Source organism: Vicia villosa, unplaced genomic scaffold (genome assembly GCF_029867415.1).
Source record: "Vicia villosa cultivar HV-30 ecotype Madison, WI unplaced genomic scaffold, Vvil1.0 ctg.001280F_1_1, whole genome shotgun sequence".
In the NCBI taxonomy this organism is placed as follows: Eukaryota; Viridiplantae; Streptophyta; class Magnoliopsida; order Fabales; family Fabaceae; genus Vicia; species Vicia villosa.
Window position 1 is genome coordinate 370,838 of NW_026705557.1, and position 69,917 is coordinate 440,754.

A 69,917-nucleotide genomic window follows, 5' to 3' on the forward strand; every position below is an offset into this window, starting at 1 on the left:
AAACAAACACTACTAAAAAACACGCTAAGTAGTAATACTTGAATACATATTCTATGAATTTTGTCTAAGTCCCGAAGACATATGCTTTCATTAATCTTTCAGCGTTCACTATCTTCATCGAACTTAGAAGTCTTTATTTTTCGAAGCATGACCATCAGTAGCCATTCTTTTACTTTTTAAGGGATGGCCATCAGTAACCATCTTTCCTTCGATTCTCAACTCCTTCGAAGGACAAACAATACAAAACGAAATCTTCAGCTAACAAATTGCCCCCAATAAATGCCTGTTTCGAGAATCAACAGAAATAGGCGTTTCTTGTCATTATAAGATTTCGTTTTTATGATCTTTGAAAGTTCCAAGACTGCTGACTAACGTCATAATCACTGATAACACTGTTTCCGAAACGTCTTGTCATTTTCAAAGATGTCTTCTCATAACTTACATTCCCACGTTTTAACCTTACTTCCTGATCATTACTCCTACATACTAGGAGTGAAGCTAACTCATTCGACCGCCGTTGGATTAAATCACCAGCCGCCACGTGTCTCTCGGGTTTTACCCAAAAGATTTAAAAAGGTTTCCGTTAAACCTTTAAATACTTGATCTTGTGCCTCTATACCGCCTTTCATTCATCTTCTTCACCGAAAAACATCTTCACTCTTTTTAAAATCTTGTCCTTTTAATCAAAAATTTCTCCATGGCTTCATCTTCAAATGTTCTTCAACCCGCTTTGAAGCTTCAATCAACAACACGTTCTGGGGAACGAGAGTTCGTTCCAAACCCTAACACTGAAGAAATACGCGCTATTTACGCTTCCCAGGTAATCATTCCTTTTGAACTCTCTGGAAAAACGCTTGCCTTTATGGGTCCGTTACCGAGTGAAAGTGTCCAATCTGTGAATAAATTCTTCCCTGCTTATTACAAGACTAGACCATTAGTTAGCAAAGTTAAGATAGATGAAGACGGTCGTTCTCCTTTAGGCAAATCTGCTAATGTTGAGGAAACTTCAACTGCAACCCCTTTAGCTTTAACCAAAATTAGGTTAAACTATATGACCAATTCTGTAAAAGTTTTTAGGTCAATCCCTTTAGCCAAAGATCCTGACTTGTACTATGCCTGGCTAGAAAAGGTAGAGAAACAAAAAGGATCCTTCTGGAAAGCATTAGGAATATACGATTTGATTCAACTGTCAAGAACGAGTTTAGAATACAACCAACCCATGTTAGTAGCAGCGGTTCATTTTTGGGACGCTTCTCACAACACCTTCCATCTCCCATGTGGAATGGTTACCCCCACGCTTTTCGACGTGGCCGCTATTACAGGACTTCGACCAACTGGTGAAACCTTTGATCCCAATGAAATGGATAATGACACCATTGGTTTTAACGATTCGCAAGTCACTTATACGGCATTCATCCAGAAGCATCATATTACCACTGAAGCGACAGTATCTGATGAAGAGCATATTGCTTTTCTAGCATTATGGCTTTCACGATGTGCCTTCTGTTCAAGGTCTATCCAAGTTGCGAAAAGGTACCTTTGCATGGCTAATCAATTGCATGCTGGAAAAAAGCTCAACCTCAGCCAACTGCTTTTAGGGTCTCTTTATGAAAACCTCAGTGAAGCTGCAAACCTTACCAAGAATTTCAAATCTGGTAGTTTACTTTACGCTGGTCCTTTTTGGTTATTGCAACTGTGGCTCAATGCCACATTCGAAACTTATCTTCCTTTTCAAGGAGATGTCAATGAGGAAGATAGCAAAATCAAGAATCGAACTATAGAAGGAACCAGGTTAGCTTACCTAACTCCAAAAGAAGAAATGGGAAAGCTCCATGAACATTTCCTGGCGTATTCGATGATGTTTGCTCGGCGTGAACAGTTCGATCCTTCTATGGCCCCATTTGTACACAGAACAATAGGTCCCGAATGGTTTACTCGAAAGTTTCCACCAGCTTCTCAAGATCAACAAATTGAATCTATGGAAATTTGGGAAGCCTTTCTGACTCCAAGATTATTTTCCCACCGTCTTCGACCATCAAAGGGTCAATGTATCCTCATGTGTTATCAACCAAATTTGGTCTCGAGACAGTTTGGGCTAACTCAAATAACACCCAAGTGCTTATATGAGAAAAGAAACCATATGTGTTTCCACACTTTGTATTTGACTGAAGAAGAATGTGAACAAAAAATCAACAAATATGTTGACCTCACCAATCTTTCTCCTATTCCTTTTGAACCTTCTTTTTACTCTACACCAGATTTTCATCAATGGTGGACAGAGTATTATAGCTCTCAAATTTTTGATGCTGATAGCCTTGCTCAAGGACTAACCGCAGCTTTCACTGATGTGCAGGAGAACTTCAAAAAAGGTACTTCAACTCATATTAAAGAAATCCAAGCTTTTCAAAAATTCTTTGAAACTATCTATAGGCCTGATGATCTTAGTCGGACCGTTCGTGAGGCTGCAGTTACTTTGCGCGAAAAGTTTTCCGCCAAACTGAGTAAGTTGAAATTGCCCTCGTATGTTCGACCAGAACTACGTTATGAAGTGGCTTTCAAACTTAATCCTCCAAAATTCCCTCCACTACCAAGTGCTGATTTTGGTGTGGCTCTAAGTCCTCCTTTCCCAGACTGGTTCGTGTGTGGGAATGCTCTCAAAATTCTTCAAGAGAGTACCAAAAAACGCGCTGAACGAGTGGTTCCGACTAAGCATACCTTGGATACTTTCAAAGGACATCTTCATATAGATCTTAAACATGTTCGTGTCCTGACTCCAATACCTGAAGGTCTGGATTAAGACAATCTTTTCGACTGACTTATCTTTTCTTTATTGATATACTGATTTCAGTCTCAACTACAGCTGTTGCACGAAGGAGGAAGATTAAGGAAGCTTCTGCCCCAAAAGACTCTAGGACATCTAAAAGCGATAAACCAAGTGGAAGTGATTCCATCGTCACTGATAAGAAGCCCACGGTAAATACTTATCTCATACTCCCAATCTTGTATAATTCTGTGATTGGTACTCATCTTTCTCATCTTTCACTTGCTAGAGCTCGAAACCCCCAACGGGTTCGAAGCGTAAAGCTTCTTCGACCAATGCCTCAGATGGTGAAGACAAATCTCCTCCTCAAACTAGACAAGGACAGAAAAAGAAACACAAGGCTGTTACCCCTTCAAGAAAAGGGAAAAAGGCAAGTCCTTCAAAAGCTGCTTCTCCTGGCAATAAGGCGTCTTCTGAAGAGTCCCCTTTGAAGACTGCCAGCAATGCTCTTGTTTTGGAAAGTCATAACTCAAGCCCAGACAATAATCCACCCAAGGTATCTTGCATTTGTCTTACATATTATCTTGTAATTTTAACTAACTAATTGCACTGGTATTTTACCTTGTTATTGCAGGATGATGCTGGTACCGCTACTTCTGGTTTCAAAGACCCTGGCCTCACCATTGATGTTGATAAACTTTATGGTAATTGTTAAATTTCAACTTTCGTCAATTAAAACTTTCGAAGGCTTAACCTCACGATTAACTTGGCTTCGTTCGAAACAGATGCTTCTCAAGCTAGAACCCATGTTCTCTCACCAGTCTTCGAAGACGTTAGGCCAATTGCCACTATATTGCCTAATGAGCCAATCGAAGAAAGCCAATCTACTGACGAATCCCCACCTACTCATCAAGGCAAAGATTTGGAAGAGGATCATCCATTCTCAGGCAGCGATAATGTGAACCAGCAATCACATGACAACGAAGATTCTGCGTCGGAGAAAGATGCTATGGAGGAGATTTCTCAACCTGAAAAACCAGTTTCTCAAAGAACTTCGACTCTTGACGCAAAAACCATTCTTGAGACGACTTCGATGCCTGCCCCTGCAAAGCTTACTCCTTCAGAGCTTGAACAACTTAAGCAAACTGACCCTCTTGGGTTCCTAAGGGCTATCATGAATGTGAATACTTCTTCACTTTCGGAGCCTGATGTCTCTCCGGCTGTAACTGCAGATTCTAATGACAAGGAAGATACTCCTAATCTTCTTCGACAGATAAAAGAGAGATTCTTTGGGGTCAATCTTGTAGATGTTCTCAACCGGGACCCTGTTAAAAGCTACAACTTAAATCAACTTTTAAAGAAAGTAGATTTGCTTCAAGTTTCCCCAGAAGTCTCAGAGATGATTGTTCTGCTAGGCTCTCTTCTTGAACAACTCCAAGCTGACATTCTTCGAAAGCAAAACGTCGAGAAAGAATTATCTGAGATAGTGGTCTCTCATGACTCTTCATGGAATTCTGCTGTGGAAGCCACAAAACAAGGTGAAGCCCTCAAGCTTAAACATTCGACGAATCAAAAAGCCATTGATGAATATGAGAAGAAAATCAGCTCCTGGAAACAAGAAATAAAAACGCTCGAGGGCAAGATAAAGGAAGCTGAAAGTAGCCAAGCAGCCCTCCAAGAATCTAACCAACAAGATTTGCTCGAAGTGGTGCAGTCAGGAATCAAACATTTCGAGACTGCACAGAAGTTAGTGCCAGAGATCGAAAAGTTGAAGAAACAAAGGGCACTAATTGAACTTCGAATGTCCTCATGGGAAACTCAATATCTGAAGATCAAAAGGAATCTCCCTGAGGACTTTAGCTAGATGTCTTCAATCTTGTTTTATTTGTTGGATTTTGATTTTGTAATCGAGACATATAATATTTGTACCTCTGACTCCCATTTCTATCTATAATATTTGCTTGCATTAATTTTAACAAATCTTTCAATTTTCTGCCAAATATATCTTTAGATTTCCTACAGTGCTTTTATTAAATGCAACATGTAGAACCTGAACATCCTTCGCAGCACTCTTGCCTCTAGACTTGACGTTTCCACTTCTTCTAGCCATAATCATTATTAAAAGTGACGTCATTTTCTCCAAAACGTCGGTTTTTAAGACGTGCGTGCATCAGTTTAATGATTACTTCTCAACTTCCAAGGGCGGGAAACGGCGGAGGCCATAACTTCTCACTTTGAAAAACGAACCGTAGTCTAATCACTCATTAAAAATGTAAAACCAACCTTCAGTATTCTCCTTCTATATAAAGGGTTCCATATCACTTTTATTTCTTCATTCAAGTATTTCTTCCTCAAACCAAAACACAGAAAAAAGAGAAAACACAACTCTTTCCTCTCAAACACCATTTTTCCCTGAAATGGCTGGAATTCTCTCCTTTAACGATCTCAAAGCTCTCATCAAGGGTGAGTTCAGACTTGATGAGGATGAACTCGTTCGTCACTTCACTAACATTGAAAATCTCTTTGCTAATCAGGAACTGAACTTCTACTTTGAGGAAGTCCTGGAGGGTGCCATCTACCCTAATATGGTGGCAGAGTTTTGGATGAATGCGTCTTTACGCATGGACCCTGAAGGTAGAGCCACCATTGATTCATCCGTTCGACATGCTCACCTTAGCATTACCCCCACCACTATTGCCAATCTCATAAGATGCAATAACTCCGGAGCAACTTTTGATGATAATGTTTTCAGCATGACTACTCATATCATGTTGAGAAAACTCATGGACAGTGATCGCTACAGCGCAAGAACCATCAGGATTTGGCACCAAATGCTCGTAGGCAACTTTCAACCTCGGGTGATTGATGAGAATAACATCATGGTTGAAGATCTGGAGTTTATTCTCTGCGGTATTCGGGGAAGAAAGATTAACATACCTTTGATGATCTTCAAAGGTCTTGTCAAAGCTGTTGCTATCGGCGTGGACCGTCGAGAAAGTGTAACTTGTCTTCCATACGGGAGACTCCTTAGTTACATTTTTCTTAAGAAAGGCGTAGTGAGAAGAATGCGTGATTCTGGGGCTAGGGACATGTTCGAAGCTGAACCTGTTCCTGTGCTATCTCTGGAAGGTCTAGACGCCAGAATTGACTAGCGAGTCTAGGTTTAATCTTTTTATATGTCTATGCCTTTCCTCTCTTTTTGTAATCTCAGATCCTATTTCTGGATCTTTTTGTAATGAAATGTATTTCCATGCTTGCAATGAAAAGAAAATTTTGGTGTTTTGATCTTTCTTTCCATAATTCTTTCTGATTCTAAAGCCATTTTGATCAATGTGAAGTATATTTTGACACATACCTGACCATTTTGGCTTTTCGTAGTACTCTGAGTGTCTACGTCTTTGCAATCTTTACTTCATGCATGCTAGGTTTATATCTCTTCAAGTATTTCCCGTTCACTCTTAAGATCCTGCGATCTTCTGATAATTCTTCAATTTCGTAGGCATTGTTCGAGAATACTTTTAAGATTCGAAAGGGTCCTTCCCAATGTGGGGACCATTTACCAAGTGCCTGATTCTTTCGATCTATAGGTAGAATAACTTTCCAAACTAGATCATTATTAACAAAAGTTTTACCTTTCACCTTTTTGTTATATGCTCTGGACACTCTTTCCTTTTGCCTCCTTATCATTTCCAATGCTCGAAGCCTGTCTTCGTCCAAATCTACTAACTCGTTCATCATTAATTCCCAGTATACGTTGGGAGGAATGTCTGCTTGCCTTTGTATTCTTACTGATTGCAAACATATCTCAATTGGAAGTACTGCGTCATGTCCAAACGTTAACTGAAAAGGAGTTGTATTTGTGGCTTCTTTTGGAGATGTTCGACAAGCCCAAAGTGCCTGATCTAAAGTCTTATGCCAATTCTTGGGTTTCTTTCCTACATGTTTCTTAATAAGGCCAATTATTACTTTATTTGCTGCTTCAACCTGGCCATCTGCTTGAGCATAATACGGTGTAGAAGTAAATAACTTGAAACCTATTTCTCTGGCAAAGTCTTGCATTTTTCGTCCAGTAAAGACTGATCCCTGATCCGTTGTTATGCTTTCTGGGATTCCAAACCTATATATAATATGTTTTTGAATAAACTCAATCACAACCTCTTGATCCACATTTGCCAACGGTATTGCTTCGACCCATTTTGTGAAATAGTCTATTCCAACCAAAATGTATCTTTGACCCTTAGAGGACTTGGGGTGAATTTCTCCAATCAAATCTAGTGCCCACCCCCTAAAAGGCCATGGTTTTACTATCGTACTTAGTTCGTTTGCTGGGGCGTGTTGGATACCTGCGTGTTCTTGGCATTCTTGGCACCCTTTTGCAAATTCTATGCAATCTTTTAACATCGAAGGCCAATACATCCCATATCGAAACAAAAGCCATTTCATTTTGTGCCCTGCTTGATGTGCTCCACATGCCCCACTATGTACGTTCGACAGAGCCAAGTATGCTTCTGCTTCTCCCAAGCATTTTAACAATACCCCTTCAGGAGTTTTCTTGAACAATTCATTTCCCATCAGATAATATGACAGGGCTCTATACTTGATTTTTCTGTCTGTATCCGTCGAAGGATTTTTCAGATAGTTAATAATTGGACTCCTCCAATCTGTGTCTGTTAATGAATCTATATTCAGTACCTCGAATTGTTCTTTGTTGGCATAACCCAATCGTGAGTTCTCCAGATCACTTGGCGAAAGTTTAGTAAACATTGCTCTTCCTCTTACTTCAATCAATTCTTCCAACTTTTCTTTTGATACTTTATATCCTGAGGCTAATTGTGCCAAGTCGTTTGCTTCCTGATTATTCACTCTTGATACGTGTTTTAATTCCACATATTCAAATTTCTAGAGTAGCCTATTTGCAATAACAAAATACATGATCAAATTCTCTTTGATACACTTGTACTCTTTTGTCAATTGCTTGATGACCAATTCGGAGTCTCCTTTAATTTCGACTCTGGTTGCCCCCAATTCTAACAAAGCCTCAAGTCCAGCAATCAATGCTTCATATTCAGCTTCATTATTGGAGCATAATGGACCTTCAATTTTATACTTGAGCTTTGTTGGAATTCCGTCAGGAGAAATTATCAATATTCCAACACCAGTACCCTCTATATGTGTTGAACCATCGAAATATAACTTCCAAGGTTTCAAATCCACATAATGCTGATGATTCTCAACCACCGCATGATCAACAATGAAATCTGACACAATTTGACCTTTCATTGCCTTGAGAGGCTGAAATATTAATGAATATTCAGTAAGGGCTAAAGCCCACTTGCCAATTCGACTGTGTAGTATTGGCTTAGATAACATGTGTTTAATAACATCACAATGAGATGAAACGTAGACGTCAACTGGCTTTATATAATACTTAAGTTTGATACAAGAGAAATACAAACAAAGGCAGAGTTTTTCTATATCAGTATATCTAGTCTCTGCATCATTGAGTACTCTACTTAAGTAATAAATGGCTCTTTCGATGCCGTTCTCATCTTCTTGGGCTAACATGCTGCCTATTGTCTTATCTGATGCTGAGATATACAGGTGCATGTGCTTCTTCCCATTCGGGGGAATGAGAATTGGCGGACACGTCAAGTATTGCTTTATTCGATCGAAAGCTTCTTGATGTTCTGCACTCCATTCGAACTTTCCTTGCTTAAGCCGTAATAGGGGCGAGAAAGCTTGGGTGCGTCCACTTAAGTTAGAGATAAATCTTCTCAAGAAATTTATCTTACCCAATAAAGACTGCAATTCTTTCTTCGTGGATGGGGACTTGGTTTCCATAATGGCTTTAGTCTTGTTTTGGTTGATTTCTATCCCTTTTTTGTGGACTACGAAACCCAAGAAATCACCTGCCTGCACAAAGAAAGCACATTTAAGGGGATTCATCTTCAAGCCATATTTCCTCATTCTTCCGAATGATTGGCTTAGATGATCGAGATGACTCATACCCGAGGTAGATTTTACCACGATGTCATCTATATACACTTGCATGAATGTTTCTATAAAGTCATGAAATATAGAATTCATTGCTCTTTGATAAGTTGCCCCAGCGTTTTTCAGACCAAAAGGCATCACAACCCATTCGTAAGTGCCTATTGCTCCTGGGCAACGAAATGCTGTCTTGGATACATCATCTTCTGCTATAAAAATTTGATTGTATCCTGAATATCCATCTAACATGCTCAAATACTCAAAGCCTGCGGCTGAGTCTACTAGCATTTCTGCTACAGGCATAGGATACTCATCTTTAGGAGTAGCTGCATTAAGGTCACGAAAGTCTATGCATACTCTTAATGAGCCATTCTTTTTAATTACAGGTACTATATTAGCAATCCACTCGACATACCTTGTAGTTCGGATAAATTTGCAACGCAAGAGTCTTTCGACTTCTGTCTTAATCTTCGAGTGAATCTCTGGCGCGAATCTTCTGGGAGTTTGCTTTATTGGCTTCTTCCCTTCTTTTATTGGTAATTTCAATTCGACTAAGTCTCTTCCGAGACCAGGCATCTCATCATAATCCCAAGCAAAACAATCTCTGTTGTCTTTCAACATTTTGATAATCGTTGCTTTCAACTCAGGCTCTAGTTTCGCGCTAATATATGTTATTCTCTTTTGATCATTGTCTCCAAGATTTACTTCTTCAAGAGGATCTTGGGCCAACATCTTTATGTTCGACGCCATTGGGTCTTTCTCGAATCCCAAAGGTTCTTCGTCGTATATTGCATCTAACCTCTGACTTGGCTCTTCTCTTATGATCTCTTCAACTGGAGCCGTGTCTTCAGGAAATTCGAAACTCGTACGTATCTCCAATTCTGTTGTTCCTTCTTTGATCGGAACTGTATCTATCTTTGTACTTGATAGTTCGGCTTCGAGAGCCGCCTTTCTTTTGTTCTCGGCCACATAGGCCGAAATCTTTTCGAAGAACACAGACTCAGACATTATTAACGTCATCATCCCAGCCTGTTGGCCGTACTGTCTGATAATTCTCCAATGGTGCTGGATCTGGTGGACCATCCATGATCTCCCTATCCCATTGGAATCCATTTGGATGCAAAGTCAAATAGTACAATGCATTTCTATTTGGAGCATACATCTCTTCAGCAGCATGACAAGGACCTATGTTTGCCAGGTTCCTATCGAAGTTGGTTCTATTTACCTGGTTGACTTCAGCCATGTAGTAACTCTGATCACCTTCGATATTCTCCACTATACCATCTTCTCTCCAAATCGTCACCCTCTGATGCATTGTTGAGGGTACAGCTGCTACACCATGAATCCATTCTCTACCAAGCAAAAGGTTGTAGTTTGCTTTTGCTGGTATAACCATAAACATGGTTGGCCTCGTAACTGAGCCTACTGTCAAATTGACTTGAACAACTCCCAGTGTTTGTCCTATTTTGCCTTCATAATTAGATAAGACCATGTTATGTGGCCTTATATCTGTATCGAACATACCAATTCTATTCAGCATATATTGAGGCATTAGATTCACTGCTGCTCCTCCATCAACTAAGACTTTATTAATACCAACATTCTCAATCTTCGCCCTGATGTAAAGTGGCTTCAAGTGGTTTCGCATACCCTCATCTGGTCTTTCGAAGAAAGCATTCTGTTCTTCTACTGCACCATTATTCAGCACATAGTAACACACAGGTCTGTGTTTTGTCATTTCTTCGATATCAGCCTCTTCGCAGTCTTCTACTTCAACTTCCTGGTTAAACTCGTGAGGGAGTACAGATACTACATTACAATTAAGATTTATGGATGACACTCCATCGGAATCAAAATCATTTGTCATTCTATCCTCTTCTTTCCAGGAATTTGAATGCATCTTCTCTTCTTCATCTAAGAGTTTCTCAGCTTCGAACAACCTGCGTTCCACCGGAGGTTTGTTTAACTTTGCCCCCTGGTATGAGACTTGGTTGCTACTAGATTCTCCAACTTCTCTTGGCCTGTATTCCTTCTGAGACTTTTTTATCCTCTGATGCCTTCTCCACTGGGATCGAGACATAGGATTTTTTCCCTTATAATTCTCCAATCGATTCGCCTCTCGATTTGGTCTTTGAAATTGTTTCCTATATGCCATTGCAGTTCTTCCTCCTTGGTCCCAGCTTCGCCATTTGTTGGTTCTTGCATCAGCTTGTATCCACCTATCCCTGGGTGCATTCGCAGGGACTTTGAAAGTCACTCTTCGAGCTCTAGGGTGTGGACTATCAGGCCTCTTTGTCGGAGTCCATATGTCGAAACCATAAAGGTTAGGACGCAACCCCTGAGTTTCCCTACTCATATGGCAGTATATGCGTTCGAATGATCGTGCGAGTCTTTCATCATAGACTGCCCCACATCTGGGACACAGAGCAACTTCAGTGTTTCCTTTGTGGCATCTGACCAAAAATCCTACCAAGCTCTCATCCATCTTTGGATATAGTTGTAGCAGGGGATTTGGCTCTCTTCCTGGATGTTCCCATCTTTCGCGCCGAGCCCTCTCGAAGTTGGCTTCGACTCTTCGATTCAGCATGATCGAGCACCTTGGACACATCCATTGCTTACCACCGCTTCTCTCGTGACATTTCCAAAGATATTCTTTGAGGCTTTCAGTTTTTTGTGGAGCTTCGATGTCCCCATTTTGCCTTGTTAACCAAGTCTCTAATTCGCCAAACTCAGATACTGGGCGTCTGGCACTGACCATGTTAACTGCTACTGGAGGAACTTCAGAGATTTGTATTTTCTGGAGTTTCATCCCGAGGTCTTCAGTGGCCTCGCTGCTTTCTTCCTTCGAGGCTTCAGTTATCTCTGCCTTGGAAGAGTCTTCAACATCAGTATTGAAGATTATGTCACCATTCAGGCTTTCAGTAGCCTGCTTTCCATTGAACATTGATTTAGTTTCTACAACTTCGACTTCAGACGCCTCCACCATGTTGATATCTTCTACCTCACAGAGGCTAGCGTCAGCAATGTTCAGAGGATTTGAATCTACCCTCATTTGATTCTTGGTTTTGTCAGCAAACTTCAACCTTCCATCATTGAGAGCATTTTGAATTAGATCCCTGAAAAGAAAACATTGAGAAGTTTTATGGCCTAAAAAACCATGATATTTACAGAAACCTCTTTTCTTCCGTTGTTCCAACGGAGGAATTTTGGAATTTGGGGGTAGTATCATTTGGCCATCTTTTACCAGTACATCAAATATTTCATCACATTTGGTAATGTCAAATTTATAAGTTTTCTTAGGGAACCTATCATTCTTATCATTTTCTACTGGGTTTTTTCCATTTGCTGGATTTAACAATTTGCAAGCATAAGGTGGCGCTTCTTTTAATTCAGCCAAGTCTATTTCGACTTCTTCAGGGCTATATGAGTCATTGAAAGACTCCTCATCAACATTCTCGGCTTCGACGTACGCCACTCTTTCTTTCTTATAGCTTTTATTTGCCCTAGCTTTTTCTGCCTTCAGGCGTTCGACCTGTCGAACCCTATCTGCTAATTGGGCCATGTCCCTGAGGTATTGGATATCTAGTTTCTTCCTTATTGAATAATCCAAACCACCCGCAGCCATTTCGACGAGTTCATGTTCCGGAACCGTTGTAAAACATCTTGATTTCAACAGGCGGAACCTATTTAAGTAGTCATCAATTGTCTCTGCGAATTTTCTTTTAACACTGGCCAATTCTTTCAGACTTATCTTAGTTTGACCCATGTAGAATTGCTCGTGGAACAACCTTTCTAAGTATGCCCATGCGTCTATCGAATTTGGTGGCAAAGTAGTGAACCAAATAAAAGCATTTTTTGTCAGCGAACTAGGGAAATATTTAATCCTTAGATCCTCATTTCCCGCTAAGTCTCCTGCTTCTGTTAAATATCTAGCAATATGTTCCACAGTTGACTCATTAGTTTCGCCAGAAAATTTTGTGAATTTAGGAACCTTAGTTCCCCTAGGCAATTCTGTTTGCATGATATAATCTGATATAGGGGATGTATAATTTGGACGTCTGAGTCCAGTACTAAGGCCATTATTGGCCATAACCCTTTCTATCATGGCAGTTAAATTATTTTCTGTGGCCAGATTTTCTCTTCTAACTCTTTGGACAATCTCATCTGGATGATCGTCCCTACCCAAAATCCTCAATCTGGGTCGTTCTTCCTCCATTTCTTGTCGAAAGGGAACAGTCCTTTGACTTGAATCCTCCAAGTTAATTACCGGAGTCTTTTCGAACGACTCCGTCCTTCGTGAGGGGCCTATATCCCTAGGAACCGTCCTAGGTGGGGGAACCATATCTTGCACACGTTCCAAAATAGGCCTCTCTTCTTGATTCACAGGCTGTTTATCTTTCCTTTTAGGTGGTGGTACTCCCATGAATTCTGCCATTCGATTCATTTGCGATGATATCTTTTGGAAAATTTCTACGTTTTCTCTATTTGTCGTAGTAACATTTGCCATTAGTGGGTTCAAGACTGAAGTTAGTTCTCTGGCCAAAACCCCTACCATATCATGGTTGCTTGCATCCATTTCTTGTCGAAATGCTGCTTGGTTATTTATGGTGAAATTGGGTATTTGGGTAGAAAAATTAGTGTTGCGTCCACTTCGACCCACTGAACTAACATTTGGTGAAAATGTCGTATTATTAGTTGAGGTGTTTATAGGTCTTGCCCCTCGGACGTCTGTTCCAAATGGGAGTGGGTATGGCATTCCATATAGACTATTTGGTCTCCATTCGAAGCCAGAACTTGTGCCTTGACCCAATGAATTGTTTGCAGCGTTTGTCCAGGGATACAGTACATCATCTGCACTTGTAGATGAGGGTGCGGTTGTCGATGCCGAAACTGGAACAGTTCCTGAATGTCCTGTAGTATTTTCAGGCGCAGTCTGGGAATTGTCTGCAGGTCTCGATCCGTTTGGACCCGTCGTATTCTGTGTTCCCTGACTGGAAGTCGAATTTGCCGCTCCTGATCCTGAACCTTGTGGGGGATCCTGATCACCCCCTGCACTGGCCGTAACAGCCATTTTCCTGTTGTACCTTCGTTTGGGAATCGGTTGTGCACTGTCTTTTAATTTACCGTTCCTAAGGTTCATACAAGGTCTTGATATTGTCTAGACAAAAACAAAACAATTGATTAAAACAATCCGCGTGACACTGTCCCACTGGGCGTGCCAATTTGTTTACGGTGATTTCCGGTAAACAACCGCTAGTCTTCCAAACTATAATAAATATGATTTGGTTACTTGCAGGATCGACTAGATTGATCCTAGGACACATAGTCAAGAAGATTGTTATCAATGTTCATTTGAATCATATTCGTAATTTGTCCTCTTCGATGAGTATTGTTCGATTCAAGAATCTTGGTAATTGCTTCGTTATATGTAATTATAACTTCAACAAGAAAGATAAATAACATAACATATGAAACTTAAAAATTGTTAAAACATAAAGAATCTTAAACTGCAGAAACGTTAAAGACTTTAAAAGTAAATGATCATGAAAGTAAATTCGAAAGTAAAATAAAGATACAAGAATGTAAATGACAGGAAGTAAACGAAATGCAGTAATTCCGGAAGATAAAAACGAAAGATAATACACATGTATTGAAATGGTGGTGTCATACGTACATTTTCTCAGCGAACTCTTTCTCGTAACACTAGATACTTGAGTAAATATGTGAGTGATTTGTACAAAATGAACACACAGAATCCTAACATTAAGACTCCTATTTATACTAGTTTCGACCTTAACGGTCCTACACTAATCTGCTGCCACGTTTCTCATCAGAACTTCCAGCGAAGCCATCTGTTATTGAACGGTTACGAAACCGTCTTCGAATTTCAAATCTTCCCGCCTGAGTCCATCTTCGACGTGTGGCAGTGTATTAAACAAACACTACTAAAAAACACGCTAAGTAGTAATACTTGAATACATATTCTATGAATTTTGTCTAAGTCCCGAAGACATATGCTTTCATTAATCTTTCAGCGTTCACTATCTTCATCGAACTTAGAAGTCTTTATTTTTCGAAGCATGACCATCAGTAGTCATTCTTTTACTTTTTAAGGGATGGCCATCAGTAACCATCTTTCCTTCGATTCTCAACTCCTTCGAAGGACAAACAATACAAAACGAAATCTTCAGCTAACAGGTACTACAACACTTCCCTAACATTATTGGTTGAGGAGAGGTGTCGGGTTACAATGAGGACATGCCGCGTGCCAAAGCCTTCGCCCCCCTCAGAGGGAACCAGGTTCTGGATCCTTACAGGCGCCGTCTTGACCGCATGGCTGATGAGGACATCCACCTCGAATGCTACGTTGATCACTGTGAGACAGTTCGGTTTGATAAGATCATACTATATTCTGGATGGTTGGCTGCCACTTCGACCATCATTGTTCGTTATCTTCCGAAATGCGTCATGGGTCAGTTCGGCTACCAGCAGACCATACCTCGCTTGCCTTCTGACTCTGGTCCTATCGCCATGACCCGTCGGCAGCTAGATGAAATCTTTGTAGACTGGGAGCACCACTTGGTACCTGCTGAGGCTCGGGCGACCACATCAGAGAGGGACTGGAGCTGTGTCGACGGGTACATCACCTGGTACTACAGAGTATTGCATCCATACATGCTTCCCACCGCACCTGGATCCGTTTGATGAGATCGTACTATATTCTGGGTGGTTGGCTGCCAGTTCGACCATCATTGTTCGTTATCTTCCGAAGCGCGTCACGCGTCAGTTCGGCTACTAGCAGACCATACCTCGCTTGCCTTCTGACTCCACTCCTATCGCCATGACCCGTCGATAACTAGATGAAGTCTTTGCAGACTGGGAGTACCACTTGGTTCCTGCTGAGGCTCGGGCGACCACATCAGAGAGGGACTGGAGTTGTGTCGACAGGTACATCACCTGGTACTACAGAGTATTACATCCTTACATGCTTCCCACCGCACCTGGATCATCGCCCAAACCAGCCCACGAGGAGATTCTGCAGGCTCGTCAGGCTCAGATGGACCACACTCAGAATGTTCTTCCTCGGTGTCGTGAGATTGCTGACATGGCGCGGGCAGGCATTGCCGATGGTTTATTCTCTGAGGGGTCTGTTGGCCTGCGTCTTGTGGAGGGTATCATTAGGGTGGCAGGGGAGGCATTTTTGTACCCTAGAAATCGTTCCAAAGAAGGCAGGGCACTCGACGGTAGAGGCAGAGTAACCAACAGGCGTCGCGGTAGACGTAGAGGCGGAGGCGGGGCCAGAGGCAGCGGAGAGGTGCAAGATGATGTCTAACACACAGTAGTGATGCTTGTGATTTATTTGATATATGTATTTTGATGTTCATTTATGTACGAGGTTTTGATATATGTATTCGACATTATTACTCAACGATTTATACATTGTGTTTTTTTTTTGTGTACTATTTAATATTGCGTTTAAATTGCACTACTTTGAGTTTTTCATTGTTGTTATAAAAATTAAGTTTTGGAGTCAAATGTATGTCATTTGAAAATTTAGCAGAGTGTTTCGTAGATGTACCTCCAGAAAGAAACAAATTTTTTTAAATAAAACGAAAACAAGGATAAAATTAAAATTTCGTCAGGTGGGTAAGAGATTCAATGGGTGGATTGAGATTTTCTCATTTTAAATTTAAATAGATATATGTTAATATAATTTAGAGAAAAGAAGTCATGCATTGACAATGTAAATTAGTTTTACACTGTCAACCAATCACAACCATACATTCAATTACTCCTCACTTTTATTTTAAATTTTTTTAATGACATATAATTTATATTATACTATATTAAATAAATTTATGTGCACCAGCATCTGTTAGATGATTTTGATAAAATTTTAAAATTTTAAAATTAAAATTATCATAAAATTAAAATAAATTTATGTACAAGCATTGCATTTGAGGTTTGATTGATTAAATTCTCCCCAGTCAAATTGTGCGAAGAAGGAGAAATGTCGCGCCGGAGAATTTCAACCGCAGCACCGGCGGTGGATAATATCAGCAGTTTACCAGAAGTGATTCTGTGCCATATTCTATCTTTCCTCCCCACCAAAGAGGCAGTTGCAACAAGCGTTTTGTCAAAGCGATGGACAAATCTATGGCACTCTGTTGACACTATCAACTTCACAGACATCCAAATCCATAGATCCAAATCCAATTACACTTTCAACGAATCGGTTTACTCCGTTTTGGTGTCTAGAGATGCTGCTGCTGCCGGTGGCTCTCATCTCATCAGCAGTTTCTGCCTCAAAATTTCATACAGTAACCATCGTCTCGCACATCTCAGTTTACCCAATATTATCAAATGGATTAACCTTGTTGTTCAACGCAAACTCAAACATCTCAGGTCGGTTATTTCTTGAAGTTTTGGTGATGTCCAACACCTACACATATGATTATATTCAATAATTATATTTTCTCGAAATATTACCAGTGTTGATATGTGGAATGAAATAGAGAACAAAGTAGTGAAAAATATGTTTCATCTACATTGTTTTTCTTGGGAATTTTTTCCCAATTTGATGGAATCTTTCTTCATAATTTAGGTGAATCAGCCACAATGCCGTTATGAAGAGGTTACTATCTTTCATAATTTGACCCAGTTGAAGCTCTACGATGGTTTTAATTTGGCACCACAAGTGCTCCAACAGTGCCCTAAGCTTCAAAATCTTGATCTTTACCGGGTTTGTTATGTCTAAAAATTATATTTGTTTTATTTTTTGAGTAGCACACCCTTATGCTTAATCTTATTTTATGTATACTATTAATAACAGTATGAATCAGTGGAGAACGAAGAAGATGATCAAGAAAATTGGGTGGAACCTGGATTTGTTCCACAATGCTTGTTATCATCCCTTATAACTTGCACTATTCATGATTTATCAGACCTACCAAGTGATTTTCTATTGGCAAAATATATTTTGAGAAATGCCAAAATTTTACAAACTATGACAATTTGTAGCTACGGGGAACCGTCGGAAATAGAAAGGAAGTTGTTGTCATGCCCAAAGGCCTCTGCAACATGTCGACTTCTTGTTTCTTGATAACATATAGACTATGTAAGTATTAGTTTCTCTATTTGGCTTGTTTCATTATCTTCAACTATGCAACTGTTTGGTTTGGTGGTTTTAACTATGATCTATTATGAAGGCTGTAACTCTCTCACTTCTCAATTTCTGAAAAAATCATCTTTGAATTGTTTACTCAATACTCGTCTACCTACCTGTTTATTTATTATCCTGTTTTTTTTACTTCAATTAGATCAAGGCTTATCTTTTTTATGGCCACTTGAATGCTAAATTCAGATTTGATGCATAACCATAGGGCAACAGGCGTAGAATAAATAGTAGTAACAAAAAGTTGATTCTTAACACCCTAATGTTTAAATACATGCAACTTTTAATTGAGGGACTAAATCCAACTAATACGATAAACGTCGCATTTAAGAAGTTGGTTGTTGTAGGATAAACACATAAGAAAACTTTTTTTACTGATTAAATCCCAAAGAGTAAAAAAATATATTGAAAAAAAGTGTTCAAATACTTGCAAACCTTAATTGAGGGATCAATTGTTACTACTAGAATAAATCTCACCTTAAACTACAATTGTAAGAAACCACAGTAACTTGCTTTCAATGATTCCCGTCACAAGAACACTTTGGTATTTAAAGAATGTTGATATAAAGAGTTCTGGTTGAATTAGGATATTAATGTTGAATCACAAGAGCTATCTGGATTTGTTTTCTCTATTACGGACTATTTTATGATGAATAAAGTTTATTCATGCTCTAGATATATTGTTGATTAATTGTGAATATATTTTTGTTATAATATAGTGATGCTGCAACTAGATGATTAATGTATCTCGTTATATTGATTTTGAATCATTTGGTGGATTGATTCTCAACTCTTAAAAAAATTCTCTTACTATTTCTCAACCAATTTTTCAATGTAACATTAACAAATTCAACTTTATTAGTTTTGATATTTCCAAGTGTCTAACCTTATTAATCCATACACAAACAATTTTCTATTTCAACTTTATGCACCATGAATAAATGATGTAGGAAATATCTCTGCAATTGAATTTATTAGTGCAATATCGCGATTAATGACCATTACATATAGCATACTTTCTAGGGTTTTCAGTATATTTCGGTATGTTTTCAAAATCCATGTACCATTATCCTTTTTTTCACATTCCAAACATGCGAAGCCAATTGAATAAGTCATCTTTGTAGAAGTAACACAACCAATTTCTAAAAGAGGAAGCATGTATTTGTTGGTCTTATATGTTGAGTCAATTATCAGTGTTGTGGGAAATGTGTTAAACAAATTGATGAAATCATGATGAGTCCAAAATATATCTCGAACAGTTTTTCCATTCTCACACACTGCGTACCTAGATACATAGTGATGCTCATCCATCAGTTCGGTGGCAAACATTATATACTTGATTAATATTTGATACACTTAGCCTCTTTTCCTTTTTAAAGTTGGGAGTATGCTTTTGGGTTCAATAATATTCAATGTCGCGTTAAAAAACTAGTTTCTTTTCTTCAGAATTTAGACGATAGATAATAAGATGTCAAACGAACTTGTGACACAATCCATTATTATGTATTTACCATAAATCATACGAAATGTCCATGTATTAATCAATTTGTGGTACATGCATAGCTTAAAAGGATATCCACAATTTGCCATCTTGTTTCAATTTTTGGATAAGTTCTTTATGCTGACCACTTTTTTCGCATCTTATCGTGACAAATGCATGCCTTCCATCATAACCAAAATTCGTTCTCCCAATAACAATTTCAAAACCTAAATGGAAGGGGACAAAATCCACATCCTCGTTTAAGTTTAAATCATCGTATTTCCTTCCTACATACACAGATTTTTTAGAGTCCACAAGCTCACCACTATGATGTATTTTCAAAAACAAATGTTCATCCATGTCTACCTAAAACAAGAAAATGCAAAATTATGAAACATATTACATTGCGATAAAAAACCATAGATTTCTAAACTCAGGTAACGAAATAACGAAAGGGGACAAAATCCATATAATGATAGTACGAATAACTAAATTCAAATAAAGACATGGTTAGAACTAACCTCGATTGAAACCTTCTTCGTCTTCAACGCCTTCGTCGTCTACTAGTCCTTCATAGCATTTCTCGTGTTCATCTTCACTCAGCTAGGGTTCCTCTTTCAATTTTTCTGAAAAATGCTAAAGTGAGTCAAAGATAATGTGTAATCTTTAAGTTAAAATTACATTCCTGCCATCTAAGTAATTAATTGCAATTAATTACCACGTCAGCAAGACTTTATGAGCCAAAATTAATGTTTCTAACATAAAGGATAGACGTGGTATACTTTTGATAACATAAGGGACTAACTTGAACGTTTTAAAAGAAAGAGGACCTAAATGGATCTAATAGTATAGTAAATGGACTAAAAATGATATTAAGTCTATTTTCGACAAACAATAAATTGAGTGAGAGAATAATAAATTAAATTTTTTAATTAAATAGTATAATTAAAAGATAAAAATTAGAATTACATCCTAAACTAAAAACCACAATCATTTTTAAGACAAATAATTTAGATAGTAATTTATAAAGTAGCATGGTAGATTGGCGCTGGACTTGATAGGAAGAACCACTGTTCGATCTTTCCATTTGATGTCAGAATTGATCCCGAATCAGATTATATCGGTGGTGATAAAAAAAAAATTTTTTTCATATTAATTAATCTCTTTTTATAAACAAATAAACAAAATGTATAAACCCTAAAATTTGTTTTAAAAAAACTAAACCCTTCAAAAATTTGTTCCATAGATGATGGCACCGTGAATAGCGCCGGCAAATAACCGTCCCGGCATTAATTTCACCGGCGGCGATGGATAGGATCGGAGCTTTACCCGACGAGATCCTAACTCACATTCTCTCATTCATTCCCACCACACAAGCCATAGCCACAAGCATTCTCTCAAAGCGATGGATTCATCTATGGCGTCACGTTCCCCTTCTTCGCCTCAGCGACACCAAACTCAAAAACCTAGCAGACAATCATCGCTTCAACGAATTCGTCTACACACTCCTTCTCTCCCGAGAAGCCGCCGGTAATCATTCCATCAACACTTTCTTCCTCGACATCGAATATTTTTACGCTAAACTCGCTTTTCGTCCTAGCAATCCCAATATCACAAACTGGATCGATTATGCAGTTGATTGCGATGTTCAACATCTTGATCTCTATCTCGATGTTCTTCGCGATGACGATAAGCATCTAAAGTTCCCTAGATTGCCTGTTAATGTGTTCAATTGTAAAACCCTAGTTTCTCTCAAGCTTCATTGGTTCCATGTGGAGGAATGTTTTTCCGTTGAGTTTGTTGATTTTCCGTCGCTTAAAGTGCTTCATTTGAAAGAAATTTACTTCGATGAATATGAAGAATTTGTTTTGCTTCTGGCCGGATGTCCTGTTCTTGAAGATTTACATGTGTGTGATGTGAATTTTGGATGTTTGAAAATTCTTTTGGAGTTTGATAATGTCTTTAAAAGCTCGTGCTTAAGGAGTTTGACTAGAGCTTATGTTAGAGGCTGTTGTTGTGATTTTTGGTTGAAAGCGCTTTCGAATTTGAAGTTTCTGAGCATAGACTTTTTGAAGGTTTGTTTGATTTTATTATGAATTTATGGTGCATGCCAATGGAATGAAACAATAAAATTGTGAATTATCTTGATTTTAGTTTAGGTTAGGTTTGGACAGTAGTACGGGATGGAATGGAGTGGCACACGATTGGATTTCATTGTTTGTATTTGTAAATAATGGATGAAGTGGATTGGAATATAATGAAATTCATTTCATCTCATTCTCCCCAATAATGGATGAGATAATTTGTTATGTTCTACTCCGTCACTTTATAAATACATAAACAATGGAGTTGAATCTATGTTTCATTCTGCTCCGTCCCTCTACCTTCCATTATGTTCCATTCTGATCTGTTCTGGTCCATGAATGGATTTTGTCTTAATTTCTGATAAGTTGTTTTTCTACATACTTTAGGGAGATCGGCATGATATTTTTCCTACCTTCCATAATTTGACTCACTTGGAGCTTAACTATGATTGGTATAGAGTTGTGGAAGTGCTCCAACATTGTCCTAAGCTTCAAAAGCTTGACTTTCATCAGGTTTGTTAATGGAGAATCATTTTTTATTTATCTTTTCTTAACATATATCTTGTGTTTGATTTTATTTGGATTATTAACAGAACTTAGCAAGCAGATCGGATGAGTGCTTTATAGAAAATTGGGCAGACCTAGAATTTGTTCCAAAGTGCCTTTCATTAAACCTTACAACTTGCACTCTTTGGGGCTTTTTACGCACAACCTTACAAGGTGAGTTAATGGTAGCAAGATATATTCTGAAGAATGCAGCTGTTTTACAAACCATGAAAATTTGGTGCATCGGGGAACAGTCACTGGAATTAGAAATAAATTTGTCCTCGTGCCCTAGGGCCTCTGCAACATGCCAACTTTCATTTAATTGATATGGGAACGGTCACCTGAATTAGAAATAAATTTGTTCTCATGCCCTAAGGCCACTGCAACATGCCAATTTTCATTTAATTGATATTATATAGGATTGTTTCACTTTCATTAGCTTCTATTATTTAGTGTTTGGATTTAGTTTTTTAAACTATGAGGCTATGAGCTATATATGAATGCCATAGACTTTGTCTCTGTGCATGAGTTAGAGACAATTGATCTTTAAATGGTTTAGCTTGTACTTGCATGATCTTTATGAAGACTTGGTTATTGACATAGGTTACTAGTTGCACAATGGAATGATCAGTTATTTATGGAGTATAGTTTAATAGGCAGACAAACTGCCACAAATCTACAATTCCACAAAATGTAATTGCACGATTTGTCATTGGGGGGAAGCTTAGCTTATTGATTATAGTTGTAGCTGCATGTTAATTTTCAATCATAAACAAGTAACTGAGAATGTAAGATCTGGGAGTTTAATTTGTTTTTTGTTGTGATTCGTTGGAAAATATTTTATTTCCTTATTTTATTATTTTATTTTCCTTTATTCTCCATCAAGGAGAAAAATAATGTAATTTATGATATTTTCACTATTTAAATCAGTCTGGGGCTGATGAATAAAACATAACAGCATTTTATCATTCTCTTTAATATGGTATCAGAGTACTAGGTTAGGGTTATTGTAAAGCTTTCCACAACTAGTGGTGTTCGACCCGCTTTCTTACTCGACCCGCTTCACAAATCTGTTTAGCCTCCTATGACGAATCACAACATGTGGCCTTCTCTGGCACAGGCATACATCGGATTCAACCAAGGCGAACAACCACCACAAGAGTTGGGCGGCGGTGGTTGTGGTAATGGTGGTGGCCGCATTAATGGTGGTGGCAACGAATATGGCATAATAGAGGAATCGTTGGTGGTCACAAACAATGGTGGCAACAATGGAAACAGAAACAACTGTTTATGGTGACAGTTATTCCAATATAGGTGGTAAAGATCAAGAGAGTTCCTCATATTCCCTCAAGGTCAATATTCATAAGATGAATGAGAATAATTATAATGAATGAGCCCAAACCGTTCACTTGGTATTGGACATTAAAAGGAAACTTGGTTTTTTAACGGGAGCAGTAACTGAACCAACAGGAGGAGACTTTTTTTTACAAACAATGGAAATTTCTTTGATTATTGCATGGTTGGTAAGCTCTATGGAAACTGGAATTGGTAAGCCTTACATGTTTTTGCCTTCTGCAAAGGATGTATGAGAAGTTGTTAAGGAAACATACTTTGATATTCAAAATCAAAGTTATGGCATGCGAAACAAGGTAACAGGAGTGCGACTGCTTATTACAATGAGTTATTGACCATGTGGCAAGAGTTGGATCTCTGTTACGATGACAATTGGAGGTGTACAGAAGATGGTGTTTTGTTTCTCAAGAGGCAAGAAAATGATAGTGTCTTCATGTTTCTCGTCGTCTCAATAAAGACCTTGATGATGTAAGAGGTAGAGTTTTAGGAAAAACATCATTGTCAACTCTTCGTGAAACTTTTGCAGAAACTTTTGATTATGATGGGCAAGACACCAAGAAGCTCTGAATTTGAAGGCTCAGCTTTGGCTACTAGAAACCTTGACGAGGTGAAAAGGTTACGCGTGATCACTGCAAACGTGAATAGCATACGCGTGAAACTTGTTGGAAGCTCAAAGGCAAACCTCATAACTGGAAGAAGAAAAGTGTTTGTGCATTTCAAGTTAGTAATTTTGATCAAGGGCAACAAGTCTTTTCGCCTTAACTTCCACTACTACGGAACAACTAGACAGACTGTACAGACTCCTAGAGTCTCCAACTCCTTCTAGCTCTATAGCAACAAAATGCGATTATGCATTTCTTAGTGTCAGTCCAAATCATACTTTGATATTAGATTCAGGTGCCTTTGATCACATGACATGATAATCTACCTTGTTCTCTTCATATAGTCGATGTGCAGGTAATAAAAAAATAAAAATCACATATGACTCTTTTTCAGCCATTGCAGGTAAACTGTTAGTTGTGTTGTCTCCAATATTAACTCTTAAGAATGTCCTTCATGTTCCAAATTTATCATGTAAGTTAATGTCCCTCGGTAAATTAGCCCAAGATATTAATTGTCAAACTAATTTTTTCCGATCTCACTGTGTCTTTCAGGATTTGAATTCGGGAAAGATGATTGATAGTGCTAAGGTGAGTGGGGGACTCTACTACCTTAACATTGGATTTGCATCACAACTACCTTAAAAAAAAATAATAAGTTCCTACTTGGAGTCTTTTTATGTTTTGAATAATAAAGATGATAACATTATAGTTTAACATTTAAGATTATGTCATCCTAGTTTTCGTAACTTAAAACACTTGTTTCCTTAGTTATTTCATAATAAGAACTTTTCTTCGTTTAAATGTGAAGGATATGAGTTTGCAAAGCATCACCGTTCTCAATTTTCAATATAGCCTTAGAAATAATCAAAACCTTTTTCTATTATTCACAATGATGTTTGGGCCCTAACCATACAAGTACACTCTCTCTCAAAAAGTGGTTTATTACATTTATAGATGACCATACAAGATAAACCTCTTCTTTGAATGTTTAGAACTAAAACAGATTTGGGTGAAAGTATTGAATTGACTTAGGATCCAACATGATCCGCAGGAATGGGATACATAATTCAAGTGGATAATGATGCACACTCGTGGCAATGACTGGAGGGTTGAATTGATGAAATTGGCTATTTCTAAGACACTATATGAGACATGGAAATTTCGTAATGATAAGTGCTTTGTGCATATTGTAAATAATAGAACCATAGATGAAAAGATTATTGAGATGATAGTTTATAGAGGGCGGACTAGTCACTTGCTTAGACCACATATAGTTAATTGCATGTTACCTTAAGCTATAGGTTTTGTAATTAGGTGTTTTGAAGGGCTGGATCATAGCGATCGCCTTGTATTACCGATTTTTTGAATTAATATAATTCCTTAGATTCAAAAAACGTTGATATATTACTATTATAACAATATAAAACAAAAGCGGCCAAAAATATAAATAATTTTTATAATATTTTTTCTGTTCCAAATAAATGTCGCATTTCAACAAAGAGAAATGCAAAGAACACTCTCTTTTCAACACTCTCTCAAACACTCACTCTCTTATTGGTTGAAACATGTGTGGGTCCTACCATTTTATGTGGGACCTATTTTCAAAGTGAGGGACCCACACATGTTTCAACCAATAAGAGAGTGAGTGTTTGAGAGAGTGTTGAAAAGAGAGTGTTGCTAGCACTCCTCTTCAACAAATTATATGTCTTAATATAAGGGTCGCTTTTGGTTTCCAATGCAACTTTTATTTTTTTCTTCCAGTATTACCCTTCAATTAATATTACTTATATCACTCTCAATTTACTATTCTCTCACTTAGCACATTTATGATCATTAAAATAGACCAATAATTAATAGAGATAATATGGTAAAATTGTTATTATCTCTTTTAATTGTCACACTTCCATAACTGGTGTGAAATATTCAAATACGACATTTAATTTGAGACAAAAAGAGAAATAGTTTAATTATATAATTGAAAACAAATAAATTAATATTATATCCAAAATTAAAAATAGGTGATATACTTTTTGAAGAAAGAATTGGAAAATGTTCTCAGGCCAATAGGTGAAAAATAGCCCAACAACCCACATGTTAAATATTCACCAGTACCATTGTACCAACAACAAAGCACTTTAGTTCCCCTCCAACAACACAAAATTTCTATCCACAAAGAGAGCCAAACAGAAATGGAAAACTCCATTGGCAGAACTCTCCAATACTACCTAGTCTCCCACCCTAAAATCCTAAACTTCACATGGAACCCTCCCCACACCCCATTCTCCTCCCTCCAATTCCTCTCTCTTTCCATCCTCTTGTATCTCTCCCTCACTCTCCTTCTCCTCCTCCCTCTCCCCCCTCTCCCACCTCCCATCCTCAAACCCTTCACCGCCTTCCACAACCTCACTCTCTCCCTCCTCTCCCTCACAATGGCCATCGCCACCTCCCTCACCATCCTCACTCACCCCCCCTCCCTCCGCTCCACCATCTGCTTCCCTCCCAACACCCCTCCCACCGGCCCCCTCTTCTTCTGGGCCTACATCTTCTACCTCTCCAAATTCCTCGAATTCATTGACACTCTCTTCATCATCCTCTCCAGATCCATCAAACGCCTCTCCTTCCTCCATGTCTACCATCACTCCACCGTCCCTATCATGTGCTACCTATGGCTCAACTCCTCCCAGTCACTCTTCCCAATCGCACTTCTAACTAACTCCTCCGTACATGTCATCATGTATTCTTACTACTTCCTCACCGCCGTCGGGATTCGACCGCCGTGGAAGCGCGCCGTCACGGATTGTCAGATTGTTCAGTTTGTGTTCAGCTTTGCCGTCTCCGGTGTCATGCTTTATTATCATTTCTATGAAGGTGGATGCTCCGGGATGATGGCTTGGTGCTTCAATGCTGTTTTCAATGCTTCACTTTTGGCTCTTTTTCTTAATTTTCATCTCAAGAGTTATGCTAATGCCAAGAAGACTAAAGATTCGTGACAGCATTTTTTTTTGTAGTTGTGGTTGTTCATTTGTTGGTGTTAAGGAATTGAAATTGTTAGTTATTTCATTTTTCCAATTTTGTTGTTCAACAACTATAGTCAGTTTTCATCACAATATTTACCTTGAATTGTGACATTTCATGTAAAATGTATCAATGTAATAACAACATTTTGGCAGATCAGAAGCTATATAGAATCTTATCAATGTAATAACAACATTTTGGCAAAATTCAATAAAAAAAATGACAGAAGAAACCAGATATGAGAAATAGTACAGAAATTTTTTTGAAGGGAGCAAACTTATTTCATTTCCTTCATAATAATAATGTTTATAATACAGGTTAGAATATATTCTGAGTATATGTGTTAATAACAATATAGAAAACATTCAATCTTTTAAAATATTTATTTAGTGTAACTTTTTGCATGTGACATGCACATATGTTATATATACACCTGAGTCTTATCCACTAAGTTCCAGTGGAATTATAATTTGCACTTTACAATGGCCAAAAGCCTGATTGTTGAAAGATTAAGTTAGTGCAGCATTGCTAATGAGCATCACATAATAGTGAAGCAAAGGAATTACCATAACCAATGAAATAATTCCAACATCATAATTTATAAACCAGGCAGGCTTCAGTTTGAGATCTCACAGACGAAGCTACGGAATGAGCAATGCTCGCCACCAAGAGTTACCTGCAGACAGTTATCTAATAACTTTGTTAGCAAAACTTAAGATTACATTTGAAACAATAGAAGTAGATAGCAGCATAAGAGTTTGATCTTACTTCTAGTACGAGCTTGGGCATGGTGATTGAAACGGGATCGCGTCCAATCTAGGACTGCACGGATAGGCCAAATCGAAGTAAATTGGCTCCAAATCCAGATAAAGCTGCTTGTAAGTTCCTCAAATCCAATGAATCCGACGTCGTACTCATTTTCATTGTGAAAAGAGTAGTAATTAGCATTGTTACTATTATCAATCCCTTGTAGCTCGTGGCGGCATACAGGGCAAGTGTTGTGCATGCGAAGCCACGGGAGAATGCAGTCACAATGGTAGAAATGTTTGCATGGTAACTCTTTCACTTCTAAATCAACTTCAAACTCATCTTTACATATTGGACAATTCGGGTCACTTGCCAAATGAGCTTCTGTCACTTTCACCATTGGTAAGGCTTCAATGGCCGATGGTGACGCGGGAGGCGGTCCTAGTCTACTATTGTTGTGAATCATCCCATCAAAGAGCTCATCTAATGAAGGGGTGTTATTGTCGTTGAGTCGAGGAACCAAGTTTTGTGGCGGTGGCGGTGGCGGTAGAACAATAGGCCTTGGTAGACGAATTGGTCTTACGAATCGAAGTGTAATCCATGTTTGTGGATTCCGATTTTGATTTTGATCATGTTCATGTTCGGTTTCCCACTGTAATGTTGTGTTGTTTTGTCTTCTAAAAGATGGATCAAGAATGAAAGCTAAGCTACCCATTAACTGATTAGTAGTAGGAGGAGGGTTCATGTTATTAGGATCATTCATGAGAAGCCTTGGCCTTGATATATCAAGTTCATATCGCAATTGATGGAAGCAATATGGACAGAAAGAGCCATAATCTGTAAAAGTATTAGTTGATGGTATTCTGACAGTACGTTGGCAGTTGAGACACCAGAAATAATGAAAGGTTCTCATTCTTCGAACACCGTTGACGATAACACGAGGCCGGCCCGTGAGGGACATGATATGGAGGAGATGAAAAGGTTATATGGAAGTTGGAGTTTATTGTTCAGGAAGAATGAATAAGAATTTGGAGAAAGTATTTTATATGTGAGTTTTGAGGAAGGAGAAAAAGGGTGAAAGGGATGGCTTTGGATTGAAGCCACAACAAGAAAGGGATATTCCTTTTTCATTTATATGTTACTATTGATGATTGATATTCTTTGGTTTGGTTCACCCAATGTTTATGTTACCATGTTTGGCTTTTCTTCACAAACTGAGTCTCCTCTTTATAAGGCAAAAGATACTTGAATGTTGTTGACAAGTTACACAAACAAAGCTTTAGTTTTGGTTTCCTTGAGGAAGTTGTATGTTAATACCATAGTAGTTATAGATAATATCCAGCTTAGTGATAAAGCAGCCGTGAATATGAATCCACATCAGCAAGTGGCGGCTGCAATATTGCGGATGCGAGTCTCAATCGCATCTGATCGCATCTGATCGCAAAATTTCTTCTTAATCATGGTTTTAAATTGCGGTCTACAACGGCAATGGCGGCCACAATATTGCTGATGTAATAGACTTTCCAACCACATTGGACTGCAATTGCAGTGTAATTTAAAATCATGCATCGCTTCTTCAAATATTTCGTCAAAACTCAAAATTTAGAACTCAAAACTCAATTTACTTCTGAAAAATCTAAACGTCAAGTGTTTTTCAATGTTGTATTTCAAACTCTAATCAAAATTCACGTCGCACGACCGCAATTTAAAACCACGTTTTAATATTCGATTCCAAAGATCAAAACAAACAACCGCAGACATTCAAGTTCAACTTTTGTTGAGGTGATCCGTGGTTAGGACATAAAAAGCTACAATTTGACACAAGACATTGAGTGATTTAATAAGAACCAACATTGAAGATGGTTGAAGTTAGAGACAGAAGTTAAAGCTGAAAACTATCCAACTCAAGCATTGCATATAATAAGGCAAATCCAAAGAGTTAGTTAAAAGTTAGATAGTACAAGAGTTTCCTATTATTATTTACACAAAAATTAAGCTAAATTAAATCTTTACACTTTCTGTAATAAGCAACCCTGAATATGGAATCACTGTTTGGACTTGCCACTGCTCTGGTTTCCTTGTGACTTTAATTTGTTCTCGATTACCTTTAAGGAAATTTCTGGTTTAGATTCTTCATTTTCAAATGGTAACACAGCTACTGGGGCAGCAGGAACCGCATGCCAACGATCTCTTAACATTTTCATGAATCTCTTTACCATTTCTTTCCGAAACTCGAGCTCCCGCGTGAACATATCGAAGAGAAGAAAGGAAAGAATGTACTTGAATGGGACGATGAAGAGAATGGCTGACCAAGCTAACATCAGCACGGCAACCTCGGTAGTTATCTGACAAATGATTAGATCAAATTAAACATCCACAAAAGAACATAGTAATACAAAGAACATGCATGATATTATAATACCTGTGGATTGCCAGAAAGTAAAATAGAACGTATTTTGAGAAGCGAGACATTCACTTTCTGCGTAATATTCTCAACATCACGCATGGCATCTTTTACAGCAATGATCTTTTGTATAGTATTTGACGGTGGCTGATCACGTATTGTGACTCCACCAAAAAATCGTCCAAGGCGTCCTTGCTCCTTAAGGCCCCTGATTGTCAGCATTCCGACAGCTGTGATCATTAACATCGTTGGAAGCATATACGACAGCAAGTTTCTGCAAAGGCAAATAAACATCACCTTAAAAACAATAACAAGAAGATTCTCAGAAACAATTAGGTTCAAAATCAATGAATTTCGAATTAACATTTTATACAAACATCACCTAAAAATCATGGTATAGGCAAGTGCAAGAAACCCGACAGTCAGGTGTGGCTCCTCCCAGCGCCTTAGTTTTTCAAAGTTTTTGACAGTTAAGGTGATAGGTAATATTAGCTCCTGCACATGAACATGATTACCGTTTAAGACCGCATTGTTTTTGGGACCCAATCAAATGAAAAGAGAATAAAAATGGAATATATCAGCGGAAAATTACAAAACCAAGGTAAGCGTCCCAACCTTGAAAAGATCAATGTTGCTGGGTATGCCTTTCAGAGTTGCAGCATTAATGGTGGCTTGAGTTTTCTCCACAACCTGATACTTTTGTTTGCTTGTTTTTGCGGCTCGTTCAGTGAGTGATAGGTCAGCTACAACAAGATTCTTACTTAATACCAAACCTTTTGTTGAAGTGTTCTTCCAAAAAGTAGTAGAAGTGCTAGACGCCCAAGATTGAGATTTCATCCACTTCTGCAAGTAAACACTTCCGTCGATGTCGAAAGCATGGTTACAATTATCTGCTGTTTCATTAGAAAGTCGATTATCTGACTGATTGCGCGTGTTTATAAATCCTGTAACTAGTTGACCTCCCCAATAATTAACAGCTAAGGTTTGGAGAACAATATCACCATGCGGTGCATTTTGTAAATACGAGAACTGAACGAGCTTCATAGGATCATCGGGGAATTTTTGCAAATGTTGAAGGGCCTGGAGTCTAGCCATACCATTAATGGCACTGGCTGTTGCTCTTTGCTTTCCTTTGCGAGCCCCGTAAATATTAAACAGTGATTCATCAGAATCTTCGGGTCCATACTCATGAATGAATTTGTGTAAAGCAATGACTTCACTAATCAATGCATTCCAAATATCCCTCCTCATCTCACCTCCCAAGTCGATGAATTCCAGCGCCCACCAATTCGGCCTAAGTATGCAATGTAAACCAGAACATCACAGCACAAGATTAGATTAGATTGTCAAATTTTCTTGCAATGTAAGCCATAAATCTAACGCGGTAAAAACTGATAAAGAATGCTTGAAGAAGCTTACTCACTCTGAGCTAGAAGAAATAGAAACAGCCGAGTCAAAAAGTGAAGATCCTAAGGGCCCAACTTTTGCTTTCTCTACTTTCAATCCATCATATGTAAGATCCAATCTCATGGCTCTCTTATTTCCCAATAAGCCAGCTGCCTAGAACACGGATTAGAAAACATCATTAAAACAATGTGACGGGAAAACATCATTAAAACAATGTGACGGGAAAACATCATATAATCATGAAGAGTAGTATTAGTAATAATGTGCTTAACATACAGAAATCTTCATGGAATTATACTATGAGACAGTAGGTAAAAATTTCATTAAGTTATACCTCAAAATAGATTGCTTTATCCGTAAGAGTGAGTTTGCCAGGCCATGCCATATTATTCTCCCATTTCAAAACAGGCTGTTTATTGTTGGCACCAATGCATAAGATTTTCTCCTCTGCAATTTGAGGAAACTCTGGAATCTGATACGACCTATTTTCTCGACGTACTCTACAGTAACATCAGTACAAGTTCAGCAGAAGAATTCTATAAAAAAATTAACTATCCAAATAAAGTGAGACCACCTAGTAAAAAACTCGAAGCATTTGAAAATTGGCAAATCATTATATACCATTACACCAACAAAAAGATGATTATTACAAACTCACTTGACAAACTCGTTAATGTAAGCTAGCCACACACTCATGGAAATTCCCTCTTGATCACCAGCAAGAGCCTTAAAAAGATGGTGCACTGTGGGGCGGTCAACCACGCCAGAGACTGCAGGAGCAATTCGGACAAAAGCCTCCTCGGTGACAAGTTTACTCTGCAAAGTTCCCCAAGTGATCTCTCAAAATCATAAATATAAACGAACTAAATTAAATAATACTATTATGTTGAAAAATATAACAGGAAAACCCCCCAAAAAAAACAAAATCACTCCTTGCTCATCTTCTGAATCGAATCAGATCGGTATTCACATGCTCATAGAGCTGCTGAATTCAATTAAATAAAGGAAAGAAGTGAACCTGTAAAGAAGCTTTCTCGGCATTGCTAGAAAGAACTTTAGTGTAAGGATTTTCCCAGGCAAGCATGGTTATGAATATCAGCCTCTGGAAAGCAGGATCCTATTATCGTGTCCAACAGAAATAAACCGCATTACATTTCTTTATGTGATAACACAATAGATTCTATTTAGCATTACTATATTTGAATAATAACTAATTGAAAATGCTAAAATAGAAAACCAAAAAATACCAAATGCAAGTTTGATGAGACCGTAATAAACTCACAAAAAACAAAACAGAAAATGAACGTGGTTACTAACATATGATTTCAAGAACAGTATTCTATACCTGAAGGGAAGGATGAACATCAGAACTATCCCTTGACAAGAATCTAAAGCAGCAGTATTCAACGAAATTACGAGCATCCGTATAAACAGTCTCTGGAACAAGTGTTTGAAAAATATTCTTCATTTTCTTTCCGGTCAATCCATTCATCCTGCATATCTTATTTTCAAAAAGTCAATTAATAATGTCTGACAAGGCCATATATACAAATAAGATGATGTATATGTTATTCACCTGCTAAATTGCTCAATACATATAACAGCAGCTAGAGAAAGTGTCCCGTATGGAGTTCTGCGTTCAATTGTTTGCTCTACCATAAATATATCTTCCATAACTTGAAATCCGATATCGTTCTCAGGATCAGGCTTTTTACTTTGGCCAGATTTTGCAAGCGGAGAAGTCACTTCATTCAAAAAGTTTTGGGTCCTCGACATCAATACATTCAATCTTTCTTGGATAGAACCTTCAAAAAATAGGTAAAATTATAACGATTAGAAGAAATGGCCATGAAAAGATGAAGGAAAAATAAACACTACACAATCCCTTTCTAATACTTAAGCTTAAAAACAGAAAGTATTAAGGCCATGTTTGGATGAGTAGTCAATTTTTTTTAATATAAGCAATAAGTTGTTTTCACAAGTTCTCCTAAAAACTTATAGAAATAAGTTGAATACAGCTTATGAACATGAACATGCCATAAGTTGTCACAAATAATTTCACAAAGTGTTTATGGCCCTGTTTGGACAAATTGCTTATCTACAGCTTTTACATAAGTGTTTATATATAAACTAATTCTATAGTAAAAGATAAAGTTAAATTAAATTTTTTATAAGCTATAAACTATTTTTAATTTTAATTTTTATAAGCTAAACTATTTTGGAAAACTAATGAAAATAAGCTAAAAAGAACTTATGAACAATGTCAAAAAAGTTTTCATAAGTTCTCACAAATTTATGTCAATAGATAAGCTCAAATAAATCAATCCATTAACACACCTTATATGTAACTAGATAAGCTCAAATAAGTCCAAACAAACCCTAAAAAAAAGAGAAAAACATTTGATATTTCATATAATCCAAAATTCATCTCCTACTTTCTTCTTTAAATAACAAGTGATAATTTAGAACTTAATTATAATTTGCATTAATAATCAGTGAAATCCAAAAAACAAACAACTGAACTAATGGTAGCTTCTAAAATATGATCATAAATAAGAGAAAAATCTCCTACAATTACTAATAATATAATCTCATAAATTCATATAATAACTGAAAAAGCGATTAAATAAATAAGTACTTATGACTGCAAAAAAAAAAGCTAAAAAAATAAGTATAGGAAACTAAAAAAAGAGTGAGGATGCATACTAGCAGTTAGGTCATTGAGGTTCCATTTATCCCCCAAAGATTTGAATGAAAACTTCTGCTGAGAGAGAATTCTAGTGGAATACTTTCTGTGGTAAGAAATCACATAATAATTGGGTGTCTTCAACTGATTCATGGGGAATTTCGGCCCCATTCTTCTTCTTTTTGAGTTGTTGGATATTGAATATTCAAGATCCGAGCTTAGAGTTCATAGCACAAACTCAAGTAAGCATCAATCGAATAAAAAATCTCAACTGTTCATATAATTAATTAATCATAAAAAATGATTAATAAAGAACCGTGAAGACTTGAGAGAGAAAGAAAGAGACTTATGTTTGCGCTTATCTTTATGTTTTAGATTTTAGGTGAGAGAGGCACCGAAGGAAGCAACTAATGAAATTGCACGTGCCATGATAACACCACTAATAATCAAATTAGTTTATACAATTTTGGATTTTTCTATAGATTTTTTTTTAATTTGATTCGAAGTTAGTTCTGACATCAAGTAGTTTCAAACAGTAATTTCATGGCCCAACTAGTCTGAATACGGGCCCGGGCTCAACTCTTATTTTCTTTGTATTTCTTCAATTTAATTTTCAATTTTTAACAAAATTAGAGACAAAATTAATAAAAATAGGATGTAAAATTAAAACAAATGAATAACTAATGGTGTAAAACTTCCGTCTAACTAATAATTTTGGAGCGAGAAACACAGGGCATATAATTACTATAGCTACCAACCTAGAATCTCTTTTCCTAATTAGTAAAATGTAAACCGTTGGATATAAAGTTCAATATGAATCTAACGGTCAATATTTCAGATGAAATGAACTGGACTCTAGAAACCCACATGTACACAAATCAAAACAAACCATTACATTATGATGCCTTTTTGAGTAAACCAAACCAAACCAAACCTTTAAACTCATCTCATATGGTTATGGCCTTATCTTCTACTTCTTCTCTCTTTCTCAACACCACTGATTATTCACCTCACAAACCACTCCATTATCTACCATCACAATCATCACCATCTTCTTCTTCTTCTCACTTTCCAATCAAACCTCTCATCCACCACACTCACAACACCCTCCCCCTCTCTCAAAAATGGAGAACAAATGTTTCATTCTTTACTTCTTTCTTAAAGAAACCCAAAGACGCTAGCATCATCAAGGAAGAGCTTCTTGAAGCCATTGCTTCTCTTGATCGAGGAGCCGATGCCACTCCTGAAGACCAACAAAGGGTTGATCAGGTCGGCTGTCTTCAAAATCTTTGATCTCCGCACCTTTTCAACTTAATTTATATGCATGCATTTTCATTCTTGATTCATGGAATTTACTTTTAAATAGATTGCACGCAAACTTGAAGCAGTTAATCCAACTAAGGAGCCTCTCAAATCTAGTTTACTTGATGGCAAATGGGAGCTTATTTACACTACCTCTCAGTCAATCTTGCAAATTAAGGTAAACAGTTCAATTAAGCGCTTTTAGCATAAGCACTTATCATGTAAGTGTTTATATGTTCGTCTCTTAGACAAATTGACAATGATGTTCACTGTTTCCTTGTTTTCATTTTTTGTTCATCTACATTATGCCTTCATATTATGTACTACTAAGATTTTCAATATTGTAATGACAGAGACCAAAGTTTTTGAGATCAGTTACGAATTATCAAGCAATCAATGCCGATACTCTTCGAGCCCAAAACATGGAATCTAGGCCATTCTTCAACCAGGTGACACTAAGTGAAATTGAGATAAGTTATCGTCGTTTATGTGTTCTTACTCTAATATTTGCATATTCGAATGAACCAACATTGTGTAGGTGACAGCAGATTTAACACCTTTGAATACAAGGAAAGTGGCTGTCAAATTCGATACCTTCAAAATCGCAGGCTTCGTGAGTATTCAGACTCTCGAAATTGCAGTTCTGTTAAGTAATGTGTATAAAAGTTAGTACCATAAGTACATTGATCATCGTCGTCGTCATCATAATGTATGTTTGCAGATACCTGTTAAGGCTCCTGACACGGCTCGCGGCGAACTGGAAATAACATATTTGGATGAAGAACTTAGGTGAGTTCCATATTACATGTAGAGATAAAAGAAGTACCGCATTTTATTCGAGTATGTTTATAAACTACATTCGGCCTAATATCAACATTAAATTACTTAACTGACATCATGTTCATGTGGCATAGATAGATATTATCTAGTACTTGTTTTCATGTTATCTATGAAGCACGGACACAGACATCGTCACTAGTAATAATGTGAGAAAATGAATAAATTGAACATAGTCACAAGTGTTGGTGTCCGATACTGACACGCCTTTTTTAGAGGTGTTAGTGTTGGTGTCCGACACTGACACAGACGTGCCTTTTTTCAAAGGTGTGAGTATTATAGAGGCTGTCATACTTTCTGATTATATAATTTGACAGGGTATCAAGAGGGGACAAAGGAAACTTGTTCATATTGAAAATGGTGGATCCATCTTACCGGATTCCTGCATGATGTATCGTCACAATAGCATTTTATCGCCATCTCGTTTTCTTCCTCTCAACGGATTCAAACTACCATTAGAGCTTTCTGAAATCGGAACTTATACTAGCAAGCCAATGCATACCACTACTCAAACTTAGCTTGAAGCATTTTGGAACTGTGCTTTCTTTACAGAAGTGTTTGTAAAATCTTCTGTACCCTTGAATGTGGAAATCTTGGATTCAAAATAAGCAGTTGTAAAATCTTTACATACTGATATGAATATATTATATGCTACAATTTTGCTATGAGGCATTAAAGACAAGAAACATTTTTCTATCTTTGCTTTATTAGTATGAATATATCTTGATATTCTGAAGTTTAGAACACTTTTCACACTATGTTCATAACATTTTTCTATCTTAGACACTAACTAATATAGGGTCTTCATTAAAACTAAATAGAAAACAAAATAAATATGCATAGATATAAATGTTATAAATTTTGTTGCAAATTGCTCCTTTCAAATCCCAGCGGCATGTGAGAGTTCTTCATTGTGTATTTGTTTACTGGTGTTTTTAGTAAACAAATCAGGAGTTTTAGTTCACTTGCAGGATCAAATTCGAAAAAATCTAACCGACACTTTGTGCGAGATGTTTGAGAAAATGCATTAGTGTTAAAAGGTTTTTTAATGTAAAAGTTGAATAAAGTAAATAAAGAGAACAATAAAGAAATAAAGAAATTGGATTAAAATGTTTGAAATTAAGATTGAGATGAAAGTTCATACATTTTTCATAAATTATTTATCTCTTTGACTGGGATGTTTGAATTTTACAGAAAATAGAATGAAATGCAAACCCTTATTTCATAAACGAAATCTACTTATATACTATGTATATCAATAATTATCAATAATGATTACATTTCTAGAATTTGGCACATATCTTCTACGTGGGCTTTTATTTTCTTGTGAGTTTTCACATGTCTTTGGTTCTCGAACCGCTTCAAACCGTTATTGTTGTCGAAAACGTCTTCAGGTTACCTGACCATCATGTCAGTAACGTGCGTGTACCTATCACCATGGCTCTGATTTTTAAGGCCATTATGGTCCACACAAATTAATTGTATTAAATAAAATGAAAATCATTAATTAGCAATAATTTAATCCAAAATCAAAACGCCAACGTTTTAATTTGAGAGGGAAAACCCGAGAGTCTCATCCTAACAATTATATAACTTTCACTACTATAAATAATACATTTTATGACAAAGCTTTCACCTCACCCAACAAAAAAAATGACGTATAATGTCAAAACGCAATCCTAACAACTATATAACTTCCACTACTATAAATAATACATTTTATGACAAAGCTTTCACCTCACCCAACAAAAAAAAAAGAGCTATAATGCCAAAGCGCGCCGTGTTTTATTTAAAAATAAAAATCACTTATTTCCTCGGTTTTTAATATAACCAAGGGAAAAAAGAATTCAGGACATGCTTCGAATCCCAGCTATTGCAATTTATGTTTTTATTTCTTTATAAGTGTAAACTAAATGATTTATCCCTTCGGTTTTCGTAATAACCGAGGGATAGAATAATTAGATTTTAGGCTAAATACCCTTTTTCGTCCCTTAAGTATACCTCGGGATCCATTCTGGTCCCTTATCTTTAAAAAGTTCCAAAGTAGTCATTTAATTGTTCAAAAAGGTTCACGTTAGTCTGGGTGGCATTTGACGTGGCACATGTTTTTGCGCGTGGCATCTGTTTATCATCAAAGATAATCAAAATTTCCAAAAACATTTAAATTTTACCATATGTTAGGATTTGAACCTAGGACACATTGATTGCAGCTAAACATGTTTACCACTACACCTCTTCACCTTTTGTAATTTCATTTACAAATGAGATATATATTCACTTTTAATTTTTGTCTTCTTCATTTCAACTTCTGACTGACAATCCTCACAAGACGCTTTGACACACTCAAACTGTGAAAATCTTCAAGAAAGAAAAATTTGAAAGTGATGGGAATTGGAAGAATGAAATAATATACTTTCCTCAACCTGGGTTCTTTAATATGAGTTTCAACATCATAAACTATAAAGCCCAAAATTCATAATATACTATTCTAACAAGGAACCAAGTCTACTTCTACTTTTGTTTCCTCTTCGTTCTATTTTGTGATTTGAATAAATGATGGATCTGGAAGCAAAAACCGTATTCAACTTCATAGACTCGTGCTTGTGGAGGTTGTTGCAAAGCATTTTCCTAAAGTAATCGTAAAAGATTACAAGTCTTACTAGTAAATATTTCAAACCCTTTTGTATTACTCTTTTGTTACGTTTTATGAATCAATTAGAAAGAATATAGACGTGGTTACAAGTCTTCCAGCCCTTCAAAATTATAATTCACACTTACATTATGGGTCATAGAACTTAAATTTGACGAATAAGATTACCTGATTTTTCCTTGAATCATTCCACTGCAAGTACAAGCTTTGGCTACTATAATGATTGTGAAGTCATTTTCTCTTGTTAACGTGTATGACAGTATTCAATTAGTATATTGATGAAGATGAAACAATAACCCATTTGGAAATTTTGGATTAGTATTTTGTATTAAACGCAAATCAAAAGTCAACCCCAAATCAGTTTGGGAAAATCTGGGTTTAAATTTGGGAAATTTTGGGTTAATGTAATATGAGTTTGATATTGGTTGGATTGAATATTTTCTTTTTACTAATAATCAAGAATTTAATATACATTTTAAATATATAATATTTCTACAATATACAAACAAGTGTATTGTGGTGTAATGGTGTTTTATGATGTCCATCAATCAAAAAGACCAAGGTTTGAATCCTGGTTCAAGTATAACTTTTTTTAGAAATTTGGTGATGAACAATATGCCAACTCAGTGACACGTATATGCCATATGGACCATAAAATTTGGTGAATCCTGACTAACGGATGTCACGGAAAGGACTAATGTGGACGTTTTTGAACAATTAAATGACCACTTTGGAACTTTTTAAAGATAAGGGACCATAATGGACCCTGAGGTAAACTTAAGGAACCAAAAAGGATATTTAGCCTAGATTTTACTATAAAACACTCTTTAAACAGATTTTACCTTAATCCTAACTTATGTAGCCGCCCTAAACTCGTACACATCATTATTTGGGATGGATTGGAAGACGGAAAAAATCTTCAATGTTTTGTTTTATATGTAGACGATACATTACTCATTGGAAACGACGTCCCTACCTTGAAACAAGTGAAAATTTGGCTAGGGAAATGCTTTTCTAGGAAGGACCTTGGTGAAGCAACCTATATATTAGGAATCGGGATCTATAGAGTACATACATATACAAAGTGCAGAGACGCTTTAATATGCATGATTCTAAGAAAGGATTCATACTTATGCAATATGGCCTATGTCTATAGAAAAATACAATCCCCTTCAACTTAGGAAGAAAGAGATCACATGAATAAGATTCCATATGCATCTGCAATAGGATCTATCATGTATGTCATGTTATGTACTTGACCGGATGTCTCATATGCTTTAAGTGCAACGAGTAGGTACCAGTCTGATCCGATGATGATCATTAGGTAGCTGTCAAGAATATCCTTAAGTACTTAAGAAGGACTAAGGACTCATTCTTGGTATATAGAGGTCAGGAAGAGCTTAATGTAATTGGATACACCGATGCTAGCTTCCAGACAAATAAAGATGACTTCAGATCGCAATCTGGTTATGTGTTGTGCTTAAATGGCGGCGCTGTGAGATAGAAAAGTTTAAAGCAAGATACAGTTGTTGATTCTATAACTAAGGTTGGTTACATTGCTGCCTCAAATGCAGCAAAGGAAATTATTTGGATCAAGAAGTTCATTAAGGATCTTGGCATAGTCCCTAGCATTTTAGATCCCATTGATCTCTATTATGATAACAATGGTGCTATCGCATAAGCTAAGGAGCCTAGATCTCACCAACGATTAAAACAAATACTTAGGCGATATCACCTCATTCGAGAGATAATAGATAGGGGAGATGTGAAGAAATGCAGAGTACGTACACTTGAAAATGTTATTGACCCACTAACAAAGCCTCTTGCACAACAGAAGCATGATGACCATACTGGATTCATGGGTCTCAGGGGTATATCTGATTGTTTCTAGTGCTAGTAGGAGATTGTTGGTGTAAGCCTTAGAGGCCAATACTTTTGGTACTTGTATCGAATTATTTATTAATAATAAAAGGCATTTCTTTATTATGTTTGTGTTTCCAAAATAATAAAGTCCCTAGAATAGCTAGTCCGTTTAATGATATGTTAAGTGTGACTTAATCATGAGATCTCATTAAATATAAGGACATTATTCTTAAATTATCCATAGTCGAGTTTTATTGTGAAGTGGGATAACATTAAAGCATTGAGACTATTATGAAAATAGAATGATGATCACATCCCATGGATCATGGATAAGGAGTTATCAAGTCTTGACATAGGTATGAATACTAGGAGTAATATTTATACTGGATTGACCCGTTATGAGAATACTACGTATAATGTTATGCAAAATGTCATAAGTTATTCTCATGGTGATAGGTGGTGTATATCACCCTTTGACTTGAAATCACAATGGACCTTAGATGTAGAGTCGAGTACTTTATTGTTGATCAAACATTGTTCGTAACTGGATGACCATAAAGGAAGTTGATGAGTACTCCACAAAGCATTCTGAGAGACATGAGTGACCTATATAGAATTTTCCCATCTTTCATAACATGATAAATGTCTAAGGGCCCAATATTGAACTAGATAAGGGTGGCACGACTTATGCCTTGTGTTCAATAAAGACTAAGGGCAAAAGGGTAATTGTACACACAAGTATTATCATGATAAGGTTTTGTCAGATCACATGAAATTTTTGTGACTTGGGTAGCAGTGAGGTGTTATTAGATACCGTTCACTATTTATTAAGTTAAATGTGATTTAGTATAATTGCCAGCGTCACGAGAACCTGCAGGGTCACACACATAAAGATAGATTGATGAGAGATAAAGTAAATAAGGAACACTGTAAGGTACAATACACTTAAGTGAATTATAAAACACCGTAAGGTACGATGCACTTAAGTAGAATACATAAAATGGTAAGGTACCACGAGCTTAAGTGATATACATTACACTATAAGGTATGGTGTGCGTGCACTTAAGTGGGTTTTTGGCTTGCAGCCCATACAAGTGGTTCTATAAATAGAACCCTTGTTCAGATGTATTCAGTCTTGATGGAAATTCGGTCTGTGAAACCCTAGCCGTATTTTCCTTCTCTCTCACTCAAAGCCTTAATTCGTATTAGCTAGCACTGAGACCGAAGGCATCTATTCGTGTGGACTGAGTAGAGGCATTGTTCTTTATAAACGCTTGTGATCACTCCTTCAATTGTGCATCAAAGGTTTTAATCGCCACAAGAGGTAATCGTTTCTATCACTGATTATGCCCATTCATAAGGATCATTGAAGGAAAAATTTTGTTTTCTGTTGCATATTGTATCGCAATTTTCCTTCAGTTATCACCACATATCTCCCTAAATTTCAACATAAAGAAAGAGAATGACAATTTCTCCATCGGAGCAAAGATAAGTGGTGACTGAACAAAAAAACGTTTATGGTATTCAAGAAATCCCATATGGAAATTTTTGGATTTCTTGACTCACTTGAGCCATTTCAAATATTATGGAAGAACTGGGGTGACATATATTATCACCATGTGCTCTTTCATAATAAAGTGTACGGTATTGTAATGCGGTAGAAAAGTGAGAATAACTTTATTTTTTGACAAGGAAGATGAAGCTTGAGGTAATTGAGAACACCTTAACTACCAAAAGTTAGGCTCCAAAAAAGGCAACAAAAAGGGTTCTAGTGTCGTAAGGGATAAAAGTTATTTCTCGAGTTCACAAATTTGCGCATAAGGGTTTTCACACGCGTATGAAGTCATGTTTGATGATGAGATTTTGTAAGAATTACCTGTAGGCATCGATGTAAGATGTGCAAAGAAGATTCGAGGATTTCAAAAATAATTCAAAGAGTTCTTTTTAATATAACTTCAAAGCTAAAAAGCATAAAGAAAAGTTTTGATTTTCAAAATAAGCCTTTAATAAAAACACTTAAAGAGGTGTAGTGATGAAATAACTAGTCTCGAAATCTCCAAACGACACATTTACTCGATACCATATTTCAAGGTGAAATTCAATGATTATGCATTAACAATAAAAAGTTATACAATATATTAGTATTATTTCATTGCGGAAGAAAAATTGATCGGAGAACGGTGGTTGTAGTGAGCAACGGTAGACTAGAGATTCAAATACGACGAAGGATGGGTTAACCTGCAAGGTTAATACTCCAACGCTCAAGTCAACATGTGATGGAAAATAGTGAATGAAATTTGAATTTGAAATTATGTACTCGAGAATAGCGCATTTTCCATTTATATAGAGGAGGAGTTGTAACAAACTACTATTCTTTAGGCGTGAGATGTAACATCCCGAAAATTATTATTTAATTAATTTAATCAAGTTTTAAATTAATTATGGGAAATTAACATTTTGTTGAATTATGTGGAAAAATAATAAAATGTTAAGTTATTGGGCCATGCGGTGGAATTAGTAAAGTGGGAGTGTAATTGTGTAGGAGCCCACTTCTAATTTTATGTTTTTCATAAAATAAAGGAAAACAAGAGGAGAAGGGAAAAATTAGAACGTGAAAACCAGAAGCTGTGAGAAGAGGAACTGAAGAACGTAAAGGGAGAACCAAAGAGGAATAGGAACCAATTCAAGAATTTGGCTAAGGTAAGGGGGGACTTGTCTAATTATCATCTATTATCAGGTTAGGGGTTGATAATACTGAATAGATGTGGAATTTGGTTCGATTGAGTCATATGATAGGTTTAGGGATAGAGTCAATTGTATGATGTTTGATCTCTATGTTTGAATCTATGATGTTTGCGTTGTTATGGTCTCAATTGATGTGTAATTGGTGTATTATGAGATGTATTTTGTGTTGTTTGTGCATTCTATTTCTCTAGGTTCGTACTGGTATGAATTGGGAGAGTTTGGAATGTGTAGAATGTTGTTTTCTGCAGGTTGGGGTTTCGGAAATCGCCGGTTCGCGCCGCGTACATAGGGTTGGCGCCGCGAACAGGTGTGCAGAGTGCCAGGAAGTTGTGATACGCTCAGGTCGCGCCGCGTACCTGTGTTCGCGCCGCGAAGGCGTAACTTTTTCTCGCTTCGCGCCGCGTGTAGATGTTTGCGCCGCGAACAGCTTGGCAGGGAGCCAAGGAATTCTTGGAACGCTCAGTTCGCGCTGCGAACTGATGATGGCGCCGCGTACTGTTGGTTTTGAGATATTGTTGAAAGTTCGAAAATTGCATAACTTTTTAACTGTTGGTCCGTTTGATGCGCCGTTTCGAGCTAAACGAACCTTATAGGATAATCTATATGATGATGATTGAATGGTTTTTAGAATGATGAAAATACATGTATTCTATTCTTATTGAATATGATGATTGGTGCAAATATGTGTATGTTTTGTATATGATGATGATGGAATTGTGATTGAATGATGATTAATATATATGAACATACTTGAATGATGATGATGATATTGATGACTGATGATGATGATGGTATAAGTATGTTATATATGTTGCATTCATTCATGTTCATTGGTGATACTGTATCCATAAGGGTGTGTTGGATCAATGAAGGGCATGATTCCCATTGTGTGGAATCTGTGCTGGCAGGGCCGTATCTTGGATGATGTTGGATCGGTCATGGGTTATTCCCATTTGATGATGTTGGTACCACATGCATAGTGTCAGTTCATACATATGCATAATTTATAACATGATTGGATGTATTCCAGTGTTGTAAATGTTGATGATGTGTTGATTGTGGTTTGACTTGTTGTGAATATCTGTTTATGAAACAATTGGGTGAATGATGCAACTGTGATGTGTTATTGCTTTATAACCTTATAACGTTTGTTAATTATGATGAGGCTCACCCTTACATGTTGTCATTTTCAGATTGAGGATAGCGGCTGTTCGACTCGGTGAGGATTAACTCATGAGTCAGTGGTTTAGTAGCGTCAGGTGTCATGCTCTGATAGTTGTAACACTGGGGACGCGATTGTTTAGAGTTTATGATTATGACTCTAGTTATGTTTTGATGTTTTGAAGGATAAGTTTTAAAGATGTTAAACTTAGTCCGTTTTTGATAAATTTCCGCTGTGTGAACATGAAACGTTTTAATTTATGATGATTACCTCAGTGAATGCATGACATGACTGAATGATGTTTGTTTATTATGAATTGTGGCACCCTTAATTCATGTACTCTGAATAATTGTTTTAAAATTTCCGCGGGGTTAGTAAGGGGTGTTACAATAGTGGTATCAAAGCATAGTCGGTCGTTATGACCAGAGTCTTAGTGTCAGTTTTGTTTCCTGTGTATGCGACTAGTAAGAGTTAACTGTCGATACTTCTGTTTTGATTAAATTGGTTGTGATTTAAGCAGAACAATGGCGGGAAGAGGAGGAAGAAACGACGATGCTATTGCTGAGGCTCTGGGCATGATTGCTGGTGTGCTGGGAGGAAATGCCAATGGAGCTGCGATTGGTGCTGACAGGCAGCTGAATAGTTTTCAGAGGAACAACCCTCCATTGTTCAAGGGCACGCATGATCCTGAAGGTGCTCAGAAGTGGCTTAAGGAGATCGAGAGAATCTTCAGAGTCATCGATTGTGCTGAGGACCTGAAGGTGAGGTATGGTACTCACATGTTGTTTGAAGAAGCTGACGACTGGTGGGTGACTACCAGGACTGAACTGGAAGCTGATGGTGTGGCTATTTCTTGGGCCGTGTTCAAGAGAGAATTTTTGAGAAGGTACTTTCCTGAAGACGTAAGAGGTCGGAAGGAAATTGAATTTCTGGAACTAGTCCAAGGTAGCATGACAGTACCAGAGTATGCTTCGAAGTTCATTGAGTTGGCGAAGTACTACGTTCACTACAACAACGATGAAGCTAGTGAATTCTCGAAGTGCGTCAAGTTCGAGAACGGTCTCCGTGATGAGATTAAGCAGGGTATCAGATATCAGAGAATCCGGAGATTTGTGGACTTGGTGGACTGTAGTAGGATCTTCGAGGAAGATAATCTCAAGCTGAAGTCATCTCACTCTCGCGAGTTAGTTGACAGGAAAGGGAAGAAGCCTATGGATAAGGGTAAGCCATATGGTAGAGGTAATCCAAAGACTGGTGGTTGGAAGAAGTCTAGTGGGGGAGACTCCAGTGCTTTTGTCAGGTGCTATAACTGTGGTGAGGTCGGGCACCGTAGGAACGAGTGCAAGCTGAATCAGAAGAAATGCTTCAAGTGTGAAGAAGTGGATCATGTTGCCGCTGATTGTAAGAAGAAGATTGTGACTTGTTACAATTGTGGTGAAGAGGGTCACATTAGCCCACAGTGTCCTAAACCGAAGAAGAACCAAGCTGGAGGGAAGGTCTTTGCTTTGTCTGGATCAGAAACCACTCCGGAGGATAGATTAATCAAAGGTACGTGTTTTATTCATGGCACACCTTTAGTTGCGATTATTGATACTGGAGCAACTCATTCTTTTATTTCTTTGGATTGTGCTAAGAGGTTGAATTTGGAAATATCTGAAATAAATGGAAGTATGGTTATTGATACTCCAGCGTCGGGTTCAGTAACTACTTCGTCTGCATGCTTGAATTGTCCGGTTGACATTTTTGGTAGGGAATTCGGAATGGACTTAGTGTGCCTTCCGTTGAAACAACTCGACGTGATCCTGGGGATGAACTGGTTAGAATTTAACCGTGTTCACATCAACTGTTTTTCGAAGACAGTGATCTTTCCTGAAGAAGTTCATTCTGATGATCTGGAGATGACGGCTAGACAAGTGGATGAAGCTATCAAGGATGGTGCAACAGTGTTTATGTTATTTGCATTGACAAATTCGAAGGAAAGAGTAGTAGGTAGCGAACTACCAGTGGTGTGTGAATTCCCAGAAGTTTTTCCAGAAGATGTGAATGAATTACCACCGGAAGGAGAAGTGGAGTTTTCTATTGATTTAATTCCGGGAACTAGCCCAGTGTCAATGGCACCGTATCGTATGTCACCGTCTGAGTTGACTGAACTGAAGAAGCAGTTGGAAGAATTACTTGAGAAGAAGTTCATTCGTCCTAGCGTTTCTCCGTGGGGTGCACCTGTGTTGCTAGTGAAGAAGAAGGAGGGTTCAATGAGGTTGTGTGTGGATTACAGACAACTGAACAAGGTTACTATCAAGAATCGGTATCCCTTGCCGAGGATTGATGACTTGATGGATCAGCTGGTTGGAGCTTGCATATTTAGTAAAATTGATCTGAGGTCTGGGTATCACCAGATTCGTGTGAAAGACGATGATATTCAGAAGACCGCTTTCAGAACAAGGTATGGACATTATGAGTATTCGGTAATGCCGTTTGGAGTTACTAACGCACCTGGTGTATTTATGGAGTATATGAATAGGATATTTCATCCTTATCTCGATAAGTTCGTAGTGGTGTTTATAGATGATATCCTAATATATTCTAAGAGTGAGGAAGAACATGCAGGACATCTCAGAATTGTGTTGGAGTTGTTAAAAGAGAAGCAACTTTTTGCCAAACTGTCGAAGTGTGAGTTTTGGTTAAAAGAGGTCAGTTTTCTTGGACATGTAATTTCTAAGAATGGTATTGCTGTCGATCCTACTAAGATAGAGGTTGTGTCTCAGTGGGAAGCGCCGAAGTCAGTGTCAGAGATTCGTAGTTTTCTTGGTCTTGCAGGATATTACAGGAAGTTCATTGAAGGATTTTCAAAGTTAGCATTGCCGTTAACTAAATTAACCAGAAAGGGTCAGGCTTTAATTTTGGATGTAAAATGCGAGGAAGGATTCCAAGAGCTGAAGAAGAGGTTGACTAGTGCTCCTATTTTGATTTTGCCGAATCCGACAGAATCATTTGTGGTTTATTGTGATGCTTCGTTGATGGGTTTAGGTGGTGTACTGATGCAGAACCAACAAGTGGTCGCGTACGCGTCGAGACAACTCAAAGTGCATGAAAGGAATTATCCGACTCATGATTTGGAGTTGGCAGCGGTGGTTTTTGTCCTGAAGTTGTGGCGACATTATTTGTATGGGTCGAGATTTGAGGTGTTCAGTGATCATAAGAGTCTGAAATATCTCTTTGACCAGAAAGAACTGAATATGAGGCAGAGAAGGTGGTTGGAATTCCTTAAAGACTATGATTTTAGTTTGAATTACCATCCGGGTAAGGCAAACGTAGTTGCTGATGCTTTAAGTAGGAAGACTTTGCATATGTCTAAGCTAATGGTGAAAGAATTGGATTTGATTGAACAATTCAGAGACTTGAGTTTGGTATGTGAAGGTACTCCTACCAGTGTTAAGTTGGGAATGCTAAAGCTGACCAGTGGTATTCTTGAAGAGATCAGAGAGGGCCAGAAGGCTGATGTCGAATTAGTCGACAAGTTGACTTTGATCAACCAAGGCAAGAGTGGTGAATTCAGAGTTGACGAGAATGGTATACTGAGGTTTGGAGACAGAGTTTGTGTTCCTGATGTTGCTGAACTCCGAAGAAATATTTTAGAAGAAGGACGCCGTAGTGGATTAAGTATTCATCCTGGTGCTACCAAGATGTATCATGATTTGAGAAAGCTATTTTGGTGGCTTGGAATGAAGAAAGAAATTGCTGAGTTTGTGTATTCGTGTTTGACTTGTCAGAAGTCAAAGGTTGAACATCAGAAGCCATCTGGATTTATGCAACCGATGTTTATTCCTGAGTGGAAATGGGATAGCATATCAATGGATTTTGTTTCGGGTTTGCCGAGAACTGTTAAGAATTGTGAAGCTATCTGGGTTGTGGTGGACAGATTGACGAAGTCTACACATTTCATACCGGTAAGAATGGATTATCCGATGGAAAAGCTGGCTCAATTGTATATTGAGGAGATCGTTAGTCTACATGGTATTCCTTCGAGTATCGTGTCAGACAGAGATCCGAGATTTACGTCTAAGTTCTGGGAAGGTTTGCAGAAAGCTTTGGGTACTAAGCTGAGACTGAGTTCTGCTTATCATCCGCAGAAGGATGGACAGACTGAGAGGACGATTTAATCGTTAGAAGATTTGTTACGTGCTTGTGTGTTAGAAAAAGGAGGTGCTTGGGATAGTTATCTGCCTTTGATTGAATTTACCTACAACAACAGTTTTCATTCGAGTATAGGTATGGCTCCGTTTGAGGCATTGTATGGTAGGAGATGTAGAACTCCATTGTGTTGGTACGAAGCTGGTGAGAGTGCTGTGATTGGACCAGAAATTGTACAACAGACTACGGAGAAGATTAAGATGATTCAAGAGAAGATGAAAGCTTCTCAGAGTCGTCAAAAGAGTTATTATGATAAGAGGAGGAAGACACTTGAGTTTCAAGAGGGAGATCATGTGTTTATGAAGGTTACTCCTATGACGGGTATTGGTCGAGCTTTAAAGTCAAAGAAGTTGACTCCGCGTTTTATTGGACCATTCCAAATTTCGGAAAGAGTGGGAGAAGTGGCATATCGTATTGCGTTACCGCCAATGCTTGCCAACTTGCATGATGTATTTCATGTGTCTCAATTGAGGAAATACATTTCGGATCCGTCCCACGTGATCCAAGTGGATGATGTGCAGGTTAAAGACAACTTAACGGTTGAAACGTTGCCTGTGAGGATTGAAGATAGAAGACTGAAGCAATTGCGGGGCAAGGAAATAGCTTTAGTCAGAGTAGCTTGGGAAGGACCAGCTGATGGAAACGTCACCTGGGAGTTGGAAAGCCAGATGAAAGATTCCTATCCGGAACTATTTGCTTGAGGTATGTTTTCGAGGACGAAAACTCTTTAGTGGGGGAGAGTTGTAACATCCCGAAAATTCTTATTTAATTAATTTAATCAAGTTTTAAATTAATTATGGGAAATTAACATTTTGTTGAATTATGTGGAAAAATAATAAAATGTTAAGTTATTGGGCCATGCGGTGGAATTAGTAAAGTGGGGGTGTAATTGTGTAGGAGCCCACTTCTAATTTTATGTTTTTCATAAAATAAAGGAAAACAAGAGGAGAAGGGAAAAATTAGAACGTGAAAACCAGAAGCTGTGAGAAAAGGAACTGAAGAACGTAAAGGGAGAACCAAAGAGGAAGAGGAACCAATTCAAAAATTTGGCTAAGGTAAGGGGGGACTTGTCTAATTATCATCTATTATCGGGTTAAGGGTTGATAATACTGAATAGATGTGGAAATTGGTTCGATTGAGTCATATGATAGGTTTAGGGATTGAGTCAATTGTATGATGTTTGATCTCTATGTTTGAATCTATGATGTTTGCGTTGTTATGGTCTCAATTGATGTGTAATTGGTGTATTATGAGATGTATTTTGTGTTGTTTGTGCATTCTATTTCTCTAGGTTCGTACTGGTATGAATTGGGAGAGTTTGGAATGTGTAGAATGCTGTTTTCTGCAGGTTGGGGTTTCGGAAATCGCCGGTTCGCGCCGCGTACATAGGGTTGGCGCCGCGAACAGGTGGGCAGAGTGCCAAGAAGTTGTGATACGCTCAGGTCGCGCCGCGTACCTGTGTTCGCGCCGCGAAGGCGTAACTTTTTCTCGCTTCGCGCCGCGTGTAGATGTTTGCGCCGCGAACAGCTTGGCAGGGAGCCAAGGAATTCTTGGAACGCTCAGTTCGCGCCGCGAACTGATGATGGCGCCGCGTGCTGTTGGTTTTGAGATATTGTTGAAAGTTCGAAAATTGCATAACTTTTTAACTGTTGGTCCGTTTGATGCGCCGTTTCGAGCTAAACGAACCTTATAGGATAATCTATATGATGATGATTGAATGGTTTTTAGAATGATGAAAATACATGTATGCTATTCTTATTGAATATGATGATTGGTGCAAATATGTGTATGTTTTGTATATGATGATGATGGAATTGTGATTGAATGATGATTAATATATATGAACATACTTGAATGATGATGATGATATTGATGACTGATGATGATGATGGTATAAGTATGTTATATATGTTGCATTCATTCATGTTCATTGGTGATACTGTATCCATAAGGGTGTGTTGGATCAGTGAAGGGCATGATTCCCATTGTGTGGAATCTGTGCTGGCAGGGCCGTATCTTGGATGATGTTGGATCGGTCGTGGGTTATTCCCATTTGATGATGTTGGTACCACATGCATAGTGTCAGTTCATACATATGCATAATTTATAACATGATTGGATGTATTCCAGTGTTGTAAATGTTGATGATGTGTTGATTGTGGTTTGACTTGTTGTGAATATCTGTTTATGAAACAATTGGGTGAATGATGCAACTGTGATGTGTTATTGCTTTATAACCTTATAACGTTTGTTAATTATGATGAGGCTCACCCTTACATGTTGTCATTTTCAGATTGAGGATAGCGGCTGTTCGACTCGGTGAGGATTAACTCATGAGTCAGTGGTTTAGTAGCGTCAGGTGTCATGCTCTGATAGTTGTAACACTGGGGACGCGATTGTTTAGAGTTTATGATTATGACTCTAGTTATGTTTTGATGTTTTGAAGGATAAGTTTTAAAGATGTTAAACTTAGTCCGTTTTTGATAAATTTCCGCTGTGTGAACATGAAACGTTTTAATTTATGATGATTACCTCAGTGAATGCATGACATGACTGAATGATGTTTGTTTATTATGAATTGTGGCACCCTTAATTCATGTACTCTGAATAATTGTTTTAAAATTGCCGCGGGGTTAGTAAGGGGTGTTATATGAGATGCAGAGAAATCACAACTCATCAAATGAAGCCTCATATTCTGCGAACAGTCCGAATAAATCACAACTCATCAAATGAAGCCTCATTATAATATCTATTTACTTTAAACATTTCTAAAAACATATTAGCATATTTGTCTACCTTCTTACTTAGAATATTATTAACCCATAGTACATTTTCCACTAATATTTTTAGAATTTTCTTTAAATAAATTTGATCTCGACAATTCATCAAATCAAGTAAAACCAAAAATATCAAAAATAAATTTCCATATTTTATAGTAATATTCTTTACATAAACATTGAGATTCAAACATTAATAATACACTATCTAATTTAAAATTTTACCGGCGATACTAATCTAAGATTTTTACGCGCGCTAATTTAAATTCTTACTAATAGTATCAACCGTTTTTTGCGTAATAAAATTTAAATTCTTACCAACATTACTAATCTAATATTATTTCCGCACGCTAATTTAAATTTTTACAACAATATCGATCTACGTTTTCTGCATAATATAATTTAAATTCTTACCAACAATACAAATTTAATATTATTTTCGCGCGATAATTTAAATTCTTACAACGGTTTGATCTACGTTTTCTGCATAATATAATTTAAATTCTTACCAAAAATACAAATCTAATATTATTTACGCGCGCTAATTTAAATTCTTACCAACGATATAGATCTCCATTTTAACTTCTCACCGACAATACTAATCTAATATTATTTACGCTCGCTAATTTAAATTCTTACATCAATATCTATCTACGTTTTTTGTGTAATGTAATATAAACTCTTACCAATAATACAAATCTAATACTTACGCGCGCTAATTTAAATTCTTACAACATGATCGATCTACATTTTTTTCGCGCGATGTAATTTAAATTCTAACTATATTTTAAATATTTTTAAAGTACTATCACTTCATATCTATCTAACTTTCATGTATGAAATAATTACTCTCTTTGAACAAAATAAACATGTAGGACTAGGAGTGTAATTTTATGTAGGGTTATGTAGTGCGCGTGTAATGGAATCTTAAAAAAATTCAAACAAATTTGAAATCCCTAAAACATAGACGCGGGCTTTTTTTTCATTCAACCCCCCCTTGTCCAATTTTTATTTACATTATTTTCACATTATTTATATATCTCTCTCACTTTTCTCTCTCAAAATCAAACTTCATCAAATCCCTAGAAAACCTAATCTCTCATTTCAGATCTTCATTCTCTTCACTTCATCATGTGTAAGCTCTTTCTCTCTCTTCTTTCTCTCTCTAACCTTGTTTTTGTTGTTCTTGCTAGCTCGATTTACTATGCATGCAGTTTTTCAAAATTGAAGTTTAATTGTTTCATTTCTGTATGTAATTGTGTGCTTAGATCTTGATAGATTTGAAAATGAGTGTTTTGAGCTTGATTTGTAGATAATTGATGATAAATTGTGTTTTTTTTTTGTTGATTATGTATATTTTTTTTGTTGTGAAATGTTAGTATTTTGATTCTGTTGATGGTAATTGTAATGCTTACTTTGTTGTTTTCGATTCGGAGTTGGTGTTAATTAAGTTGGATTGTAATTTGAAGATTTTGGAGCTGAACACAATAGGGTTTTGGGGTTGTGATAGGTTAGATTGTTAGAGGAAGGGGATGGCTCAATTAGATTGTGAGAGATGTGATTTGAGGTTTTTTGACTCTTTTAATAAATTGTTTTTGCTTGATTGCACCAATTTTGACTTAAAGTTGTACTCATTTTGACTTAAATTATGTACTGTATCTTCATTTAATGCTGATTTTGGGAAGATGTTCTTTGATCTGTCTGTAAGTTGGCAACTGTTTTAGCACAAAAGAAATTTGAGCTAAGCTGAAAATGGGTTGATGATTTGGGGTTTTCAGATTCTTCTAATATTTGTGCTTGATGACTGACACCAATTTTGACTTCAAGTGGTGCTCTTTATTCATATATTATTGAGTTGGAAATATGTTTTTTTGATCTGTCTGCAAGCTGACAACTATTTATTTTGATTCTTGTCCCCAGCGATTGAGTCTCTGCCTGATGTGATTCTTCAATACATATTGTCGCATATCAGTAATGGACGTGACGTGGCGTATTGCAATTGTGTTTCTAAGCGTTGGAAGAACTCATTGGGTTATATCAGATCTCTTTGTTTTACTCGCAATGCGTTTGATAACCCTCCTAATGATGAAGATTCTGACATCATTGTGAGAAGAATGGTATCAGCTGTTGAGCGATTAGAGGAGCTAATTGTTTTCTGCCCTTTCTCCCCTTCCGGCCTTGCTTCATGGCTAGCACTTGCAGGTCCATCTCTTTCTTATCTTGAGCTTCGAATGGACAACCTTGGCGACAATGCGGTTGTTCATGAGAGCCCGTCAAAATTGGATTGCATTGGTGCAGCAATGAATTTGGAGATTCTGAAACTGTGGGGTGTCTTGATTGAACGCATCCCTAAATGGGATGAGTTTCATAATCTTAAAATCCTTGAAGTTGTTGGGGCAAGATTGGAAGATGCTGCAGTGAATGCTGTGATTCGGTCTTGCCCAAATCTGACAAAGTTGTTACTGCTTGGGTGTGAAGGTGTCCAATCAATTACAATCGATCTGCCATTTTTAGAGGACTGTAGGCTGGATTTTTATGGTCTTGGAAACTGTTCGCTTTCGCTCATTGCCCCTAAAATTGAATCTCTTGAGGTACAAGGCTGTAGCTGGATTAGGGTCCCTGAGACCAAGCATCTGAAAAAGCTTTCAATTTCTAATAGTGCAGGTAGTTGAAACGAATGTTTCTTACTAAAAAGCATTTGAATCGAATGTTTCTTACTAAAAAGCATTTGAATCGAATGTTTCTTACTAAATTATCGGCTCTGTCAGCTTAAGTTAATTTCTTTTCTTGTTAATTTCTTACAGGGAGAGTTTACATGATTGATTTTGGAAAGCTTACAGCCCTGGAGACCCTGTCGATGCGGGGCATTCAGTGGTGCTGGGATGCAATATGTAAAATGCTGAGATTGGCAAGTGATGTGAAACATCTTTTTATGAAAGTGGAATTCACTGGTGACTATGATGCTCTTCAACCCTTTGCAGAGATTGATTTTGTTGATTTTTTCAACAGCCATCCCAAGCTGCTCAAGTTCGATATCCATGGAGCCATGTTTGCAGCACTATGCCAGAAGAACAGTCTAAAACATGTAAGCTTATGTTTGAAAACTTAATTTCCTGCACTCCAACATATTATAACTGTGATTTCAACGAATCTACAAAATGCAGCTTTTGATAGGATGTGTGTTCAAATTGAAATGATTGTGAAAACAAACAGGCTTTAAATTCAAAATAATGTTGATCTTTAAAATCTGCGTGTGTTTGTATGTGCTGTGTTCTATAACATCTTATCTAAACATTGCATTCTTTTATTTTACAGGTTGATTCTGACTTTGTGATTCCATGTTTGGAGGAGGTCTTAATCACTGTGAGATCACCATTAAATGCTGAGCAGAAAATGAGTACTCTTGAATCCTTGTTGAAGTATGGGAAAAATTTAAGGACCATGGTTATCAAGATTCTCCAGATGAAGGGTTCACATAACAGTGCTGATGATTTTTTTGACGAGATTTGCCGGTTTCGATACATGCACCGTGAGATAATTCGAATAGAATAAAGTTTGATGCAATTTGTTGATGCAGTTTTTAATGCAGGGCGTTTCATGCTGGTTTTCAGCTTCAGCTGGACTTCTGAATTGATTATGACTTTACTTCTGTGGAGTTAATTTATTGTTCTGAATGTTGTTTGAAATTTCATAATCTCTTTTCATTTAATTTTTGAGAATAAAGAGTTTACCTCCTCTCCCATGACTGTCAAAAGCACAGTAAAACAATGTTGTGGAAATTATTCAGATAGAAGTATGGTATTGGATAGAACTTAGTGGGATAAGACTTAGTTGTTGTTGTACTGATTCTTGACTGATAATCAAACTTATTCAGGAGGACCAGAATAATCAAAGGTTTGGTAACGAATTTGTGCTGACCAAGAATATGTTACCATGTGTCCATACTCTCAGAGAAGGAAACTATTGTGGGGACTCTGTAGGAAAGATGGGTGCCAAAAGCAACGGTCCTTTGGTGTTTCTTGATCCACCTTCTACAGAGATGGGTAGTTTACTGCTTGCTGATGCCATGGTAATGAGTTTGTTAGGCATTAAGTCCTAGTTTCTGTCTTTCTTTTTGCTTTTTCTTGTTGTAACAAAAAATAATTGAGTTTCAATTTATATTTGGCACTTTGTCCAGCCCATATTTTGAACTTACTGTTTATGACTTATAATTTATAAGTTCATGTTTATTTAAAAAGTTTGTTTGGAAATTGTTTTTTCTCATAAGCTTATAGCTTTTCTTTTTCAACTGATTTATAGTTTTTTAATAAGCTAATTGAAATAACTTATAATTTAACTTATATCTGATTATTTTTCTCATAATTTTATCTTGATTATCTTAATTAAAATATTAAATATTAATTAAACATATCTATTTTATGTTATTTTATATTTATACATTATTTTAGTTGTTGTTTTACTAAACACTATAAACTTGTATTGATATATTTGTGAAGGGCTCACTATGGGAGATGTAGGAGACAAATGATGTAGCATCTTGTTCATAGCGTCTTTTTGATCGCTAGTTTTTTAGATAGATCGTCTATTTATTGGAGGTGACACATTTTCCTCAAATATGTTGTCCACTTTTTGGATGACTCGCCCGAAGCGTGGTTAGAGTGAAATTAATCATGTTCTTCTGAATAACAGGGGACTAACTGTCCACTCCCACATTTTTTAGAAAGTGGTTGCTTCTTTCAAAGGACCTAAGATCTAGTCTTAGTACAAGATCTAGTCTTAGTACAACTATAAATACCCTAACCTTGTCCACTCCCACATTTTTTAAAAAGTGGTTGCTTCTTTAAAAGGACCTAAGATCTAGTCTTAGTACAACTATAAATACCCTAACCCTGAAGTTGAGGGAATATAATCTCACTTACGCATATACCACATATACAAAACTTTTCACCTTCCAACGCGAGCTAACTCTAAACCAAACAACAAACCTAAAAGTCTATGACAACCTTTAATCATAAGAGCTTGTCATTTATTAGCAAGTACAATTGACGTCCACCATCATGCCTCATAAAACTGACGAAAGCCACACTCATCATTGCTAGTCGTTTGTTTTCACCATCTTCTCATGAGGATGTTTAAGTAAAGCTCAAGAAGTTTACCGACAGGGGAGAATCTAGTTCTTGTTGGAGAAAATACGACAAGCAGGTATTGACATCAAACATCATACTGGCTAATATTACTAAAACCCAAGGGAGAGAACGAGAATCCAAAATCACTTTCTCGCATGAAGATTCCATTGGCATTGTCCCTCAAAATAACGATCTCATGGTCATCATAGTGCAATATGATAATTGGGATGTGAAGCGAGTGTAAATCAACCCGGAAGCTCAGCAAATCTCCTGTTCTGGAGCGAGATATCGTCCAAGAATCTTATCAGAGCAACCTGGAATTTATGAGGGAACACGTCGCCTCCATCCAAAAATCTTATAACATAGATGTAGTAGGCTGGGACCTTATACTAGGGACCAAAATTGAAAGGCTCACTCTCACGGAGGACTTGAAGGAAGTCCAGATTGACCCTTATACCACTAAGTCATCAAGCTAGGCACTTCTTTATCTGAATCTTAAGAGGAATAGGTGGTCACCTTATTGAGGAGGAATCTTGATTTGATCGCTTGGGCCCTTTTTGATATGTCAGACATAGATACAAGTGTGGTGTGCCACCGCCTCGCCATTAATCCCATTGTGAAACCAATATCTCAAAGGAAACTTAAGGTAGGCAAGGAGAAGATAACAACCATTTATGTAGAGATGCATAAGCTAATAAGCACAAATTTTATAATTGAGGTAAAATATCCATCTTGGTTAGCTAATGTGATTTAGTAAAGAAGTCATCAAACAAATGATGCATGTGCGCCGATTTCACTGACCTTAACGTTGCATTCTCTGAAGATTTGTATCCCTTAACTAACATGGATCGCCGAATTGATAGATCTTTAGGCTACAAAACATCGAATTTCATGGATGCCTACTCTAGATACTACCAGATTAAGATGGATCTCGTGGATGCATCCAAAACAACATCATGTCCAATCACGACAACTATTACTACAAAGTCATGCCTTTCGGGCTAAAGAAAGCAAACACCACCTACCAGAGACTCATGGACGTGGTGTTCACATAACAGTTAGGGCGCAACCTGTACGTCTATATTGAGGATATGATAGTCAAAATTGTGAAAGGAGAAAGTCAAACAATAGACTTAGAAGATATCCTAGGACCAGTCAGGGACTACAACATGTGCTAGAATCCTGCCAAGTGCTCATTTAGACTGCAAATGGGAACATTTCTTGGTATTATGTTAACCAAGGGAGACATAAAGGTAAACGCAAACAAGTTTCAGACCATCATTGATATGAGGAGCCATTCCAATGTTAAAGAGGTTCAACAACTAATAGGACACTTAGCCGGTCTGTCTCATTTTCTTTCTTGTGCATGTGACAAGAGTTTTCTTTTCTTTGATGCTCTAAAGAAAAAGGAAAGGTTTGAATGGACACGCGAATGTGAGGAGTCATTCTCAAACTTAAAGGCCTTTCTGCCATCGCGACCCATCTTGACACACCCAATAACACGTTCTCAATTTTACCTTTATCCATCTGTTACCAACTAGGCGATGAGCATATTACTCGTCGAGGAAACATATAAGGTGGAAAGGCCCATCTATTTTGTGAGCAAGGTGTTTAAATGCGTTGGGGTTTGATATAAGAAGATTGAGAGGCTGGCTCTCGTGGTCGTGATAACTGCAATAAAGCTCTCACCCTATTTTCAGGAACGTAGGGTAATGGTAAAACAAATTACCCCATTCGACAGGTCCTAAATATATCATATGTAGTAGGTAGAATGGTATCTTTGTGATAAGTTTCAAAATTATGTAAAATACATAAGCACTTATTGACTTATTTTACAAACAATCAATACGAAAAAAAAACCCAATATTTTATTAATGAAAAGTATTAAAACACTTGTTTGAATTTTTTACTTGCACATTTATCAAATATAGGTGAAATGGGCTGAAAAACCACCAAGAAACACACAAATACATTGCCAAGACCATTTTCCTGCAAGCAAAGCTCACTAGGCCAGGTCCATGGGCGCGCTAGGCGAGCACAAGCGAGAGAAGACTTCAAAGCTAAGTAACTTCATAGCGAAGAACGGTTTTGTGCGCTAGTCGAAGATGGGTGGTGCGTCTAACGAGCTAGAGGGTTAGGTTAGTTGTGTAACACCCCTTTTCTAACCCAAAATATAACATACAATCTCACACAGTAATTATGCATAAGGAAAAAGGGCGCCACATGTTGATTTCCATAAAATGAAAATCTCAAAATAACACGCATACAACATTCATAATATGCAAAGATCATATTGTAACACAATAATGTAAATCTCATGCTTCCATACTTTATGCATAAACGCTTGCTAAAAACAAAAGAATTGCTATCACATAAATTCAATGAATATGTCCCATACCATATTCATCTACCAATTCAAAGTAACATTCACATCTATGCTACTTGAATTCACAAAACTAGGCTACAAGGCCTTTAAAACAACATATTCGAATGTTAACACATACATCCAAAGTATTCAACAAAACATAAAAATAGCAATGTTCAAAACATAAGCATAAGTCAACGAAATCCCCCCAAGTATTACATGACCAGAGCATATGACTCGCTACCTAATCAAATAACAAAACTAGGAGATCTTCGGCTAAGCCACGAACGAGCAACTACTCGTCTGAACCTGTACGTTACCAACAAAGGGCAACATTCAAACAGAAGGGTGAAAATTCAAATTATCATAGAAAATATAATAATGGGAAATGCAACATAAACAAGCATAGGGTGCATGGTGCATCTCCCGTCTGGGGTCCTTGGATATGAGCGTTAGGAATAGATCAACGGCTCATGGTTGAAGGCTCACGGTGGTCTTGCGTATGTGCACAGTGCCGGATCTGCAATGAACCAAAGGGGAAAATAATGGAAAATTACAAAACACGTCTCTCCTGGGTATCGAACCCAGGCCTTGAACGAAACACCAATCTCCTTTGCCAATTGAGCCACGTTTTTATTCATTAATAACCCTGGTTAGTAAAATATAAATATAACAAAAAGTAAATAAATGGAATTTTTAAAGGAATAGTCAACACATGGGCCCAGGGCTTCTAGCGTGAGCCAATAAGAGCTGGAGAGAGGAAGCAGCCTTTGTTGACCGGCTAATGGACTCTTGCCACTCATGCGAAGAACAATTCAATGGTTGACTGGCCAACCAAATAACGCCGCGTGTGGCGCATTACTATTCATCATCCCTGCCAGTGCTTCGTTGCCACTATTCTTCTAATTACATGTGGATCCTGTTGCCTTTTTTTCTGCAGCAAACCTATGAATTCAAAACTAACCAAAAACGCATGATAAATTAACAAGAAAGGTATGGGTCAACTGGAAATTCCATCCTGAATGCAATGGTGATGCTCGTTTGGCTTAAAATTCGCTGTAGCTATGAACACCTTCTTCATGCCCTAGCCATGGTGAATTGCGATTCTGGCGTAAAAGCTTTGCGTTAATGGCTCAAAGGTGCTTTAAACCGTACCAGGAACTCGTACATGTGGTTAGTTGGAGACGAAACATGGTAAATCATAAGATATAAAAGTCATAACTTGGATGAATATGCATAACATGATATGAATGTTCCAAGCGTTACATGACTTAAATAATGGTGGATTCTTACTCTATATTACCTATGGAGTAGATTGAGATGATTAGCTTGCTCTGAAAATTACTTGGATGGTGAACACGAGTTTCTCTTTTTTCTTTGAAATCTTGCACCTTTGAAAACCTAGCTCTTCACCTCCTTTTTTCGTCCTTTTGTGGTATGGAATTGTTATGTATATATAGTGGGATGATTTAGGTTAAAAAAATGGAAAGAAATCATGCCCTTGGAAAGATTGAAATTTGATTTGAATTAAGTTCAAAATTTCTATTTTTGCACCATATCTTTCCTATCATCAAACCAATGAATTTTAACGATTTAAATTTTATATTGTATTCATGATTTGATTGGAAAAATAATCTTTTAGAATTCCTTGAATATCTCCATTATTTATTTAATTAAATTTGATTTTTAATGGATAAAAATCAAAATAAATAAAATAATAATGCATGTATGGGCTTATTGGTCGTGGACCATGTTAGAAACAAGTTCCCAACATAAAAAGATAGGCCCATTTGGAAGAAAATCCATTTTGCTCAATATTGACTTCATGCACTTTCTCCAAAATTGGTCAACTTCATCAATGCATAACTCTCTCAATTTTTATCATATGGAGATGATCTAGGACTTTTTGGAAAGCCCAAGATGTCCTCTACAAGCCACTTTGTAACCGTTTTTGCATTTCGAGATTTTATCTTGATGATATGGCTCCTGACAAAAAAACAGCTTTTTACGAGCTTCTAGAATGACCTGTAATGTTTTGACTTATATCTCTTAGGCGGAAGCATTTCTTGACCTTGGGCCCAACATCAAAGTTGTAGATAATGAAATTTCCTTGAGATCATGCTTTGGTTGGGGAATTTATGATAAATTATGAAAGAGATATGATCAGTCAAAATTGGGTTGACTTTCTCCTAGAAACCCTAATTTAGTAACTTGTACTTTTGTTGATTTTTGAGCTTTTCTTGATGAATCATGATCAATACTTGATCAAATGATGAATGTGACTTCAAAATATTGATGTTGACCAAAAATCAAGAGTTTTGACTGTAATTTGACCATAGTTGACTTTTAGGTCAAACTGGTCGACTGTTGACCATTTGAGCAGTTGATTGATCAAGCTTGTGAATAAGAGCTTGAAAATTGGCATGAGGATCCTTTTAGGCATATGAGATACCATGGGATCCATTTGAGGTCTTAGAACTTGGTTTGACCTTGAGAGCAGCAAAACCCTAGTTGTGAGTTGATTGCTTAGGAGATAGGTAAGTGAGCCTATTTCCTCAGTGCTTGAACCAAATTATTTGAAATATGATGGGCAAATTTTGGGGTATGACAAGATACAATGAGAGTAATAAGCGGTAACATTAATAGCTTAGTAGAAAAGAATATTACTGACCAATGGTTATACATGAGAATAAACGATGACAAAATCTACCCCTATCAATTTTTCTCACTGTTAACACCGAAATTTCAATTTATTTTATGTCATTTAATTTTCCACAACAAAAAAATTTAAATAACCCTTGCTTAGAATCATAAAAATTGTTGAACCCATCTTTAAACACAACCAGACTGTGTTGATACGATAATATTGCACTTGCCATTTGCACTGCAACATTTGGGAGGTTGAGTTATTAGAGTACGCCATCTAATATATACCCAGAGAAAACATTAAATCACACACATGTACACATTCAGGACTCCAATTTTATTAATGCCACTACTAATCGAGGTAAAAACATTTTTATAAATATTGGTTTTCATAACCTAGGAACAATATCCTGGAAAAGGTTACAGGTGAAAAGGAAAACATCAAAAAGAATACAAAGAATAAGTGATCAAGATGCAGCACCCAGAGCTCAAGTGCATGAATCACCCCCGGAGTCCTCTTTCGGAGCATCCTTGAAGGTATTCCTAACATCACCGCCCATCCTAGCACGCCCAATAACAGGTTTACCTTAATATCTCTATTTGTCTGTTACTGACTAGGCATTTAGCTCAGTAGTCATCCAAGGAACAAATAAATTGGAATGACATGTCTATTTCATGAGCAAAATGTTGAAGGGTGTTGGGGATCTTTATCAGAAGATAGAAAGGCTCACATTGGTGGTAGTGATAACTACAAGAAATCTCGTTCCTTATTTGTAAGGACATCAAATATTGGTAAAACTAGACTATCATGTACACCAGGTCCACAAATTAAGAAGCCAGATCTGGCAGGAAGAATGGAATCTTGAGAATTTGAACTATATGAATACGATAACTAGTATATTCCTAGATAAAGTATCAAGTGCAGGTCCTAGCATATTTTCTGAGAGAGTTCAACATGCTAATTGGCGAGGAGATTTCCCCCGCCTAGATCCTTTCGATGGACGAAGCCTCTAATGTTATATGGAGTTGCATTGGGATAATTCTTAGCACTTCAAAACGTTTGAGATAATTCACGTGCCTAGAGAATAAAACTTTGGGAAATATCTTCTATCCAAGTCCAAACTAGCTAGTTCAAAGAAAGCATAATTCAACCGTACTATAATTCAAGAAACGCTCGATATCCCTAGCATATAGTCGGGGAAGAAATCACTATCAATATCGCCCCGAATGGCAGGTGGATGACACCTATAATCAATTATCTACAATCAAACAAGTTACCACGAGAAAAGTTAGAAGCAAAGCAAATCCCTAATCATGTAACAAAGTACAATCTTGTGTCGGTGAAGTTCTACAAATGGCAAGAGTCACTGTTATGTTAAAGTGTCTAGGGGAACAAAAGATCGCCCCAGTCTTAGCTGAAGTTCATCAAGGGGCATGTAGCATCCATATTGGTGGGCGATACTTGACCCACAAGTTGTTATGAGTAGGTTATTATTGTCCTTCATTAATGAGATACATCACGACTTTCGTCAAGAAATGCGAGAAATGACTGAGACTTGTTAATCTACTCCATGTGCCATCCAAACTCCTCTACTTTGTAACAATGCCTTGTCCATCTTAACATAGAGGCGTTGACAACGTAAGACCCTTTCCTATGTCACCTGGCCAACTAAAGTTCCTGATCGTGGGAGTAGACTACTTAACAAAGTGAATAAAAGTAGAAGTTATATCCAAGATTATGGGAGGAAGACTTCACTGCTTTTATTGGAAGAAGATTATGTGCAAGTTTCTCAAATAATGGAATTCAGTTCTCCAGTACTACTATGATCTATTGCTACAGGGACATGGGAGTAAAAATCAATTACTATTAGTCGTTCGCCTACAAGTGAATGGACAAGAAGAATCAACCAATAAAGTGATATTGAAGGGGACCAAGAAAAAGGTAAATGATGCCAAATTATTGTGAGCCGAGCAGTTGAATGGAATATTATGGTCATATCAAACTACACCTGACTCCACCACCAGGAAAACCCCCTTTACGCAAGTGTGTGCGACGGACACCATGCTGCCATTCGAAATTGACACGCCATCATGACGATGCTACCCTTTCAATGAGGAAGAAAATGAAGTGGGGTCAAGATGCATCGCTGACCTAATAAATGAAACCAAATGTTTCCCACATACAAGAGTGTGCATTATACCTAAAACGCACATTGAGTCAACAAACGTTACATAGGAAGTTATGGGATTTAACTAGACTTCATATATTTTAGGAAACCAACCACTCATTCTTGGAGCGATTGTTATATTATAGGAAGACTCGAATTTAGGCCCTTGGACTATAAATACATCAGTATTGTGATACTCAAGGACTAACTACAACATAGAAAAAAATGCATATACAATAGCTTCTCACCTTACGTGAGCTAGCTCTTAATACCATAATAATCCTAAAGCCTTTGATACTATTAACCACTATGAATTGTCACGTATTTAAAGGATACACATTTATCTTGTAATCATGTTTTTGTAAATGTAAAAAATTAAAAAATTATTTAATTAGTTAAAAATATTTAAAAACTTATTTGTATTTTTATTATTCATAATTATATATTTTTCCGTATTTAACTATTATTTTGTTAATTAATTCAATAATTTAATATATTAATGGAAAGCTTAAAAAATGCAAAGGAATGAAGAGAATTATTTTTATAATTTTTCCCCACAAAATAGAGTAGTTTGAGTTGTTGGAGAAATAGATTAAAACGAAGAGTAGTTTTGGATTTTTCGTCAAAAAAAGAATGAAATATTCTTATAATCAAACTTATAAAATAACATTTCTCTTCGAATATTGTCACATAAAATGGACGACCACTTTTGCAATATCTTTTGTGCACGCCAAATCTATGAGGAAAAATAATTTAACTTGACAGTTTACATAATTAAAATTTAATTAGATTAACGTCTTAACAATCTATATTATAATATAAGTACAACGACCCAAGAACACTCGAATGAGATGGAAAAAATCTCTTCTAATTTACCTGAGATTCTGAATTCGAATCTAACCCAAGACACGCAATCTGCACATAACAATTTCTTGATATTATATTATAAGTACGATGACCCGAGAGCACTCAAATGAGATGGGAAGAAATCTCTTCAAATTTACTCGAAATTTTGGATTCGAATCTAACCCAAGACATGCAATTTGTACATAAGCAATTTAATAATCTATATTGTTGATACAAAAAAGTATTTTATTATCATTCATCATATCCAACCTAATGAACTATAGCAAAATTCTTAGGATAAGAAAAGTTAGAAACTCTCCAACTATATAGTTTTTTTTGGCTACTTGTGAAGAAGTAAGTCATAAAAATATAGAAAATCATGAAATTTCATCTTTAAAATTGAACTAACACTATTAGCATCTAAATAAGCTTCTTCTTTTGGAAGTATCTTTTCAAATGCCACAATTGCAAAACTGAAACTGCAATGCAGATGCCCAAGGACATAATACTAAACCATGCCACTCTTGAATTTGTTACCTCACTCACTGCCCTCATCTCTGCTTCTCTGATAAATATCACAAAAAAAAAAAAAAGGATAAAACATAAAAGTTAAAATCAATTTCAAATAAAAAAATTAGTATTTTGACTAAATATCTCTGTAATATATATGTTTGAAATCACAGTGAGTTTGATAAAATCACGAAAATACTGTGATTATGCTGGAGCTCTAGAATCTAGCTTTTGTATAATCATACCGGTAGAAGTGAGTTTGACAAAATCACAGTAGTGCTGTGATTATGTTGAAGTTCTTGAGTATAGATTTTGTATAATCATACTGGCTTAACGTGATTTTTCAAAATTCACCGTGAATCCAAATAAGCACTAAGAGATTAGTTTGCTATAGACACTTAACATTACCTGCCCCTAAGATAGATCAAATTCTCATGGATAGCTTCCACTGACCCTTCTAGCTTTCTCAACTCAAGCTCTACTCCCTAAGCATCAATCATAGACGATAAAAATCAAATTTCAATCAACCAATATCAATTATATAGAATCATCGAATCAATCATAATCAATTTTTGTCACCGCAGAACTATCCTTTAGAGGCGAAAATAAAAAGTTGTACAAGAAATTCATGTGATTGAAATGTTTTACCTCAATCTTGTCTTTTCTAGCAACAGAATCCCAATCTTTGGCTGCAACTCCAATTTTCCAATCAAGGTTCATGTTGACATCTGCACCTGAAGGGTTGTGTGCAACCCAAAAGCATGCTAGGTAGTTCCCACTCTCTTGAGTTGTAAATGCAAAATTACCAACTGTAGCATTCTCATTATGATGAAGAGTGTTTCCATATGGCGAGCTTACCTAAAGAAAACAAATTATCATATAAATTGTCTCAAGGTTGTCAATCGTACCGCAGTTAACGTAAAGAACAACTACATGTTAAAATTTGAGGTAGGATTGTTAGAATCACAATGAGCCATCATGATCTCATGTAGCTTCAAGAAAATCACGGTGCCATATGATTTTGTTAAATCTTGATGGCTCATCAAAACATACACACAAGTCATCGCGATTTTGGTAAAAACTACACTTTGTAACTTCAACAAAATCACGGCGTCACAGTGATATTGTGTATCTGGTTATAAATGGGAAACCAAAAGAGAAGACGTCTATAAAACAACACATCATTTTTGCCGAAGAATCATGTAAGAATACAGATTATACTATCATGATTAACTCCAACAAACAAACAAAATATAATCATGATTCTTATGTAAGAAAATCCCATAATGCAAAATAGTCAATTCCGTATAACCTCATACTTATACTACAACAAAAATGTTTCACCGATGCTCAATTTTCCCTACACCTACGATAATTTGTTAATCACAAGAAAACAATGGTTAATTCAGTTGAACGAATGGTAAATTTAAACCACATTCAAAATGGTGAAATTGTGGTTCATCATTGAACCGCGATTTCTTATCGTCAATTGAATCAATAATCTAATTAAGTAAATTACATTTCTTTCAAATTTGTGAAACTGTGATTCGTCATGTAATTGAACTAACCACCACAATTTTTTATCGTCAATTGAATTAACCATCTAATTAACCGAATTAACCATATTTTTAAACATGATTAATCATATACAGCAAATGTACCAAAATATTTACTCATTCCACCATCAAAACATCCTCAAAAAACAAATTCCCAAACACAGAATTAGATTAAAATCAATTGCATGATTAACATTTAATCCTTAAATTTATCAAAAATAAACCTAAGCAACATATATGTATATCTCAAAATTGATCAAGACCCAAAAAAATTAAACAACAACCCACAAAAGAAAACGCAAAAGGGTAACCATTTGTAAGACAAAAATCATACCTTAACCGAGATAGTGGGATGGTATGCTTCCACCGGAAGAACAGCATAATCAGCCAAAACAACAACGTTATGCTGAATTTCTTCAGAAACACATTTGGTTCCCGATGAACCCGGTAATGTGAGCCAAATAGCATCACATGTTGAAAAAAACAAGAAAAACAACAATGTCGAAGAAACCATAATGGATGCTCTGTTTTTCTCCATGATAACACTTTTTTCTCCTTTTTTCTTCTTCTGTGATTTATTTATGAACAATGTTAATGTAAATTATGTAATGATGATGAATATTTTAATGTTCCTTTTTGGTTTTGATTTGAGTTTGATTTTGATTTGAATTGTTTCGATAGGATAAAAGACCAATAACTACATTCTCTCTGCCTCTTACAAATTTATCTTTCCTTTTCTTTCTGCGATTTTTTTGTTAAATTTATAATTGATTTTTTGCTTTTAATTATTTTTAATTTTTTGTTCTATAAAAAATAATATTTTTAGTTTATTTTAATTTGAGTTAATATCTCTGGTCAAAAAATGATTTTTTTTTCTTGACAATAGCTAAATTAATTTCTTTTCAAAGGAAATATAACTTTTTCTTAAATCTGCCTTCAATTAAGTCATACTATACTATTATTTTATTAGATTTAAATTTTAAAATGTATTTATAAATATTTATTTGGTTTACTTAAATAGATATATGTAAAATAAATTTTTTTATCAAACAAAATAACATATTTGTTGATTGATATTGTTTGGTCGTACACTTATATCAGCTTTGTTACAGAGTTGATATTTTTTCTTTGCACTTGGGCTTTTACGTGACCTGGTATTTTTTCAAATCAAACCATATCCTCATTATTAGTAGCATGTTTAGCAATTTGGTGTTCGTTGTTTGTTCTACTAACGTGTTGAACTCTAAGTCTCCAAAAAAAGTTCTTCTTCCTTTTCACCTGATTGCAAATTAAACGCTGATTTGTTTTGGGCATATCTTTTGAATCCATAGCTTCATCAATGGTATTGTTGTCTAGTTCAATGATGACGTCGAGAAAGAAACACTCAATCGCTAAGGTTAAAGTTGCTTCATACCTACAGCTTCAGCCATAATGGGATAATCATTGATAGCAAGAACGTTTTTGTTTTCATATCTGAAAATCGCTCCAAGCCCTATTTACCTTTGCAAGAAAGAATATCATAAGAGTTGCATTTGATCCACCTCTTATCTGAAGCTTTCCACCACAATGTGTGGTTTTTAATGCCCTTATTAGGTATAACATCCTTTTTGTTACAATTATTTTAATTTGTCCTTTGATTTGAATTATCACCTGAATTCTCACTATCCGTTTTATGCATGTTGATGTTTTGGAGATGGTCTCGCCTATCCGGGTCCTTTTCAGGGTGATTTAGGTGATTCTTCAATTGATGGTTACCATAATCCCCTTTTAAGTTAAAATTAGGGTATTGAGTTTTCTTCTTATTATTATTCATTTCTTAGTTATAACAACTGCTTATATTGTCATGCAATTGGCTCTCAATGTTGGTAGTGTTGTATCTCCATATCCCCCCTAAGATAAGGACGATTATTTGTGCTCTTAATCCCCCTTTCATTCAGGTTCGTGACCTTTTCTTTCCCTTTCCATTCGCTTTGGTTCTGAATCCTCTCTTTTAGCCTGTTTAACCTAGAATTTTTCCAAAGTAAGATTTGGTAGTTCTTCTCGAGGTTGTGGTCATTGCTGATGTTGCTCGTGCTATCAAATCTTGTCTTATTGATATCCTTATTGGTATGCCCTAAGGTATCTTCTCTCATTTTGTCTTTCTTATTCTCCAAGTTCTCCAACATATTCTTTCTCTCTTGGTTTTTATTGATGTAATCCTCACCACTTCCCTTTCAATTTTGCTTATTTTCAAGAGAAGGATGCTTGTTAGTGTTGTTATCAATGATCTTAGACAAGGTGATGGTATACTTACTCATGTCAACCTTGTTAATCTTCATTTGAAAATCTTGATTATTTCTTATTATTCACTCTTTGCTTTTAATATGACCCATGTTATTTGCCATATGATAACTATGGACATTTTTCTGGCTTGGTCAATGGCATCACGTGATATGATCCATTTGTTGTCATATAATAAGGTATTATGAGAAAACCATGCGTAGTCTATATTTTTAATAATAATAGCTTTTGCATAGTAATTCATCGTACTTACGGTGCCTCTAATTCAATATGTAAATTGAATGTTATTGTTATGTATTATGTTGAGTTGCAACCCAAACCAAACATGCTTAGTCCAAATACAATTTTGGAAGCGGTGGTTGATGGAATTAATACTTGAGTTATATCTAGGGCAAACAAGATTGCATTAAATTCCTCTGTTAGTGAGGTCTTCTTTAACGGGTATAGTGTAGTTGAGAATTCTCTATATGAGGAATTGTCATCTAGGAGTTGCTTGGCTTTTCCAAATTTTCTTCTGCAATGTTTCGTCCTTCTCTTTGATGGACTCTTGAGGTTCTTTGTATTTCTTCTGGTTTGATATGCATTAGTAACCCATTTTAACACTCTAATTTCCATTTGGGGTTGCTATCCAACTGAGGACGT

The 69,917-nt window shown here is 36.7% G+C and overlaps 9 protein-coding genes across 11 annotated transcripts; 6 read left to right on the forward strand and 3 right to left on the reverse strand.

The window, feature by feature from the left end:
* The first annotated feature begins 15,010 nt into the window (after positions 1-15,010).
* On the forward strand, positions 15,011-15,457 carry LOC131634322 (uncharacterized). Its single transcript, XM_058904978.1, has one exon. The coding sequence runs from the start codon at positions 15,011-15,013 to the stop codon at positions 15,455-15,457; it is 447 nt and encodes a 148-aa protein (XP_058760961.1).
* A 1,306-nt stretch (positions 15,458-16,763) lies between these two features.
* On the forward strand, positions 16,764-18,072 carry LOC131634323 (FBD-associated F-box protein At3g52670-like). Its single transcript, XM_058904979.1, has 4 exons — positions 16,764-17,158; positions 17,246-17,276; positions 17,358-17,495; positions 17,586-18,072. Exons 1-4 carry the CDS (start codon positions 16,764-16,766, stop codon positions 17,853-17,855), a joined length of 834 nt encoding a protein of 277 aa, XP_058760962.1. The 3' UTR covers positions 17,856-18,072.
* A 2,536-nt stretch (positions 18,073-20,608) lies between these two features.
* LOC131634327 (F-box/FBD/LRR-repeat protein At4g26340-like) lies at positions 20,609-22,656 on the forward strand. Its single transcript, XM_058904985.1, has 3 exons — positions 20,609-21,482; positions 21,879-22,004; positions 22,085-22,656. Exons 1-3 carry the CDS (start codon positions 20,715-20,717, stop codon positions 22,361-22,363), a joined length of 1,173 nt encoding a protein of 390 aa, XP_058760968.1. The 5' UTR covers positions 20,609-20,714; the 3' UTR covers positions 22,364-22,656.
* A 3,432-nt stretch (positions 22,657-26,088) lies between these two features.
* Positions 26,089-27,223, forward strand: LOC131634300 (elongation of fatty acids protein 3-like). The gene has a single exon (XM_058904955.1). The coding sequence runs from the start codon at positions 26,182-26,184 to the stop codon at positions 26,980-26,982; it is 801 nt and encodes a 266-aa protein (XP_058760938.1). The 5' UTR covers positions 26,089-26,181; the 3' UTR covers positions 26,983-27,223.
* A 79-nt stretch (positions 27,224-27,302) lies between these two features.
* LOC131634325 (E3 ubiquitin-protein ligase RING1-like) lies at positions 27,303-29,507 on the reverse strand. Its single transcript, XM_058904983.1, has 2 exons — positions 27,776-29,507; positions 27,303-27,683 (listed from the first exon to the last, which is right to left on the reverse strand). The coding sequence occupies exons 1-2, from the start codon at positions 28,713-28,715 to the stop codon at positions 27,649-27,651; spliced, it is 975 nt and encodes a 324-aa protein (XP_058760966.1). The 5' UTR covers positions 28,716-29,507; the 3' UTR covers positions 27,303-27,648.
* Positions 29,508-29,636: 129 nt separating this feature from the next.
* LOC131634324 (uncharacterized) lies at positions 29,637-34,638 on the reverse strand. 2 transcript variants are annotated; one of them, XM_058904980.1, is made up of 11 exons: positions 34,272-34,638; positions 33,142-33,370; positions 32,911-33,058; positions 32,584-32,682; positions 32,224-32,381; positions 31,900-32,065; positions 31,582-31,718; positions 30,774-31,452; positions 30,541-30,653; positions 30,177-30,432; positions 29,637-30,099 (listed from the first exon to the last, which is right to left on the reverse strand). In XM_058904980.1, the coding sequence occupies exons 1-11, from the start codon at positions 34,420-34,422 to the stop codon at positions 29,800-29,802; spliced, it is 2,436 nt and encodes an 811-aa protein (XP_058760963.1). In that variant the 5' UTR covers positions 34,423-34,638; the 3' UTR covers positions 29,637-29,799. The 2 variants fall into 2 exon arrangements, with proteins under 2 accessions (XP_058760963.1, XP_058760965.1); XM_058904982.1 differs by lacking the exon at positions 34,272-34,638 and having other exon boundaries at positions 32,911-33,066; positions 33,142-33,280.
* Positions 34,639-35,139: 501 nt separating this feature from the next.
* LOC131634292 (probable plastid-lipid-associated protein 4, chloroplastic) lies at positions 35,140-37,136 on the forward strand. 2 transcript variants are annotated; one of them, XM_058904940.1, is made up of 6 exons: positions 35,143-35,520; positions 35,618-35,731; positions 35,907-36,002; positions 36,092-36,166; positions 36,275-36,342; positions 36,708-37,136. In XM_058904940.1, exons 1-6 carry the CDS (start codon positions 35,203-35,205, stop codon positions 36,778-36,780), a joined length of 744 nt encoding a protein of 247 aa, XP_058760923.1. In that variant the 5' UTR covers positions 35,143-35,202; the 3' UTR covers positions 36,781-37,136. The 2 variants fall into 2 exon arrangements, with proteins under 2 accessions (XP_058760924.1, XP_058760923.1); XM_058904941.1 differs by lacking the exon at positions 35,618-35,731 and having other exon boundaries at positions 35,140-35,520.
* A 15,636-nt stretch (positions 37,137-52,772) lies between these two features.
* On the forward strand, positions 52,773-56,028 carry LOC131634289 (F-box protein At1g10780-like). Its single transcript, XM_058904936.1, has 4 exons — positions 52,773-52,913; positions 53,699-54,442; positions 54,583-54,863; positions 55,094-56,028. Exons 1-4 carry the CDS (start codon positions 52,910-52,912, stop codon positions 55,328-55,330), a joined length of 1,266 nt encoding a protein of 421 aa, XP_058760919.1. The 5' UTR covers positions 52,773-52,909; the 3' UTR covers positions 55,331-56,028.
* Positions 56,029-65,199: 9,171 nt separating this feature from the next.
* Positions 65,200-67,704, reverse strand: LOC131634311 (transmembrane emp24 domain-containing protein p24delta4-like). The gene is made up of 4 exons (XM_058904968.1): positions 67,330-67,704; positions 66,088-66,297; positions 65,848-65,924; positions 65,200-65,494 (listed from the first exon to the last, which is right to left on the reverse strand). The coding sequence occupies exons 1-4, from the start codon at positions 67,531-67,533 to the stop codon at positions 65,350-65,352; spliced, it is 636 nt and encodes a 211-aa protein (XP_058760951.1). The 5' UTR covers positions 67,534-67,704; the 3' UTR covers positions 65,200-65,349.
* Positions 67,705-69,917: the final 2,213 nt, after the last annotated feature.

What these genes read in the sequence shown, in the direction of transcription:
- LOC131634311 (XM_058904968.1), bottom strand. Translation starts at nt 67,533, where the DNA reads ATGGAGAAAAACAGAGCATCCATTATGGTTTCTTCGACATTGTTGTTT. An exon ending in ATCCCACTATCTCGGTTAAG is followed by an intron (nt 66,298 to 67,329) that starts GTATGATTTTTG and finishes TGTTTTCTTTAG; the next exon opens with GTAAGCTCGCCATATGGAAA. An exon ending in CTAGAAAAGACAAGATTGAG is followed by an intron (nt 65,925 to 66,087) that starts GTAAAACATTTC and finishes ATTGATGCTTAG; the next exon opens with GGAGTAGAGCTTGAGTTGAG.
- LOC131634324 (XM_058904980.1), bottom strand. Translation starts at nt 34,422, where the DNA reads ATGGGGCCGAAATTCCCCATGAATCAGTTGAAGACACCCAATTATTAT. An exon ending in CCTCAATGACCTAACTGCTA is followed by an intron (nt 33,371 to 34,271) that starts GTATGCATCCTC and finishes TATTTTTTGAAG; the next exon opens with GTTCTATCCAAGAAAGATTG. An exon ending in TGTATTGAGCAATTTAGCAG is followed by an intron (nt 33,059 to 33,141) that starts GTGAATAACATA and finishes TAAGATATGCAG; the next exon opens with GATGAATGGATTGACCGGAA.
- LOC131634323 (XM_058904979.1), top strand. Translation starts at nt 16,764, where the DNA reads ATGTCGCGCCGGAGAATTTCAACCGCAGCACCGGCGGTGGATAATATC. An exon ending in CGCAAACTCAAACATCTCAG is followed by an intron (nt 17,159 to 17,245) that starts GTCGGTTATTTC and finishes AAATATTACCAG; the next exon opens with TGTTGATATGTGGAATGAAA. An exon ending in AAAATCTTGATCTTTACCGG is followed by an intron (nt 17,496 to 17,585) that starts GTTTGTTATGTC and finishes TATTAATAACAG; the next exon opens with TATGAATCAGTGGAGAACGA.
- LOC131634325 (XM_058904983.1), bottom strand. Translation starts at nt 28,715, where the DNA reads ATGTCCCTCACGGGCCGGCCTCGTGTTATCGTCAACGGTGTTCGAAGA. An exon ending in TGCCCAAGCTCGTACTAGAA is followed by an intron (nt 27,684 to 27,775) that starts GTAAGATCAAAC and finishes AACTGTCTGCAG; the next exon opens with GTAACTCTTGGTGGCGAGCA.
- LOC131634322 (XM_058904978.1), top strand. Translation starts at nt 15,011, where the DNA reads ATGCCGCGTGCCAAAGCCTTCGCCCCCCTCAGAGGGAACCAGGTTCTG.
- LOC131634300 (XM_058904955.1), top strand. Translation starts at nt 26,182, where the DNA reads ATGGAAAACTCCATTGGCAGAACTCTCCAATACTACCTAGTCTCCCAC.
- LOC131634327 (XM_058904985.1), top strand. Translation starts at nt 20,715, where the DNA reads ATGGATAGGATCGGAGCTTTACCCGACGAGATCCTAACTCACATTCTC. An exon ending in TGAGCATAGACTTTTTGAAG is followed by an intron (nt 21,483 to 21,878) that starts GTTTGTTTGATT and finishes TACATACTTTAG; the next exon opens with GGAGATCGGCATGATATTTT. An exon ending in AAAAGCTTGACTTTCATCAG is followed by an intron (nt 22,005 to 22,084) that starts GTTTGTTAATGG and finishes GATTATTAACAG; the next exon opens with AACTTAGCAAGCAGATCGGA.
- LOC131634289 (XM_058904936.1), top strand. An exon ending in TTCAATTTCTAATAGTGCAG is followed by an intron (nt 54,443 to 54,582) that starts GTAGTTGAAACG and finishes AATTTCTTACAG; the next exon opens with GGAGAGTTTACATGATTGAT. An exon ending in AGAAGAACAGTCTAAAACAT is followed by an intron (nt 54,864 to 55,093) that starts GTAAGCTTATGT and finishes TTTATTTTACAG; the next exon opens with GTTGATTCTGACTTTGTGAT.
- LOC131634292 (XM_058904940.1), top strand. Translation starts at nt 35,203, where the DNA reads ATGGTTATGGCCTTATCTTCTACTTCTTCTCTCTTTCTCAACACCACT. An exon ending in CCTTCAAAATCGCAGGCTTC is followed by an intron (nt 36,167 to 36,274) that starts GTGAGTATTCAG and finishes GTATGTTTGCAG; the next exon opens with ATACCTGTTAAGGCTCCTGA. An exon ending in TATTTGGATGAAGAACTTAG is followed by an intron (nt 36,343 to 36,707) that starts GTGAGTTCCATA and finishes ATAATTTGACAG; the next exon opens with GGTATCAAGAGGGGACAAAG.